The following is a 72,089-nucleotide window of genomic DNA, read 5'->3' as shown; positions in this document are numbered from 1 at the left end:
TTGGTGTCCAATGTTCCAGCTCCAGTTGTGAGCACCACTTCATATAATGAGTTGGTATCCATTGTTTCAGCTCCAGTTGTGAGCACCACCTCATATAATGAGTTGGTATCCAATGTTTCAGCTCCAGTTGTGAGCACCACTTCATATAATGAGTTGGTCTCTTTTTTTCAGCTCCAGTTGTGAGCACCACTTCATATAATGAGTTGGTATCCAATGTTTCAGGTCCAGTTGTGAGCACCACTTCATATAATGAGTTGGTATCCAATGTTTCAGCTACAGTTGTGAGCACCACTTCATATAATGAGTTGGTATCCAATGTTTCAGCTCCAGTTGTGAGCACCACTTCATGTAATGAGTTGGTATCCAATGTTTCAGCTCCAGTTGTGAGCACCACTTCATATAATGAGTTGGTATCCAATGTTTCAGCTCCAGTTGTGAGCACCACTTCATATAATGAGTTGGTCTCTAATGTTTCAGCTCCAGTTGTGAGCACCACTTCATATAATGAGTTGGTATCCAATGTTTCAGCTCCAGTTGTGAGCACCACTTCATATAATGAGTTGGTCTCTTTTTTTCAGCTCCAGTTGTGAGCACCACTTCATATAATGAGTTGGTATCCAATGTTTCAGCTACAGTTGTGAGCACCACTTCATATAATGAGTTGGTATCCAATGTTTCAGCTCCAGTTGTGAGCACCACTTCATATAATGAGTTGGTATCCAATGTTTCAGCTCCAGTTGTGAGCACCACTTCATATAATGAGTTGGTCTCTAATGTTTCAGTTCCAGTTGTGAGCACCACTTCATATAATGAGTAGGTCTCTAATGTTTCAGCTCCAGTTGTGAGCACCACTTCATATAATGAGTTGGTATCCAATGTTTCAGCTCCAGTTGTGAGCACCACTTCATATAATGAGTTGGTATCCAATGTTTCAGCTCCAGTTGTGAGCACCACTTCATATAATGAGTTGGTCTCTAAAGTTTCAGCTCCAGTTGTGAGCATCACTTCATATAATGAGTTGGCATCCAATGTTTCAGGTCCAGTTGTGACGCACTACTTTATATAATGAGTTGGTCTCTAATGTTTCAGCTACAGTTGTGATGCGCCACTTCATATAATGAGTTGGTCTCCAATGTTTCAGCTCCAGTTGTGAGCACCACTTCATATAATGAGTTGGTATCCAATGTTTCAGCTACAGTTGTGAGCACCACTTCATATAATGAGTTGGTATCCATTGTTTCAGCATGAGTTGTGAGCACCACCTCATATAATCAGTTGCTATCCAATGTTTCAGCTCCAGTTGTGAGCACCACTTCATATAATGAGTTGGTCTCTAATGTTTCAGTTCCAGTTGTGACGCACCACTTCATATGATGAGTTGGTCTCTAATGTTTCAGGTCCAGTTGTGAGCACCACTTCATATAATGAGTTCGTATCCAATGTTTCAGCTCCAGTTGTGAGCACCACTTCATATAATGAGTTGGTATCCAATGTTTCAGCTCCAGTTGTGAGCACCACTTCATATAATGAGTTGGTCTCTAATGTTTCAGCTCCAGTTGTGAGCACCACTTCATATAATGAGTTGGTCTCTAATGTTTCAGCTCCAGTTGTGAGCACCACTTCATATAATGAGTTGGTATCCAATGTTTCAGCTCCAGTTGTGAGCACCACTTCATATAATGAGTTGGTATCCAATGTTTCAGCTCCAGTTGTGAGCACCACTTCATATAATGAGTTGGTCTCTAAAGTTTCAGCTCCAGTTGTAGGCACCACTTCATATAATGAGTTGGCATCCAATGTTTCAGGTCAAGTTGTGACGCACCACTTCATATAATGAGTTGGCATCCAATGTTTCAGGTCCAGTTGTGGCGCACTACTTTATATAATGAGTTGGTCTCTAATGTTTCAGCTACAGTTGTGATGCGCCACTTCATATAATGAGTTGGTCTCCAATGTTTCACCTCCAGTTGTGAGCACCACTTCATATAATGAGTTGGTATCCAATGTTTCAGCTCCAGTTGTGAGCACCACTTCATATAATGAGTTGGTATCCATTGTTTCAGCTCCAGTTGTGAGCACCACCTCATATAATGAGTTGGTATCCAATGTTTCAGCTCCAGTTGTGAGCACCACTTCATATAATGACTTGGTCTCTAATGTTTCAGCTCCAGTTGTGAGCACCACTTCATATAATGAGTTGGTCTCCAATATTTCAGCTCCAGTTGTGAGCACCACTTCATATAATGAGTTGGTATCCAATGTTTCAGCTCCAGTTGTGAGCACCACTTCATATAATGAGTTGGTATCCATTGTTTCAGCTCCAGTTGTGAGCACCACTTCATATAATGAGTTGGTCTCTAATGTTTCAGCTCCAGTTGTGAGCACCACTTCATATAATGAGTTGGTATCCAATGTTTCACCTCCAGTTGTGAGCACCACTTCATATAATGAGTTGGTATCCAATGTTTCAGGTCCAGTTGTGATGCACCACTTCATATAATGAGTAGGTCTCTAATGTTTCAGCTACAGTTGTGATGCACCACTTCATATAATGAGTTGGTATCCAATGTTTCAGGTCCAGTTGTGAGCACCACTTCATATAATGAGTTGGTCTCTAATGTTTCAGCTCCAGTTGTGAGCACCGCTTCATATAATGAGTTGGTATCCAGTGTTTCAGGTCCAGTTGTGACGTACCACTTCATATAATGAGTAGGTCTCTAATGTTTCAGCTCCAGTTGTGATGCGCCACTTCATATAATGAGTTGGTATCCAATGTTTCAGCTCCAGTTGTGAGCACCACTTCATATAATGAGTTGGTATCCAATGTTTCAGCTCCAGTTTTGATGCACCACTTCATATAGTGAGTTGGTACTTAATGTTTCAGCTCCAGTTGTGAGCACCACTTCATATAAGGAGTTGGTATCCAATGTTTCAGCTCCAGTTGTGAGCACCACTTCATATAATGAGTTGGTCTCTAATGTTTCAGCTCCAGTTGTGAGCACCTCTTCATATAATGAGTTGGCATCCAATGTTTCAGGTCCAGCTGTGATGCACCACTTCATATAATGAGTAGGTCTCTAATGGTTCAGCTCCAGTTGTGATGCGCCACTTCATATAATGAGTTGGTCTCAGATGTTTCAGCTCCAGTTGTGAGCACCACTTCATATAATGAGTTGGTATACAATGTTTCAGCTCCAGTTGTGAGCACAACTTCATATAATGAGTTGGTATCCAATGTTTCAGCTCCAGTTGTGAGCACCACTTCATATAATGAGTTGGTATCCAATGTTTCAGCTCCAGTTGTGAGCACCACTTCAAATGAGTTGGTCTCTAATGTTTCAACACCAGTTGTGACGCACCACTTCATATTGGTTGGTCTCCAATGTTTCAGCACCAGTTGTGAGCACCACTTCATATAATGAGTTGGTATCCAATGTTTCAGCTCCAGTTGTGAGCACCACTTCAAATGAGATGGTCTCTAATGTTTCAGCACCAGTTGTGACGCACCGCTTCATATGAGTAGGTCTCTAATGTTTCAGCTCCAGTTGTGAGCACCACTTCATATAATGAGTTGGTATCCAATGTTTCAGCTACAGTTGTGATGCACCACTTCATATAATGAGTAGGTCTCTAATGTTTCAGGTCCAGTTGTGATGTGCCACTTCATATAATGAGTTGGTATCCAATGTTTCAGCTCCAGTTGTGATGCACCACTTCATATAATGAGTAGGTCTCTAATGTTTCAGCTACAGTTGTGATGCACCACTTCATATAATGAGTTCGTATCCAATGTTTCAGCTCCAGTTGTGAGCACCACTTCATATAATGAGTTGGTATCCAATGTTTCAGCTCCAGTTGTGAGCACCACTTCATATAATGAGTTGGTATCCAATGTTTCAGCTCCAGTTGTCAGCACCACTTCATATAATGAGTTGGTCTCTAATGTTTCAGCTCCAGTTGTCAGCACCACTTCATATAATGAGTTGGTCTCCAATGTTTCAGCTCCAGTTGTGAGCACCACTTCATATAATCAGTTGGTATCCAATGTTTCAGCTCCAGTTGTGAGCACCACTTCATATAATGAGTTGGTATCCAATGTTTCAGCTCCAGTTGTGAGCACCACTTCATATAATGAGTTGGTCTCTAATGTTTCAGCTCCAGTTGTGAGCACCACTTCATATAATGAGTTGGCATCCAATGTTTCAGGTCCAGTTGTGACGTACCACTTCATATAAAGAGTAGGTCTTTAATGTTTCAGCTACAGTTGTGAGCACCACTTCATATGAGTTGGTCGCCAATGTTTCAGCTCCATTTGTGAACACCACTTCATATGAGTAGGTCTCTAATGTTTCAGCTCCAGTTGTGAGCACCACTTCATATAATGAGTTGGTATCCAATGTTTCAGCTCCAGTTGTGAGCACCACTTCATATAATGAGTTGGTATCCAATGTTTCAGGTCCAGTTGTGACGCACCACTTCATATAATGAGTAGGTCTCTAATCTTTCAGCTACAGTTGTGATGTGCCACTTCATATAATGAGTTGGTATCCAATGTTTCAGCTCCAGTTGTGAGCACCACTTCATATAATGAGTTGGTATCCAATGTTTCAGCTCCAGTTGTGAGCACCACTTCATATAATGAGTTGGTATCCAATGTTTCAGCTCCAGTTGTGAGCACCAACTCATATAATGAGTTGGTATCCAATGTTTCAGCTCCATTTGTGAGCACCACTTCATATAATGAGTTAGTCTCTAATGTTTCAGCTCCAGTTGTGAGCACCACTTCATATAATGAGTTGGTATCCAATGTTTCAGCTCCAGTTGTGAGCACCACTTCATATAATGAGTTGGTATCCAATGTTTCAGCTCCAGTTGTGAGCACCACTTCATATAATGAGTTGGTATCCAATGTTTCAGCTCCAGTTGTGAGCACCACTTCATATAATGAGTTGGTATCCAATGTTTCAGCTCCAGTTGTGAGCACCACTTCATATAATGAGTTGGTATCCAATGTTTCAGCTCCAGCTGTGAGCACCACTTCATATAATGAGTTGGTATCCAATGGTTCAGCTCCAGTTGTGAGCACCACTTCATATAATGAGTTGGTATCCAAATGGTTCAGCTCCAGTTGTGAGCACCACTTCATATAATCAGTTGGTATCCAATGTTTCTGCTCCAGTTGTCAGCACCACTTCATATAATGAGTTGGTATCCAATGGTTCAGCTCCAGTTGTGAGCACCACTTCATATAATGAATTGGTATCCAATGTTTCAGCTCCAGTTGTGAGCACCACTTCATATAATGAGTTGGTCTCTAATGTTTCAGCTCCAGTTGTGAGCACCACTTCATATAATGAGTTGGTATCCAATGTTTCAGCTCCAGTTGTGAGCACCACTTCATATAATGAGTTGGTATCCAATGTTTCAGGTCAAGTTGTGAGCACCACTTCATATAATGAGTTGGAATCCAGTGTTTCAGCTCCAGTTGTGAGCACCACTTCATATAATGAGTTGGTATCCAATGTTTCAGCTCCAGTTGTGAGCACCACTTCATATAATGAGTTGGTATCCAATGTTTCAGCTCCAGTTGTGAGCACCACTTCATATAATAAGTTGGTATCCAATGTTTCAGCTCCAGTTGTGAGCACCACTTCATATAATGAGTTGGTATCCAATGTTTCAGCTCCAGTTGTGAGCACCACTTCATATAATGAGTTGGTATCCAATGTTTCAGCTCCAGTTGTGAGCACCACTTCATATAATGAGTTGGAATCCAATGTTTCAGCTCCAGTTGTGAGCACCACTTCATGTAATGAGTTGGTATCCAATGTTTCAGCTCCAGTTGTGAGCACCACTTCATATAATGAGTAGGTCTCTAATGTTTCAGCTCCAGTTGTGAGCACCACTTCATAAAATAAGTTGGTGTTTCAGCTCCAGTTGTGAGCACCACTTCATATAATGAGTTGGTATCCAATGTTTCAGCTCCAGTTGTGAGCACCACTTCATATAATGAGTTGGTCTCTAATGTTTCAGCTCTAGTTGTGAGCACCACTTCATATAATGAGTTCGTGTTTCAGTTCCAGTTGTGAGCACCACTTCATATAATGAGTTGGTATCCAATGTTTCAGGTCCAGTTGTCAGCACCACTTCATATAATGAGTAGGTCTCTAATGTTTCAGCTACAGTTGTGATGTGCCACTTCATATATTGAGTTGGTATCCAATGTTTCAGCTCCAGTTGTGACGCACCACTTCATATAATGAGTAGGTCTCTAATGTTTCAGCTCCAGTTGTGAGCACCACTTCATATAATCAGTTGGTATCCAATGTTTCAGCTCCAGTTGTGAGCACCACTTCATATAATGAGTTGGTATCCAATGTTTCAGCTCCAGTTGTGAGCACCACTTCATATAATCAGTTGGTATCCAAAGTTTCAGCTCCAGTTGTGAGCACCACTTGATATAATGAGTTGGTGTTTCAGCTCCACTTGTGAGCACCACTTCATAAAATGAGTTGGTATCCAATGTTTCAGCTCCAGTTGTGAGCACCACTTCATATAATGAGTTGGTATCCAATGTTTCAGCTCCAGAGTTGTGAGCACCACTTCATATAATGAGTTGGTATCCAATGTTTCAGCTCCAGTTGTGAGCACCACTTCATATAATGAGTTGGTATCCAATGTTTCAGCTCCAGTTGTGAGCACCACTTCATATAATGAGTTGGTATCCAATGTTTCAGCTCCAGTTGTGAGCACCACTTCATATAATGAGTTGGTATCCAAATGGTTCAGCTCCAGTTGTGAGCATCACTTCATATAATGAGTTGGTATCCAATGTTTCTGCTCCAGTTGTGAGCACCACTTCATATAATCAGTTGGTATCCAATGGTTCAGCTCCAGTTGTGAGCACCACTTCATATAATGAATTGGTATCCAATGTTTCAGCTCCAGTTGTGACGCACCACTTCATATAATGAGTAGGTCTCTAATCTTTCAGCTACAGTTGTGATGCGCCACTTCATATAATGAGTTGGTATCCAATGTTTCAGCTCCAGTTATGAGCACCACTTCATATAATGAGTTGGTCTCTAATGTTTCAGCTCCTGTTGTGAGCACCACTTCATATAATGAGTTGGTATCCAATGTTTCAGCTCCAGTTGTGAGCACCACTTCATATAATGAGTTGGTCTCTAATGTTTCAGCTCTAGTTGTGAGCACCACTTCATATAATGAGTTGGTGTTTCAGTTCCAGTTGTGAGCACCACTTCATATAATGAGTTGGTATCCAATGTTTCAGGTCCAGTTGTGAGCACCACTTCATATAATGAGTAGGTCTCTTATGTTTCAGCTACAGTTGTGATGTGCCACTTCATATAATGAGTTGGTATCCAATGTTTCAGCTCCAGTTGTGAGCACCACTTCATATAATGAGTAGGTCTCTAATGTTTCAGCTCAAGTTGTGATGCGCCACTTCATATAATGAGTTGGTCTCTAATGTTTCAGCTCCAGTTGTGAGCACCACTTCATATAATCAGTTGGTATCCAATGTTTCAGCTCCAGTTGTGAGCACCACTTCATATAATGAGTTGGTCTCTAATGTTTCAGCTCCAGTTGTGAGCACCACTTCATATAATGAGTTGGTGTTTCAGTTCCAGTTGTGAGCACCACTTCATATAATGAGTAGGTCTCTAATGTTTCAGCTCAAGTTGTGATGCGCCACTTCATATAATGAGTTGGTCTCTAATGTTTCAGCTCCAGTTGTGAGCACCACTTCATATAATCAGTTGGTATCCAATGTTTCAGCTCCAGTTGTGAGCACCACTTCATATAATGAGTTGGTCTCTAATGTTTCAGCTCCAGTTGTGAGCACCACTTCATATAATGAGTTGGTGTTTCAGTTCCAGTTGTGAGCACCACTTCATATAATGAGTTGGTATCCAATGTTTCAGGTCCAGTTGTGAGCACCACTTCATATAATGAGTAGGTCTCTAATGTTTCAGCTACAGTTGTGATGCGCCACTTCATATAATGAGTTGGTCTCTAATGTTTCAGCTCCAGTTGTGAGCACCACTTCATATAATGAGTTGGTATCCAATGTTTCAGCTCCAGTTGTGAGCACCACTTCATATAATGAGTTGGTATCCAATGTTTCAGCTCCAGTTGTGAGCACCACTTCATATAATGAGTTGGTATCCAAAGTTTCAGCTCCAGTTGTGAGCACCACTTCATATAATGAGTTGGTGTTTCAGCTCCACTTGTGAGCACCACTTCATAAAATGAGTTGGTATCCAATGTTTCAGCTCCAGTTGTGAGCACCACTTCATATAATGAGTTGGTATCCAATGTTTCAGCTCCAGTTGTGAGCACCACTTCATATAATGAGTTGGTATCCAATGTTTCAGCTCCAGTTGTGAGCACCACTTCATATAATGAGTTGGTATCCAATGTTTCAGCTCCAGCTGTGAGCACCACTTCATATAATGAGTTGGTATCCAATGTTTCAGCTCCAGTTGTGAGCACCACTTCATATAATGAGTTGGTATCCAAATGGCTCAGCTCCAGTTGTGAGCATCACTTCATATAATGAGTTGGTATCCAATGTTTCTGCTCCAGTTGTGAGCACCACTTCATATAATCAGTTGGTATCCAATGGTTCAGCTCCAGTTGTGAGCACCACTTCATATAATGAATTGGTATCCAATGTTTCAGCTCCAGTTGTGAGCACCACTTCATATAATGAGTTGGTCTCTAATGTTTCAGCTCCAGTTGTGAGCACCACTTCATATAATGAGTTGGTATCCAATGTTTCAGCTCCAGTTGTGAGCACCACTTCATATAATGAGTTGGTATCCAATGTTTCAGGTCAAGTTGTGAGCACCACTTCATATAATGAGTTGAAATCCAGTGTTTCAGCTCCAGTTGTGAGCACCACTTCATATAATGAGTTGGTATCCAATGTTTCAGCTCCAGTTGTGAGCACCACTTCATATAATGAGTTGGTATCCAATGTTTCAGCTCCAGTTGTGAGCACCACTTCATATAATGAGTTGGTATCCAATGTTTCAGCTCCAGTTGTGAGCACCACTTCATATAATGAGTTGGTCTCTAATGTTTCAGCTCCAGTTGTGAGCACCACTTCATAAAATAAGTTGGTGTTTCAGCTCCAGTTGTGAGCACCACTTCATATAATGAGTTGGTATCCAATGTTTCAGCTCCAGTTGTGAGCACCACTTCATATAATGAGTTGGTCTCTAATGTTTCAGCTCTAGTTGTGAGCACCACTTCATATAATGAGTTGGTGTTTCAGTTCCAGTTGTGAGCACCACTTCATATAATGAGTTGGTATCCAATGTTTCAGCTCCAGTTGTGATGCACCACTTCATATAATGAGTAGGTCTCTAATGTTTCAGCTACAGTTGTGATGTGCCACTTCATATAATGAGTTGGTATCCAATGTTTCAGCTCCAGTTGTGACGCACCACTTCATATAATGAGTAGGTCTCTAATCTTTCAGCTACAGTTGTGATGCGCCACTTCATATAATGAGTTGGTATCCAATGTTTCAGATCCAGTTGTGAGCACCACTTCATATAATGAGTCTGTCTCTAATGTTTCAGCTCCAGTTGTGAGCACCACTTCATAAAATAAGTTGGTGTTTCAGCTCCAGTTGTGAGCACCACTTCATATAATGAGTTGGTATCCAATGTTTCAGCTCCAGTTGTGAGCACCACTTCATATAATGAGTTGGTCTCTAATGTTTCAGCTCTAGTTGTGAGCACCACTTCATATAATGAGTTGGTGTTTCAGTTCCAGTTGTGAGCACCACTTCATATAATGAGTTGGTATCCAATGTTTCAGGTCCAGTTGTGAGCACCACTTCATATAATGAGTAGGTCTCTAATGTTTCAGCTACAGTTGTGATGTGCCACTTCATATAATGAGTTGGTATCCAATGTTTCAGCTCCAGTTGTGACGCACCACTTCATATAATGAGTAGGTCTCTAATGTTTCAGCTCCAGTTGTGAGCACCACTTCATATAATCAGTTGGTATCCAATGTTTCAGCTCCAGTTGTGAGCACCACTTCATATAATGAGTTGGTATCCAATGTTTCAGCTCCAGTTGTGAGCACCACTTCATATAATGAGTTGGTATCCAAAGTTTCAGCTCCAGTTGTGAGCACCACTTCATATAATGAGTTGGCGTTTCAGCTCCACTTGTGAGCACCACTTCATAAAATGAGTTGGTATCCAATGTTTCAGCTCCAGTTGTCAGCACCACTTCATATAATGAGTTGGTGTTTCAGTTCCAGTTGTGAGCACCACTTCATATAATGAGTTGGTATCCAATGGCTCAGCTCCAGTTATGAGCACCACTTCATATAATGAGTTGGTATCCAATGTTTCACCTCCAGTTGTGAGCACCACTTCATATAATGAGTTGGTATCCAATGTTTCAGCTCCAGTTGTGAGCACCACTTCATATAATGAGTTGGTATCCAATGGTTCAGCTCCAGTTGTGAGCACCACTTCATATAATGAGTTGGTCTCTAATGTTTCAGGTCCAGTTGTGACGCACCACTTTATATAATGAGTTGGTTTCTAATGTTTCAGCTCCAGTTGTGAGCACCACTTCATATAATGAGTAGGTCTCTAATGTTTCAGCTATAGTTGTGATGCGCCACTTCATATAATGAGTTGGTATCCAATGTTTCAACTCCAGTTGTGAGGCACCACTTCATATAATGAGTAGGTCTCTAATGTTTCAGCTACGTTGTGATGCGCCACTTCATATAATGAGTTGGTATCCAATGTTTCAGGTCCAGTTGTGATGCACCACTTCATATAATGAGTATGTCTCTAATGTTTCAGCTACAGTTGTGATGCGCCACTTCATATAATGAGTTGGTATCCAATGTTTCAGCTCCAGTTGTGAGCACCACTTCATATAATGAGTTGGTCTCTAATGTTTCAGCTCCAGTTGTGAGCACCACTTCATATAATGAGTTGATATTTCAGTTCCAGTTGTGAGCACCACTTCATATAATGAGTTGGTATCCAATGTTTCAGCTCCAGTTGTGAGCACCACTTCATATAATGAATTGGTCTCTAATGTTTCAGCTCCAGTTGTGAGCACCACTTCATATAATGAGTTGATATTTCAGTTCCAGTTGTGAGCACCACTTCATATAATGAGTTGGTATCCAATGTTTCAGCTCCAGTTGTGAGCACCACTTCATATAATGAGTTGGTCTCTAATGTTTCAGCTCCAGTTGTGAGCACCACTTCATATAATGAGTTGGTCTTATAGGTTTCAGCTCCAGTTGTGATGCACCACTTCATATAATGAGTTGGTATCCAATGTTTCAGCTCCAGTTGTGAGCACCACTTCATATAATGATTTGGTATCCAATGTTTCAGCTCCAGTTGTGAGCACCACTTCATATAATGAGTTGGTCTCTAATGTTTCAGCTCCAGTTGTGAGCACCACTTCATATAATGAGTTGGCATCCAATGTTTCAGGTCCAGTTGTGAGCACCACTTCATATAATGTGTAGGTCTCTAATGTTTCAGCTACAGTTGTGATGCGCCACTTCATATAATGAGTTGGTCTCCAATGTTTCAGCTACAGTTGTGATGCACCACTTCATATAATGAGTTGGTATCCAATGTTTCAGCTCCAGTTGTGAGCACCACTTCATATAATGAGTTGGTATCCAATGTTTCAGCTCCAGTTGTGAGCACCACTTCATATAATGAGTTGGTATCCAATGTTTCAGCTCCAGTTGTGAGCACCACTTCATATAATGAGTTGGTATCCAATGTTTCACCTCCAGTTGTGAGCACCACTTCATATAATGAGTTGGTATCCAATGTTTCAGCTCCAGTTGTGAGCACCACTTCATATAATCAGTTGGTATCCAATGTTTCAGCTCCAGTTGTGAGCACCACTTCATATAATGAGTTGGTATCCAATGTTTTAGCTCCAGTTGTGAGCACCACTTCATATAATGAGTTGGTATCCAATGTTTCAGCGTCAGTTGTGATGCACCACTTCATATAATGAGTTGGTATCCAATGTTTCAACTCCAGTTGTGAGCACCACTTCATATAATGAGTTGGTATCCAATGTTTCAGCTCCAGCTGTGAGCACCACTTCATATAATGAGTTGGTATCCAGTGTTTCAGGTCCAGTTGTGACGCACCACTTCATATAATAAGTAGGTCTCTAATGTTTCAGCTACAGTTGTGATGCGCCACTTCATATAATGAGTTGGTATCCAATGTTTCAGCTCCAGTTGTGAGCACCACTTCATATAATGAGTTGGTATCCAATGTTTCAGCTCAAGTTGTGAGCACCACTTCATATAATGAGTTGGTATCCAATGTTTCAGGTCCAGTTGTGAGCACCACTTCATCTAATGAGTTGGTATCCAATGTTTCAGCTCCAGTTGTGAGCACCACTTCATATAATGTGTTGGTATCCAATGTTTCAGCTCCAGTTGTGAGCACCACTTCATATAATGAGTTGGTCTCTAATGTTTCAGCTCCAGTTGTGAGCACCACTTCATATAATGAGTTGGCATCCAATGTTTCAGCTCCAGTTGTGAGCACCACTTCATATAATGAGTTGGTATCCAATGTTTTAGCTCCAGTTGTGAGCACCACTTCATATAATGAGTTGGTATCCAATGTTTCAGCTCAAGTTGTGAGCACCACTTCATATAATGAGTTGGTATCCAATGTTTCAGCTCCAGTTGTGAGCACCACTTCATATAATGAGTTGGTCTCTAATGTTTCAGCTCCAGTTGTGAGCACCACTTCATAAAATGAGTTGGTGTTTCAGCTCCAGTTGTGAGCACCACTTCATATAATGAGTTGGTCTCTAATGTTTCAGCTCCAGTTGTGAGCACCACTTCATATAATGAGTTGGTCTCTAATGTTTCAGCTCCAGTTTTGAGCACCACTTCATATAATGAGTTGGTGTTTCAGTTCCAGTTGTGAGCACCACTTCATATAATGAGTTGGTATCCAATGTTTCAGCTCCAGTTGTGATGCACCACTTCATATAATGAGTTGGTATCCAATGTTTCAGCTCCAGTTGTGAGCACCACTTCATATAATGAGTTGGTCTCTAATGTTTCAGCTCCAGTTGTGAGCACCACTTCATATAATGAGTTGGTCTTATAGGTTTCAGCTCCAGTTGTGATGCACCACTTCATATAATGAGTTGGTATCCAATGTTTCAGCTCCAGTTGTGACGCACCACTTCATATAATGAGTTGGTCTCCAATGTTTCAGGTCCAATTGAGATTGGACTCGTTTGTTTTGTCTCCAGTTGTGAGAACCACTTCCTATAATAAGTTGGTCTCTTTTGTTTCAGCTCCGATTGAGATGCACAACTTTACATAATGAGTAGGTCTCTTTTGTTTTAGCTCCGATTGAGATGCACCACTTCATATAATGAGTTGGTCGCCTTTGTTTCGTCTCCAGTTGTGAGCATCACTTCATATAATGAGTTGGTCTCTTTTGTTTCAGCTCCGATAGAGATGCACCACTTCCTATAATGAGTTGGTCTCTTTTGTTTCAGCTCCTATAATGGGTTGGTCTCTTTTGTCTCAGCTCTGATTGAGATGCACCACTTCATATTATGACTTGGTCTCTCGTGTTTCATCTACAGTTGTGAGCACCGCTTCATATAATGAGTTGGTCTCTTTTGTTTCAGCTCCGATAGAGATGCATCACTTCATATACTGAGTTGGTTTCATATGTTTCATCTCCTGTTGTGAGCACCACTTCATATAATGAGCTGGTCGCATATGTTTCAGCTCCGATTGAGTTGCACCACTTCATATAATGAGTTGGTCTCTTTTGTTTCAGCTCCGATTGAGATGCACCACTTCATATAATGAGTTGTTCTCTTATGTTTCAGATCCAATTGAGATGCACCACTTCATATAATGAGTTGGTCTCTTTTATTTCAGTTCCGATAGAGATGCATCACTTCATATGAGTTGGTCTCATATGTTTCATCTACAGTTGTGAGCACCACTTCATTTTATGAGTTGGTCTCTTTTGTTTCAGTTCCGATAGAGATGCATCACTTCATATTAGTTGGTCTCATATGTTTCAGCTGCAGTTGCGATGCACCACTTCATATAATGAGTTGGTTTCGTATGTTTCAGCTCCGATTCAGGTGCACCCCTTCATATAATGAGTTGGTTTCGTATGTTTCAGCTCCAATTCAGGTGCACCCCTTCATATAATGAGTTGGTCTCTTTTATTTCAGTTCCGATAGAGATGCATCACTTCATATGAGTTGGTCTCATATGTTTCATCTACAGTTGTGAGCACCACTTCATTTTATGAGTTGGTCTCTTTTGTTTCAGTTCCGATAGAGATGCATCACTTCATATTAGTTGGTCTCATATGTTTCAGCTGCAGTTGCGATGCACCACTTCATATAATGAGTTGGTTTCGTATGTTTCAGCTCCGATTCAGGTGCACCCCTACATATAATGAGTTGGTTTCGTATGTTTCAGCTCCGATTCAGGTGCACCCCTTCATATAATGAGTTGGTCTCTTTTGTTTCGTTCTCTAGTTGTGAGAACCACTTCATATAATGAGTTGGTCTCTTTTGTTTCATCTCCAGTTGTGAGCACCGCTTCATGTAATGAGTAGGTCTCTAATGTTTCAGCTCTGATTGTGATGTGACACTTCATGAGTTAGTCTCGAAAGTTTCAGCTCCAGTTATGACGCACCTTTACATATGAAAAAATGAGTAGGTCTCTAGTGATGTAGCTCCAGTTGTGAAGCACCAGTTCGTATTATGAGTTTGTCTCTACCATCTCAGCTCCAGTTTAGAGGCGCCTCTTCCTACTATTATGAGCTGATTTCTTATGATTTATATCCAGTTGAGATAGGGGTGTATTTTGCTAGTCCGAATGTTCCAAGTTGTAGGGAAAGTATAACCTACCACATCCATGGTGAAGTGTAAGAATGAGTTGCGGGTGCTGTCCACACCCAATGATACCCCAGTTACCGTAGAAAGGCAGCTGTAGTGTCAGCTGAGGTCGTCTGGAAGTCTGATCTCTATAGCACATATACTGATCGATATTAAAAAGCTCTCAGATTCCGGTTCAAATGAGTGAGTGAGTATGGTTTTACGCCGCTTTTAGCAATATTCCAACAATATCACAGCGGGGGGACACCAGAAATGGGCTTCACAGATTGTACCCATGTCGGGAATCGAACCCGGGTCTTCAGCGTGACGAGCGAACGCTTTAACCACTAGGCTACCCGACCGCCCCCGGTTCAAATGAACAGATACATTGACTCCGTTTGGCCATTATTTAGCACAATAGTCAATGCAAAGATTTCGTGTTATGGATCTCTGTTGTGCATACCCGTTCCGGCAAGTAACTTTTGTAGAGATTTATAACGATTTGCGTATCACTACCAAAGGATCATTTCAAAAACAAAATCAAGACTATAGTCTATATTGAAATGCACCACCTCCATTAACGATGATTTAGTCTTTTAATGTTTTAGATCCAGTTCAGACGTGCAAAATCCTATTTTAATGAGTTGGTCTTTCAATGTTTCAGAATCATTTGAGAAGCGCCACTTCCTGGTATAATGAGTTGGTCTCTAGTGTTGTAGCTCCAGTTGTGATGCGCCTCTTTATACAATGAGTTGGTCTCTTGTTTCAGCTGCAGTGGTGATGCACCACTTCCTTTAATTAGTTGGTCTCATATGTTTCAGCTCTGGTTGTGATGCGCCACTTCATATATTGAGTAGTTCTCATGTTTCATACCCAGTTGCGAAGCAGCACTTCATATGATGAGTCGGTCTCTAGTGTTTCAGCTGCAGTTGTGATGCACATCTTCATTTAATTAGTCTGTCTCAAATGTTTCAGCTTCAGTTGTGACGCACCACTTAATAACACCGATGAAGATCCGTGTTAGAATAGATCTTCAGCAGCCCATGCTTGCCGTAAAAGACGAAAAGGCTCGCTGACTTGGTTGATGCATGTCATTGTATCCCAATTGCGTTGATCGATGCTCATGATGACAATAACTTGATTGTCTGGTCCAGACTCGATTATTTACAGACCCCCGTAATATAGCTGGAATATTGTTGAGTGCAGCGTTAAACAACATTCACTCACTGTCATAATGCCAGAGAAGAAGAGTCCAGCTAGGCAGTGTCATTATTGAATTACTGAATGTAAAGGTAACATTTTCTTTAAATTTCCCCAATACCAGCTTTCATTTACAATTTTTTTATGACAAATTGTAAAGATTGTGAAAAGAGTATATTTGTTTACCCTTCTCAATTCTTATCAGTATCGTTTTGCTGTACCTTGTCCACAAATATACTCAGCACCATTGCGAAAGGGTCACCTAGGGTGTCACACATGAACAAATGCCAACAAGCTTCAACAGATCTGAGTATGTTAGCAATGTGATGATGAACTGTTGAAGAACATGTTGTTTATGCCTATGTCAGTCGCACTGATTGGGTGCCCTTTTGAAAGTGGAAAAATTGATGTTTATCTAAAACAATGAAAAGTGAAAGATTGAAGGGATTGAATAAGCTACCCAAAACACATGCCTGAATACAACCAGTGGTATAGCATTTGCATCTGCTATACATAACAAGTAACAGTTAATGTGGGTATAAAATGGTTCATTCCAGATGCCACTGAACTGCACACTTGGAAGTTGAAAATGCAATGCTTTTTAATACTTTTATCTCGGACTCTTTGCCTGGCCCATGTGCCTGTCTATAGGAACATCTGCCAAGGCCACTAGGGAGGGTGCTAGTGATAATTTGTTTTACAGCATTCAGGAATATTTGGGGTACTATCAGCGCCTATGATCCATGCTATCAGGTAACAGACCCGTGAAGATTCCAGGGTAGAATAGGTCTTCAGCAACCCATGCTTGCCGTAAAAGTGACTATGCTTGTCGTAAAAGGCGAGTGACGGGATCGGGTGGTCAGGTTCGCTGACTTGGTTGATGCATGTTGTCGATCCCAATTGCGTGGATCGATGCTCATGATATTAATCACTGGATTGTCTGTTCCAGACTCGATTATTTACAGACCGCCGTCATATAGCTGAAATATTGCTGAGTGCGGGCGTTAACAACAAACCAACCAACAAACAACTATCAGGTAACATGTCATACCATTGCCAAAATTAAACCTGGTTCCCACCTAATCCTTATCTGTCGATCTTCATATCTTGCTCCAGAATCCCCAAAAGGCAGCTTGCTGATGAAACAAAATCAGAATGGGAACCAATAGAGAACATGGGCTTTATTTACAAAATGTAAAACAGATGAAAAAAGCAGCACATTTCCATTCATTACACCTGATGTCATGCAAGTTACTTTCCTATTACAAGCATAGCAGCAGTAACACCGCAGCAAGGCACAATATGCAACATAAAGTGATCGTACCTCAGCCCTGCCAAGATTCGTTGATCATTAGTTTAAATCTGATCAGGATTAATTAGTCAGGGTCCTACCAGTGCTAACATCTAATGTTGGGCTTTCCTAACACATTAAGCGAGATGGAATGAAATGGGGTTTAACATCGTGCTCAAGATTATTGCACTCAACCCTCATGGTGCCTGGCCATCAGCTGGCTTTGCCTACCACTCAATGCCGCACTGTGAAGACATTGATGTTCAAAAACGTATACATTGTATCAAAAGTGTAACAACATTCTTATTTCTTGCACAGTGTAACCAAATTTGTAAAACATTCAACTCAAGTTGATCATCTTTCCAACAGTTTCTAAATTCAGCAAATCCAACAGATCTATGCACTGCCTAGCCTTCGCTAAAAGTGCCGGTATTGTAAGTTTCCTACTTTTCTTCATTAATTGAAATATAGAAACACCGAATGTGGCAACTAAAGTCAAGTAAGTCCCCTTGTTTGAAATGTAAATGACCAAAAATTCATATCATTGCAAAGTACATATCCTAATGATAACATTTATTTCAAAGTATACATTCACTGAGTGACAGCATGTCTGTCTGTCTGTATCTCTGCTTGTACTTGTCTGGACTAATATCCCTTTTACAGTGCTAGCCCATTGAGATACCATGCCGCAGTTTAAACATGGATACCCTACTCAGACACAGTATACTGACTCCAAGCCAACCAGTCCTTGTTTTAGCCCCTTGATGCCGAGTGCCAGACAGGGTAACAACAAGTACCATCTGTTAAGTCTTTTGGTATGACCTCAGCCATTTAAGGAGAGTTGATTGTTTGTACGCTATATGTGTACAATCGGAACCTTTTTTTTAAATTTTTTTTTTAGGTTTGTTGGATGGGGTGAGTGGGGGTGGAGAATGTTATCATGTGTACAATCAACAATCAAAAACCTCAGTGTAATAGGTGTGTGGCTGCTTGTACTTGTCCGGACTGATGCCGATTTATAGTGCTAGCACACTGAGATACCATGCCGCAGTTTAATATCAATACCCCACTCAGACACAGTATACTGATTCCGAGCCGACCAGTCCCTGTTTTCAGTCCCTTAATGCCGAGCGCCAGGCAAGGTAACAACAAATACCACCTTTTAACGTCTTTTGGTATGACGCAGCCGGGAATCAAACCCGGGACCTTCCACACTCTGGGCTGACGCTCTACCACTAGACCCAGAGGTGGTCTGTAGTGTAATAACATGTCCACAACATATGGTGTTTTAAGAAACTCCTTTGGTGCAATAATCATGATCATGTTGATGAAGTAATGTCAGGAGCATATTGCACTGATGTTACCATGGTTACTCCCTCAAGGAAGCTTTCACTACTTCTTCATTTCTTCCATACGGAACATGGGGGTGGAACATGGTTTATAACTAAATCTAAATGGCAATTGGAAAGACAATGCATATAAACAGTGTGATCGGTTGGGGGTCAATATGTAGAGAATATCATATGAGTGTTCATGTCACGATGTTTACGACACAAGAGACTAGAGTGACTAAATTCTGGTATTTCCCGAGCGAGAATATAATGTTCTATTTATTACCGAAGAAGATGTCTACATACAGAGTCAAAGTTTAGCATTTACCTATTAGGATACAAGTCACAACAGCAGCGGAACCACAATTTTTCAAATGACGTCTACAATCTCCAGCTATGACGTCATGTCAACAATGCCGTCCGGATGACAGAAACAATACACTGTTGTCTCGTGACGTGATATGACCCAAGGGCATATATGATTTTTATGAACCCCGATGTGTTTGAACTTGTAGATAATAAATGAGTCATGATACGATACATATCAAAACAGTTAATTTGCACCTTTTTGTATGAAATTCAAATGTTTCATGTGGCTTGGCTAAAATAGGTTCATGAATAGCTAATCTATGCTGGTTCCAACAGCATTATGTAATCAGATGTGGCATACTGTTTTGTGATTGGCGGTTAGGTGATGCTGCTCCGATTTGTTATCAGGCCAGGTTATTACAAACTTCAAACCGGTGAACACTTTTTGAAAACTGATTTAGAATTATAACATGAATGGATGCATGAGTAGACGTATCATGTACCATATCAGGTGAAATTTCTCAATTAATCGCTACACCTATAGTGGTCAATAATATCCCAGACTTATCACTGGGGCAGCAGGTCTACTTGAGCCTGGGACATGGGAAGTGTAAGTTGATACTAAAATATGGAATGTTTACGCATCACGTCCCGCATGACACACAACCAACAAAGATTGTACTGAAGTCCTGTGGAAAAAATTGAGTTGTATTGACAAATTTGAAAACATTTTAAAAATGTTAAAATCTTAAATACTTGAGATCAATCAAAATACAAATGTTTGCTATGAAACAATATCATCATTACCTGCTCCATTGGGACAATTATATATACATGTTTCATATATACACATATATATACATACATGTTTCATATATACATATAGAGAATCTCACCCGAGTGTCTTTTGATATCAAATATATCAACACGAGTTGATAAAAGTGGTAAAACTCCGAGGCTTCCCGAGACACTCGGTAACGCGGGTGACATTTTATCTATATCATCCAATATCATTCTTCCAACTTTTTCAGTTTGAAGACAATGCCTACAATGTAGATATTGCTCCATCTCACACAAGCGATACCTCCTGTGGGACCCAGTTTTGGATGATAAATATAAATATACAGATCCTTGTCCATTCTGAATCAATGCAGTTGACATTAGGATTGGCTGAAACAAAATGAAGAAATTGTTTTCAAGCAAACACATTTTTAAACTGGTGCCTGTCAGCATGTTATAATCTGCATCCCACTTCCATCTCAGCCAAGACAGCGAACATCAGTAACAGGAGCAGGAGGAGAGATCACTTCTGTATTCCCACTGGTTGCCATAAAAACCAGCACAGCTGAAGCCCCCCGGGCCCTTCCAGCCAAAGTCTGGTCCAGTGATCACATAGTCCGGGACCAGGTTAGAGAACTGCAACAAGGAGTAGAGCCAACAGCAGTTAGCAGTGTGTCAGCAGCAATCAGCAGTGTGTCAGCAGGAGTCTGCACTAGTAAACACTAGTTAGCACTAGTCAGCAGGAGTCTGCACTAGTTAGCAGGAGTATGCATTAGTTAGCAGGAGTCTGCATTAGTTAGCAGGAGTCTGCACTAGTTACCCGGGGTCTGCAGTAGTAAGCACTAGTTAGCAGGAGTATGCATTAGTTAGCAGGAGTCTGCATTAGTTAGCGGGAGTCTGCACTAGTTAGCAGGAGTCTGCATTAGTTAGCAGGAGTCTGCACTAGTTACCCAGAGTCTGCACTAGTAAGCACTAGTTAGCAGGAGTATGCATTAGTTAGCAGGAGTCTGCACTAGTTAGCAGGAGTCTGCATTAGTTAGCAGGAGTCTGCACTAGTTACCCAGAGTCTGCACTAGTAAGCACTAGTAAGCACTAGTTAGCAGGAGTCTGCATTAGTTAGCAGGAGTATGCATTAGTTAGCACTAGTTAGCAGGAGTCTGCACTAGTTAGCAATAGTTAGCAGGAGTTTGCACTAGTTAGCAGGAGTCTGCACTAGTTAGCAGGAGTCTGCATTAGTAAGCACGAGTCTGCATTAGTAAGCACTAGTTAGCAGGAGTCTGCACTAGTTAGCAGTAGTTAGCAGGAGTCTGCACTAGTAAGCAGAAGTCTGCATTAGTTAGCAGAAGTCTGCATTAGTTAGCAGAAGTCTGCACTAGTTAGCAGGAGTCTGCAATAGTTAGCACTAGTTAGCAGGAGTTTGCACTAGTTAGCAGGAATTTGCACTAGTTAGCAGGAGTCTGCAATAGTTAGCACTAGTTAGCAGGAGTTTGCACTAGTTAGCAGGAATTTGCACTAGTTAGCAGGAGTCTGCAATAGTTAGCAGGAGTCTGCATTAGTAAGCACTAGTTAGCAGGAGTCTGCACTAGTTAGCACTAGTCAGCAGGAGTCTGCACTAGTTAGCAGGAGTCTGCTCTAGTTAGCGGGATTATGCACTAGTCAGCAGGAGTCTGCACTAGTTAGCAGAAGTCTGCAATAGTTAGCAGGAGTCTGCACTAGTTAGCAGGAGTCTGCACTAGTTAGCAGGAGTCTGCTCTAGTTAGTGGGATTATGCACTAGTTAGCAGGAGTCTGCAATAGTTAGCACTGGTTAGCAGGAGTCTGCAATAGTTAGCAGTAGTTAGCTGGAGTATGCACTAGTTAGCACTAGTCAGCAGGAGTCTGCACTAGTTAGCAGTAGTTAGCAGGAGTCTGCACTAGTAAGCAGTAGTTAGCAGGAGTCTGCACTAGTAAGCAGAAGTCTGCACTAGTTAGCAGAAGTCTGCACTAGTTAGCAGGAGTCTGCACTAGTTAGCGGGAGTATGCACTAGTCAGCAGGAGTCTGCACTAGTTAGCAGTAGTTAGCAGGAGTCTGCTCTAGTTAGCGGGATTATGCACTAGTTAGCAGGAGTATGCACTAGTTAGCACTAGTCAGCAGGAGTCTGCTCTAGTTAACAGTAGTTACCAGGAGTCTGCTCTAGTTAGCAGTAGTTAGCGGGAGTCTGCACTAGTAAGCAGTAGTTAGCAGGAGTCTGCTCTAGTTAGCAGTAGTTAGCAGGAGTCTGCACTAGTTAGCAGTAGTTAGCAGGAGTCTGCACTAGTTAGCAGTAGTTAGCGGGAGTCTGCACTAGTAAGCAGAAGTCTGCACTAGTTAGCAGAAGTCTGCACTAGTTAGCAGGAGTCTGCACTAGTTAGCGGGAGTATGCACTAGTTAGCACTAGTCAGCAGGAGTCTGCACTAGTTAGCAGTAGTAAGCAGGAGTCTGCTCTAGTTAGCAGGAGTATGCACGAGTTAGCAGGAGTATGCACTAGTTAGCACTAGTCAGCAGGAGTCTGCACTAGTTCGCAGTAGTTAGCAGAAGACTGCACTAGTTAGCAGTAGTTAGCAGGATTGTCACACCATTGTTTGCAGATTTTATTTGTTTTCTCCATACTGATTATAAAAAAACAAAGTTTAAAGTTAAGATAATTAATATAATCAGAATTGTATTAAACCTAAAATACCATAATGCAAAGATCTTTTTGCCCTTCTCAAACTTTCTTGTTAATAAGCCCTTTATACTTACTGGTGACCTTGCCATTGGTGGAATAGTAGGCGTGGCAAGGGAGATAATGTCCATCAATCCTTCTTTAGACAATCCCATGAGCACCAAGGCAAGATGGCGCCGACCATTAGGAGCCAGTGTGAGGACACCTGTCCGTTGCTCCGAGAACTTGCATTTCCCCAACCTCGCTGTTTCTCCAGAATCTGTCACACAGCAGAAAAGTTTCTCAGGACTACATTTCCCTTTTGTTAATAAGGTGTTTAAAACATACATGCCGCGAAGAGGACAAATAAACCATTAATACAGGATTCTTAAGCAATGTCTTTTTCATGTTGTCAAGTCTAAACAGACGACATGAGGTGGGTTTGATGTCTTAGCAACATCTGCTGCCTGGAAATCTGATGTCAGGAGGTTCTCTATGTATCTACAGACTCACCAAAGACAGACAGACCCAGTCCAGTAAGAGTCATGGACGTCAGGAGGTTCTCTATGTATCTACAGACTCACCCGAGACAGACAGACCCAGTCCAGTAAGAGTCATGGATGTCAGGAGGTTCTCTATGTATCTACAGACTCACCAGAGACAGACAGACCCAGTCCAGTAAGAGTCATGGACGTCAGGAGGTTCTCTATGTATCTACAGACTCACCCGAGACAGACAGACCCAGTCCAGTAAGAGTCATGGATGTCAGGAGGTTCTCTATGTATCTACAGACTCACCAGAGACAGACAGATCCCTTCTAGTAAGAGTCATGGACGTCAGGAGGTTCTCTATGTATCTACAGACTCACCAGAGACAGACAGACCCAGTCCTGTAAGAGTCGTGGATGTCAGGAGGTTCTCTATGTATCTACAGACTCACCAGAGACAGACAGACCCAGTCCTGTAAGAGTCGTGAATGTCAGGAGGTTCTCTATGTATCTACAGACTCACCAGAGACAGACAGACCCAGTCCAGTAAGAGTCGTGAATGTCAGGAGGTTCTCTATGTATCTACAGACTCACCAGAGACAGACAGACCCAGTCCTGTAAGAGTCATGGATGTCAGGAGGTTCTCTATGTATCTACAGACTCACCAGAGACAGACAGACCCAGTCCAGTAAGAGTCGTGAATGTCAGGAGGTTCTCTATGTATCTACAGACTCACCAGAGACAGACAGACCCAGTCCTGTAAGAGTCATGGATGTCAGGAGGTTCTCTATGTATCTACAGACTCACCAGAGACAGACAGACCCAGTCCAGTAAGAGTCGTGGATGTCAGGAGGTTCTCTATGTATCTACAGACTCACCAGAGACAGACAGACCCAGTCAGTAAGAGTCATGGATGTCAGGAGGTTCTCTATGTATCTACAGACTCACCAGAGACCGACAGACCTAGTCCAGTAAGAGCCATGGATGTCAGGAGTTTCTCTATGTATCTACAGACTCACCAGAGACAGACAGACCCAGTCCAGTAAGAGTCGTGGATGTCAGGAGGTTCTCGTTGGGACTTCCCAGGAGAATTATGTTTCTCTTGTCTACCATGTCAGGGGTGACATCGGTGTCACGTACAATACTGGCGGTGGTGTCGGATGTCAGGTAGAACTGGTTAGCGATGTAGACAGCTGACGTCAAAAGCGTGTGGCTTTTCATCATTGACCCTTGGGTACCTGAGGCATGATTTTGCCATGGAAAATTATGTTTTATCTATTTTAACTATTTTATCAAATATATTGTTCTAGTCATGCTAAATCACATAAACATATAAAAACAATATGTACCTAAACAATCAACACTCAAGTCAATATAACTTGCTTTGCATTTTTGTAGGTGACCAAAATAATGTCTGAGGCAGTTCACTATTTTGACATGGCTTTGCATGTGTTTGTGATAGATACCACGAGTTGAGTAGGACACATTCACCTTTTGGCGAAAGGTGTTGAGTAGTTGAGTAGGATACGTTCACCCTTTGGCGAACACCTGGTGTCATCACTATTTGATAACAATTCATAAACACATGCAAATAATATAGTCAGAATCGTACAATGGATTTCTTATGATTATGGAAAGGGTTTCGTTGCTTTTATTACATAGCAATGTTCCACCCATCAGCTTGTACATCATCAGGTCTGGACCAAGAAACCAGTGATTAAAGCATGACCAACAACAGCCGCCATCTTGGAACCATTCCGCACATTCGGACACAGAGCCTGACCATCCCATCCCCACTTGACAACAAAGTACTGGGGAACAGATATCTTCCCTGCAATCCCGCCAGAGGGCCAACTGTAAGGGGTGTGGTATGGTAGGGCATGCCAACCTTTTGCAAACAACCTGTGAAGATCCGGGGTAGAATAGGTCTTCAGCAACCCATGCTTGACGTAAAAGGCGACTGTGCTTGTCGTAAGAGGCGACTAACGGGATCAGGTGGTCAGGCTCGCTAACTTGGTTGAAGCATGTCATCGATCCCAATTGTGTTGATCGATGCTCATGATATCAACCACTGGATTGTCTGGTCCAGACTCGATTATTTACAGACCGCAGTCATATACCTGGAATATTGCTGAATGCGGCATAAAACAACAAACCAACAAACTAGGGCTGGGACGGGTAACTCGGGTACTCGGGTCGGGTGGGTCCTGAGTAGGACCCGGGTACCCACATGACTACACGGACCCGTGGTTAGTCACGTAACATACTGTTTAATGACATTAACAATAAAACTCAATGGTTACACTACAAGTATAGCACTTTCTCACTATGCAGGCATCCGTTCTGACTTTTATATGTTCAAGTAAGGATAAAGCGTCTATCAACTGCAGATTATACATGATCAGATTGTTTTATACAAGTATCTAAATAGTTTTTGCCAGGGCTGCGGTAAAACAATTCCCATTCGTACATTTTGTACCCAACTCTTGAGACCTATAGCGGGTATCTGGGTAGGGCCGGGTAATAGGGTGGCAGGTACCCAGGTAGTAAATTTTGACTCGTCCCAGCCCTACAACAAACCAACCAACCTTTTGCGAACACCTGGTGTCGTCACTGATTTTCAGTGCTCCGTTTATATCATGTTCACAGCTATTACGACAAATGGAATCTGTTTTGTCAGATAATCAAGAATGGTTATTCTCTGGCATTGACATTTTATATCAATTCTTCATAGAGCATAATGTGACAAGAGAACATCATGAAATGTGCACGCTTGTTTCTTTCAAAAGGCAGACAACCTTCTGCAAAAATCATAATTTGTAATGTTACCTCTCTCCTCGCAAGCCCCAGCGTAATGATGTGTTAATTGTTGCCTCACCTACAATGATCAAAAACTGGCGCTCTGCCACTCTCCTGGCAGGCCCTAGGTTGTCCGGGCCTCTCTCACGTCTCTCGTACACGCTGCGATGAACGAACTCCCACTCCCCTGCAAACCAGACAGACAGATTGCAGTGAACGGTATACATTAAAAGTAACATAGAGCCACACATCTGTGAAAGGAAATTTACCTACACAGCTGTGTTACAAAGACACTGATGCATAGTTTTGTTAAATTATGAGTTCAGTTTCCATTGATGAAGTAGGATAATTTGGGGCACTCTGGAAATGTCAAATGAGTGAGTGAGTGAGTGAGTGAGTGAGTGAGTGAGTGAGTGAGTGAGTGAGTGAGTGAGTGAGTGAGTGAGTGAGTGAGTGAGTGAGTGAGTGAGTGAGTGAGTGAGTGAGTGAGTGAGTGAGTGAGTGAGTGAGTGAGTGAGTGAGTGAGTGAGTGAGTGAGTGAGTGAGTGAGTGAGTGAGTGAGTGAGTGAGTGAGTGAGTGAGTGAGTGAGTGAGTGAGTGAGTGAGTGAGTGAGTGAGTGAGTGAGTGAGTGAGTGAGTGAGTGAGTGAGTGAGTGAGTGAGTGAGTTAGTTAGTTAGTTAGTTAGTTAGTTAGTTAGTTAGTTAGTTAGTTAGTTAAATAGTTAGTTAGTTAGTTAGTTAGTTAGTTAGTTGTGGCCCACCCCCCACCACCGCAAAAAAAAAATGGTTTCAAGAGATAATCTCAACACAAATCCATGACCCAAACAGAATTACCTACCATGTCTGTACGGCCTTATTCATCTCAGCTTGAAATCAGCTTCCTACCTACTTTCACATTGATTTCTAACAGTTTTGCTAGTGTCTTAAAATATGCAGGTGATGAGGGCAAAATATATTTGCCCAGGAATAATATGACTCACAGACCAAACAGCAATCATGGAATGAATTGGGTTTAACCAGTACCTAAGCCGTATCATAGTTTACCATTTCAGTGAAACCCAAAGGCATTGGCCAACAATTCAAGTACAATAAACGGAGATCATTTTGGATTTGAAGCCATGACCCGCAGATCCTAGCATTGGATCCTAAACAGGTGCCCCGATATCCGATAGAATGACCACATATTGATGGTGCAGGAATTCAATGTTCATGGAGGAACTATTCATCCAATCCACAGTCATGACAATGGGTTTGGGGGATTCCCTGTAGTAATCCTCACCATCAATCCAGGACAAGTGACTGTCTTCATTCTTGGCCATCTCTGCTAACATGTCTCTGTCCACCGTGAAGTCTCCATCAAGCTACATCAAACAAGACAAGGTATCAGTTACTCACTCACTTCACATGACACAAGACCTGTGAACATCCAGGTTAGAATAGGTCTTCAGTAACCCATGCTGGCCGTAAAAGGCGACTATGCTTGTCGTAAGAGGCGACTAATGGGGTCAGGTGGTCAGGCTCTCTGACTTGGTTGATGCATGTCATCGATCCCAAGTGTGTGGATCAATGCTTATTATATCAATCACTGGATTGTCTGGTCCAGACTTGATTATTTACACACCTGTGAAGTATTGACAATGTAGCATGTCTGGACTCTGAACTACTTTAATAGTGTTTAACGCCACATTCAGCAACATTCTAGCTATGTGACGGCAGTGTGTAAATGATCAAGTCTGGACGAAACAATACAGTGATTGATATCATGAGCATCGATCTACGCATTTGGGATACGATGACATTAAGGATGAACCAACAGATGAATGAAAGAAAGAAAAGACAAACAAAGACCCCCACCTTTATCTCACAATGTTATTTATGTAAGTTTGTTTGTTTATTTGTTTGTTTGTTTAGCAATGTTCCACCCACATGACCGGTCTGTAAATATTCGAATCGGACCAGACAATCAAGTGACTGACATCATGAGCATCGATCCATGCAATTGGGTGGGATATGATGACATGCACATACCAAGTCAGCGAGCCTGACCACTCGATCCCATTAGTCGCCTCTTACGACAAGCATAGGTTGCTAAATATATGAAAACTCTGGCCTCTCTCTCTTAATTACTTGACTCCCATGGCTTACATAAACTGATGACCTCTTAAAAGTAATGCAGTTTGGGTAAAGATAGAGTTTTACATCAATTCCCATGCTAACTTGCTTTGAATTATTTAATCACTGAAATGAGAAATGGGAAGGGGAGAAAGGATGTTCTCAAAATTGTAATTTTTTTATTGACAGATCCATAGGCCAAGCAAATCAATTTGAATAAAAACTCACCCTGATAAATCTTTCCATCCAATGAACTTTTCTCTGTTTGGGCTCCTTAATTCTAAACCTCCACACATTCCTAGTTGTCAGGTGAACAGTATTTCCTGACACTCTGCCCTCCACAGTACTCAGTCTGTATGGGACGAGTTGACTCAGAATTCTCACCCCCCTTAAACCCTCGCCAAAAGCAGGGTTGACTGTCGTCAGTGTGAACTGATCTTCAGCTGCATGCTGGGAGTATTTATTCTCGCCTGAGTCCTCGCCACAGTCATCGTCATCCGTGGAACAACTCCTGCTGTTCAGATGAGAGGTGATGTGCCTGGACTTGAAGTCACGCAGCTGCTGGTCGTTGACCACGCCACCATCGTTCGTCTCCCTGGCATAGAAAGTAGGGCATCCTGAGTCACAAGCATTAATTACTGTGATAATGTATGGTGCTGGTTCACTTAAAGGGAAACTTGACTTGCGTTAACTGGCACTCCCAGCAATTTAATTCTAGTCATTAATGAGAAAAGTCTGCTTGTCTAAAACTGAAACTGAATGATATATACAACTCAAATTTTGATAGTGATGACATGTCATTCTATAAAGAACACACTTGACCCCAAACACACAACCCATCAGACACACCGTGCATCTCCCAAACCCCAAGACACCCAACCCATCTCACCACATGTGACCAAGGACACCCCCTTCGCCAACATGTTCACCAAGACACCTAACCCATCTCACCTCATGTCCCCCACCCCCCCCAAGACACCCCACCCGTCCCCTACCCCCCAAGACTCCCCATCCATCTCACCACGTGTCCCACACCCACCAAGACAACCCGCCCTTCTCACCACGTGTCCCCCAACCACCAAGACACCCAACCCATCTCACCACATGTGACCAAGGACACCCCCTTCGCCCACATGTTCACAAAAAAAAAACACCCATCTCACCACATGTCCCATACCCCCCAAGACTCCCCGCCCGTCTCACCACGTGTCCCCCACCCACCAAGACAACCTGCCCGTCTCACCACGTGTCCCCCACCCACCAAGACACCCTGCCCGTCTCACCACGTGTCCCCCACCCACCATGACAACCCGCCCATCTCGCCACGTGTCCCCCACCCACCAAGACACCCCACCCGTCCCCTACCCCCCGAGACTCCCCACCCATCTCACCACGTGTCCCCCACCCACCAAAACAACCTGCCCGTCTCACACGTCCCTTACCCACCAAGACACCCCACCCATCTCACCACGTGTCCCCCACCCACCAAGACAACCTGCCCGTCTCACCACGTGTCCCCCACCCACCAAGACACCCCACCCATCTCACCACGTGTCCCCCACCCACCAAGACACCCCACCCGTCTCGCCACGTGCTCCCACCCACCAAGACAACCTGCCTGTCTCACCACGTGTCCCCCACCCACCAAGACACCCCACCCATCTCACCACGTGTCCCCCACCCACCAAGACAACCCGCCCGTCTCACCACGTGTCCCCCACTCACCAAGACACCCAACCCATCTCACCACGTGTCCCCCACCCACCAAGACAACCTGCCCGTCTCACCACGTGTCCCCCACCCACCAAGACACCCTGCCCGTCTCACCACGTGTCCCCCACCCACCAAGACACCCTGCCCGTCTCACCACGTGTCCCCCACCCACCAAGACACCCACCCGTCTCACCACATGTCCCCCACCCACCAAGACACCCCACCCGTCTCACCACATGTCCCCCACCCACCAAGACACCCCGCTCGTCTCACCACGTGTCCCCCACCCACCCAGACGCCCTGCCTGTCTCACCACATGTCCCCAAGACACCCCACCCGTCTCACCACGTGTGCCCCACCCCCCAAGACACCCCATCCGTCTCACCACGTGTCCCCCACCCCCCAAGACACCCCATCCGTTTCACCACGTGTCCCCCACCAACCAAGACACCCCGCCCTTCTCACCAAGTGTCCCCCACCCCCCAAGACACCCCATCCGTCCCCTACCCAAGACACCCCATCCGACTCACCACGTGTCCCCCACCCCCCAAGACATCCCGCCCGTCTCACCACATGTCCCCCACCCACCAAGACGCCCTGCCTGTCTCACCACATGTTCCAAGACACCCCATCCGTCTCACCACGTGTGCCCCACCCCCCAAGACACCCCATCCGTCTCACCACGTGTCCCCCACACCCCAAGACACCCCATCCGTCCCCTACCCCCCAAGACACCCCATCCGACTCACCACGTGTCCCCCACCCACCAAGACACCCGCCCGTCTCACCAGGTGTCCCACCACCAGTGCTCCTTGCCAGCCAGCTCGGTGTAGTTGACCGGCACTCGGTACTCCTGCAGCAGACGGTACATCCGCCGCACGAAGAAGGGGTGGACAGTCCGGTCACCACCCCCAATACGGGCCAACACCGGGACGTGCTGGAATGAATTCATATCACCTTGAAACGTACCCTGCCATCATCTATCAATGTTTGCATACATATTTCAATAGTTCACAGGTAAATTCAGTCAGGGAACAATGGCTCCCATGAATCACAATCTCATTAAAATCAGAACCTTTTCTCCTATACCTGTCTAGGTAAACATAGAAGGCTGAGTCAGGTGAGTCCTCATCTTCCCGAGGCAAGGGCGTTAACTGACTACAAAAGTCCAGTTTCCACCCTTGCCGAACTACGCTGGAATTTCATGGCTCGACCGCAGTGCCACTGACTTACGAGTTATGTCCCTTCTATGTCCCTCACTTGCATTTGCTTCAAACAAAATGGTGGTGCCCAGTCGAGGCAATCAGATTGATAATCAAGATCTATATTGTAATAAAACAGGTCTTACCTCGCGAAGTGCATCAAAGAAGTGATTAAAAACATGGAAAGATTTGGAAAATCTTTGTCGATGCCCAGTAGACGGTACACATGCTATGCAAATCTTTCAGTCGATCGAAATCTTCACATTGAAATCATCGCACCTGATGTCTAGTTCGTTGCGTGATTTTGCCAAAATGTAACTCCGGAATTCCAGCCTAGTTTAGCAACGGTGGAAAAAGGACTTTTATAGTCAGTAAACTCCCTTGCCTTGGGAAGATGGTGGACCCTGACCAACGAAAACCGGCACAGAACACAAATATACCCGCCATAGTAACCCTTTTGGGAGTAGATAGCATGGCCTCACAAATGACAGGATGAATAACATATCCACAACAATATTATAGCCCAGCATCATATTTTCCTTGATGATATTTGTTTTCATGATGCAGAAATAAGATATGCTTGTCTGAATGTTTTGCTCAAGTGTACCGAGAATTTAGAAGACTCAACACTGATCAGAAAGTCGCCCTTATACGACCTCCTTGGGATGAGGTGAGGTGAAATTGGCTTTAATATCCTGTTCATGATTACTACCCTTATATAGCGATGTGCTTCACATGTGTGTGTCTTTTGGTATGACACGACTGGGGATCAAACCACCTACTTTCCACTCTTGGGGCAGACGCTATATCCACTAGACCATGGAGGCGGTCACTATGGAGGTGACCTCACATTTTTATGCAGAGAGGTTTCATATCGGAGCCAATGATCGGATTTTAATAAGATTGTATCAATCATAGACAAATTCAGCATTCCAAAATGGAACATATCCTTTCCATGGTCATACTAGGATAAAATGCATCAATCTTGTAGCCCTGGTATAACTGTCATCTTGGAAAAAGCTATCAGCATATTAAAACCCTCTCAAGCGACACATTTTTTTCAGTGACTCTATGGACAAGCATAGTTGCCATTTACAGCAAGCATAGGTTGCTTAAGACCTATTCTCTACCCGGGATCTTCACGGGTTCCAAGCAATGATGTTGGTTGTTTGTTGTTTTAATGCCTCACTCAGCAATATTCCAGCTATATGATGGCGGTTTGTAAATAATCCAGTCTGGACCAGACCATCCAGTGATTAACATCATGAGCATCAATCTACACAATTGGGACACGATAAAATTCATCAGCCAAATCACCAAGCCTGACAACCCGATCTCATTAGTCGCCTCTTACGACAAGCACGGGCATCTTTCCGAGGCAAGGTGTTAACTGACTATGAAAGTCCAGTTTCAACCCTTGCCGAACTAAGCTGGAATTTCCAGGTTCAATCGTAGCGCCACCAGTGGCTATTACGACTTATGTCCCTTCCGTGTCCCTCTTATTGACCAATAAGATTCCATCGCACAGATCGCTCTGGACGATAATCAAGAGCTATATTGTAATAAAATGGGTCTCACCCCACGAAGTGCATCAAATCATTTGAGCACCTGGATTAAAAACATGAAAATATTTGCAACATATCTGTTGACGCCAAGTTGGCGGTACACATGCTTTGCAAATCCTGCAGTCGACTGAAATCCTCACTTTGAAATCCATGTTGTTTACGAAGTGGATGTCTAGTTCGATACGCAATATGTTTTTTTTACTATGCATGGACTCGTTGGTCCAGGCAAAAAATACTCCAGAATTCCACCCTAGTTCAGCAAGGGTGGAAACTGGACTATTATAGTCAGTTAACTCCCTTCGGCTTTAACAAAAAGAAAAGAATTACTTCTCAGGCAATTGCTTTTGAAAATATAGTGCGGGCGGGCATTGTTTGTTTGTTTTTTTGTTGTGCAAACTAGTATATTACCAATTAAACAGCTGTGTCACCACATAAACAGTTGTGTTCAATCAACCTGGGAAAGGGCCTCCCTACATAAACGTATTCCTTGATGAGTAACATATGGGAATACAGTATCTGACTACCGTTGGACTTGGAATATTTAAGGATTTTTATTTAAAAAATGGAAATAAAAACGAAATGTGCAGCAAACTTTGTGATAATGCGGGCGGTGCCTGAGAACCAAGACTATTAGTTTTTTTAGTCTTGCCTCAGGGAGATGAAGATGAAGATGAAGACCTATTCTACCCTGGATCCTGTTATTCACTCTCACGGCAAGCATAGTCGCCTCTCACGGCAAGCATAGTCGCCTCTCACGGCGAGCATAGTCGCCTCTCACGGCGAGCATAGTCGCCTCTCACGGCGAGCATAGTCGCCTCTCACGGCGAGCATAGTCGCCTCTCACGGCAAGCATAGTCGCCTCTCACGGCAAGAATAGTCGCCTCTCACGGCAAGCATAGTCGCCTCTCAAGGCAAGCATAGTCGCCCTTCACGGCAAGCATAGTCGCCTCTCACGGCAAGCATAGTCACCTCTTACGGCAAGCATGGGTTGCTCAAGACCTATTCTACCCCAGATCCTCACGGGTAAGACAGAGGCCCTAACTTCAGGTCGGCCTTGCTATGGTGTATGTTCTATTCTTGACTTCCCACAATGCCCTGTAGGTCATTACCTGAAGATTGGAGACATGTCTGTCAGCATCGTTCTCCCCAATACATGCCTCCATGACGGCCTTGACCGCTGGGTCAGTATGACTGGTTGACAGGTCATGTCTGAAATGAAGCGAGAGAGTCAACATCGCAATGCACAGTATCATAAATATATCATGTCCGTTTGACATGTGATGAAATCCCAAACCGATGCAAGTCTCAGATGTTTACCACTTTGATGAAACCCATAAGCACAGAACTCACGATCCTAAGTTTCTTGCACACCAAAGGGACACAACTCTGCAGAATAAATTGTGGCACCTCAGAAGAAAAGGCAAACTTGTGCTCCGAACTGTTCAAAAAAAAAGACTTAATTGTTTATTATCCAGAGCTACGAAGTGAAAGGGGAATATAGGAATGGGTGCTGTCCAACCGTCCTTCCGTCACGTTTTGTTACCGGAGCAGAACTAAAAACCCATGAGAGATATCTTAACCAAACTTGGCACATAGATAGATCTTGTGGTGAACTGGTGCCTTTTGATAGTTTGGGGTATTTCAAAAATTTATTTTTCAAATTTCCAAAGCGACAACTTTGACTTAGATTGAAAATGGTGGTAGTGCTGGCTTCCTGAGCCAATCTTGAAACCCGTTAATAGTTTGGGGTATTTCAAAAATTTATTTTTCAAATTTCCAAAGCGACAACTTTGACTTAGATTGAAAATGGTGGTAGTGCTGGCTTCCTGAGCCGATCTTGAAACCCGTTAATATTTCTTGCCTTGCACAAAACCAGACATAGTGGCAGGGGATATGATTATTCCATGCTTGTTTGAAAAGATAAATCTGGTAATTATGTTGAAAGTGTCTCCTCACTTGAAGAACAGGTTGCTGTCTCCGTACTCCTCCTTCTTAATCCAGCCCGCCAGGGACACTAGGGCCAGCGCCCGGTCAGGGAAGTGGGTCGCCAAGTGCCACGCCCCGTGACCCCCCATGGAGTGGCCTATCACAGAGGCATATATGATTTTATTCACTGGAAAGTCTACAGTCCATATTATGAGTTGTAGCAGCATCACGAGGGGTAGATGGGGTTTTATGTATTCCATGTTACGTTTTATACCACAAGCTGCAGGCAAGTGGTATCAAACTTAATGAGGGATGCATAAAACCCCATGTACCCCTCGTGATCCTGCTACAATGAATTTAACTTACCAACATGTTTTAAAATGACATTGTAAAAGAATTAAAACAAACTCAAAATTGATAGAAAACAGCTGTTCGATTGAGCAGAGATTAGCTTGTGCTATGTCACGTGACTTTCAATGACTCGGAAAAAGTGTGCGGCTTTTTGCATCGAAGTGGGGTATAAGGGATTTATTCTGCCTCTTAGAAATCCATGTGCAGCCTGTCTTCTGGTGGCGGGGTATAAGAGATTTATTCACCTGCTGAGAAATTTATTTCCCTCCAAGGCAGGATACGTAGTACTTAAAACAGATCATGTGGACCAGATCTCATCATTCTCACATGGAGGTATGATAAATGCTTTTGGACATATTTTGTGTCCAAAATAGTAAAATATTGTGTACATTTCTCGGTCTGGCACCTTTCCATGCTTGGTGAGATGCTGTTATAAAAGTTATTCCTTGACTATATGAGGGATGGGTGAAGTTACCTGCAAATATGACATGGTGTGGGTCTGCCTTGTCCTCTATCCAGGCCGAGTCGTGGACAATATCTGTCAGGGCAAACATGGCCGACATTGCTGTCAGTGCACCAGGCCCCTCCCAGTTGTGGGCTCCATGTCTGACAGGAAGTAAAAGAATTTGTGTGAACCTCACAGATGTGAACTCAAAGTCAAAAGTGAATGTGATCACATTAATCTATAACAAAATACCAAAATACAAGAAACATCATTGTTCCACATTCAATATGTTTATCACATATCAGAATGCATAATGCACATGATACAAGCAAACATGGCCGTGAAATGGGCAAAAAATATTTTTCCAATATAGCTGCCATGGATCTCAATACAATAATTAACAGCCCTTTATGCTTTCATCAAAGATGTCATCTTCCCGAGGCAAAGAGATATTTTGAAAATCTTTTCTTTTTTAATCAAGCTGTTCAAGTGATTTGATCCACGTTGTAGGGTAAGACCCATTTTATTATCGATTATGATCAGATCCTCTTGACTGGGCACCGCCATTTTGCAAATGCAAGCGATATGAGAAATTAAATCTGATTGGTCAGTAGGAGGGACATAGAAGGGAACATAACTTGTCATTGCCACTGGTTGCGCTATGATTGAGCCTGGAAATTCCAGTCTAGTTCAGCAAGGGTGGAAACTGGACTTTTATAGTCAGTTAACGCCCTTGCCTCAGGAAGATGAGAAGATGTCAACATGGTAAAACTTTACAACAGTTAAGGGGAGCTAAAAGGAGAATTTTATTTTGATACATAATATAAATTGTTCGGATTATGTCTCTACCTTGTAGGTGCTACAAGCCAAGCATGCTCAACTCCAAACTCGAACTCCTTGTCCACCATTTTCTTGTAACTGTCAGCCTGGTTTTGTGGTGGTACTGTCGTGCCATGAAGAGACAATACGATCGGACAGAGCTGGCCACTACATGATCTGATTGGTTGAACCGCTGCCCCATGCTGTATTGACCCGTCATGGTCCAAAAATGTGAACAGGAAAGACTCTCCTGCTTTGCGACATCGTATATTGAGCGGAAAGTTCTCTTCCCCCTCTGATGTGGATATGGCTATCTCAACTTCTATGTCCCGACAAGAAGATAATATTTTCGGAGATTTATTTATGATTTTAACATGGAAAGGCCTGATTTGCCCAGGTGCCAAAGCAAGTTCGTTTTTCAAAGGTTTCATTTCGAGCATCTCTCCTTCTGACTGGTCTGTGACCATCAAACGAAAATTTTTTACCCATCTGGTCGGATGATAATTTGCTACAGGTATAGAGATGTATCTGCCAAATATATTACCATTGTATAAGTCAGGAAGGAAGGTTGGGGCTAACACTTCAAAGTTTTTCGACATGGTTGTTAAAACACAGTTAAAAGTTGCCGATACCTTTGCCCTCAGCCTAATATGGAGTGAATGTATCCCTCGACTGAGACCGACGCCAAATGAAAATTTACTTCGATGATATAAATCCCCAACATACAACATCCCATCCACATACACAGAGCTTACGCCCATACACTGGACGATGAAATTTAAATGGTCTACATTGACGGCAAAATCTCCAACTATCCATCCCTGCCATTCAGTTATTCCCATCGACCCAAGCGAGCTCACAAGGTCATTCCAGTTGACCTTTGGTGTGACCTTTAACATTTGATCCTTCGACTTTTGGTGGTATGACATCCAATTCACTTCACCCTCTGGTACCAACTCAGAAAAGAATTTGCTCTCTTTACGAAAACGGTATTTTGAGACATTTCTTATTCCACCAAATGCCTCAATTGGATCTCCATCCAGTTCCATTTTGCCAATCACAAATGGTCCAATAAAATTCCAGTCTTTAATGAATGGCGTGTATTGTCCTGTGTATTTGTTGGCTTGTTTAAAGCATGCATTGATTTGGGAGGCTACTGGATCTTTCCTGAGAAGGTATATATTCCCAAGGACGGACCAAAGGAAACCATCGTCTGGGTAGTCCAAGAGATACTGGATGATGCAACGGGCTGTGCCATCATCCTGAAAATAGCAGAAAAAACAAGCATGAAATACTCATATCCCCTGCCCATATGACATTTCCAGTTGTGTGCAAGGAAAGAAATATTTACAGTCTTCAAGATCTGCTCCGGAAACAAGCACTACCACCATTTTCAGCCTAAGTCAGAGTCATTGTTATGGAAACTTGAAAAAATATTTTTTTTAAATCCCATACTATCAAAAGGCACCAGTTCAACACTAGGCCTATTTATGTGCCAAGTTTGGTTAAGATATCTTTCATGTTTTTTTAGCTCTTCTCCAGAAAAGAAAGTGATGGACAGATGGACAGCAGCCATTCCTATATCCCCTTTCCACTTTGAGGTGGGGAATAAAAAAGAAGTAATTTTCTGAATATCTCAGTGATGAAGACATCCACATGATTTGACAGAAATCTTCAAAGAGACAATAGTATACTCAGACCTCACTATACCATGTTATACTCAGACCTCACTATATCATGTTATACTCAGACCTCACTGTACCATGTTATACTCAGACCTCACTATACCATGTTACAATGATGCATAGATTGTAGCTCTAGTAACTGCGAAGATGATCTTACTTTCATTATTATATTCACACACCTGAGAGACAAGTCGTATATTCTCTAAGCTTCTGCGAGTCATCTTCTTCAGACTGCATTTAGCACCTTTCTTTGACAGACGTGTGTCTTCATTCTCTAAAAATTCCTTGTATGAAGTCTGAAAGCAGGGGTAGAATTAGTATATATATATATATATATATATATATATATATCAGACAGAAGGTCCAGATAGAAACCATGCATGTACCAGATTATCGTCTCTGGTCCACCAAAACCATTGAATTTTAAGGATATTTGTGTCAGGGACAAAATGAAACAACTATTTGTTTGTCAAAACTTACTGTCTCAAATAATTAATATTCTGACCAAACATGTACACACACACCCTCCTCCCCTTCCAAAGCAATGAGGGGGTGGTGGTGTAGCCTAGTGGTTAAAGCGTTAACTCGTCACGCCTAAGACCCGGGTTCGATTCCCGACATGGGTACAATGTGTGAAGCCCATTTCAGGTGTCCCCCGCCGTGATATTGCTGGAATATTGCTAAAAGCGGCGTAAAACCATACTCACTTACTTACTCAAAAGCAATGCCAAGGGTATATACATTTGGCTCAAAAGATTTGTTTATTGTTTTATGCGGCATTCAGCAATTTTCCAGCAATATTCCAGCAATATCATGGCTGTCTATAAATATCTGACTCTGGGCCAGACTAACCAATGGTTGATATTATGAGCAAATGCCCAGGTAAACAATAAAATAGTTGACGTCACATCCGTAAACAATGGAACAGACCTACTTAAAGCCTTTTTTCAGTTACTGCATTATGTCATGATGTGACAAGTGAATGTATGTCATAAAATGGGTTTTCTTACATTAGAATCCTTCTTTTTAGCTTCACAATTTATAATAAACATGAAAACAACAAAATACAAAATCTTCATCGTGTTGTGTTATTTACACGCTGGCCCCACATTCAGAGCTCCAAACAGGGCAGAGTATATTGCTCCATTGAATCTAATTTATATTGTACCCTGCAGAGAGTTTGCCCAAGAGCCGTTCACGATTGTCGTTAATAAACGGGTCAAATGAATCCAATCGATGTTTAGTCAATTCCATAAATATTATTATGTTGCATAATATGATGATAATGTCAACCAAAACGAGAACCTAACGTATGTTTTTAGCCACGCTTGATGTCGTATAAAATGCAATGTTATAATACCTACCTCAAAACATATAACACTAAATTAAGTGTCAAAGACGTTAGCCTGATACATTGAGACCAACCTATTTTCTGACGCATGATTAAACAAATAATTTCGTACCACCAGATACCAAAACGATACAGATGTAAATAGCTAGGATTAATAGTTAAAAATAGTCAATTTCTTCTCTTGGTTCTGAAGTTATCGAAATGATAATTTACATAAACGGTGTTCCCGTACAAAGATGGTAGCCATTTTTTTTTCATCAAATGACAATGTATGATAAATAGTTGAAAAGGCCCTCTTCCATTAGAACGTCTGTTACAGTGCGTCACATTGGCATATCCTTCGTGATCAAGCTTTCCTTGTGTCATGTTTGTTTTGATTACTTCATCTATTCATGGACCATAAATATATTTAAATAAATGGAAACAATGTTTTTATTTGAAAGATGCTCTGACTATTTCTCTCACAAAACAATTAAAGTAGTTTTCTAAGTTAGTCAATGTCAACAGACGCTTTTCTGGAATATGGGTTGTACGTTTGTTGGATGGTAAATAGTATATACCGGTGTCAGGCGATGTTAGTGGCCAATGGTCAGGAATTGACGGTAGGGTTGTACGTGAAGTGTTTTGATGCATGTAAATGCAGTATATAAGTTATCAACTGATCACGTCGGTATATGAAACCATGGCAGACCAGTCACGGAATTCCTGGATAAAGAAAGGTAAAGTGAATAATCTCTGGCATTTAGTGTTGGAGGTGTCAACAGATCAAAAAAGAAGAAGTTTAGTTTCACCGAGTGAGAGCGACCGGTGTTTGCCAAAATTGCTGTAATAATGTCTGTTATGACTAGCGTTAAAGAGCGTTTCTTGGCAGCGAAATCTGCGTCTACTCACGTGGATTACTGACGTCTCTCCATGCTCACATAGCTGCAGATAATGATGTATATTTTGTGCATAGATCTTGTGAATAATACGTGCATTATCTGCATATTACACTACAGGTGTCTTACATCAGATTTCCGTATTGTGTTTGTGACCAAGGCTATGTTTGTATTACCGTATTCGATGTAATAAGCGCCCCGCTCTAATAAGCGCCCACGGCGATATTCGCTAATATATTGGCTAGTGACCAATCCCAATTAGCACCCCTTCCGATTGATCAATGTTCACAAGACTTAATTATTCGCGTACAATACGCACTCGTGTGTTATATGCACCCTTAATTATGGGCAATTAAATTCTAGAAAAATATATCTGTCGTACATAAACATTTCAGGCTGTCAGCATAAACCACGAAATTTATCTTTCAACTCTGTTTTTTTTCACCAAAATAATATAGTGTTGTGTGAGACGATCTCTACTTCCGTCGGAGACATTCGGTTTCCCTCGGAAGTGTTCGGGCAGCCGAGGCCGAGGTGCACGTGGCCGAGCGCTGCCGGAAAAGGGATCGTCTGCAACGAAGCTTCGAGAAAGGTAAAATCCCTAGTTCTTAGCTAACAGTCGCGGACCGCATTTTAGAATAACACTACGCAGATCGTGCCGGACGATCATACTATTAATTGGCGAAACCATCAGGGCAGTTAATCCCCATATTGTTCGCGGAAGTAAAATCACTACAATTCTAATAAGAGTTCCCTATTTCTAATTTTGAGAGCGCCCTGAGCGCTTATTACGTCGAATACGGTATTTGTTTAATTCAGCTTTGCGTCTTTAGAATGTTTTGTATTTATTCTAGTTATTTCAATATCCATTTCACTTAATTTGTCATCATTTGTGTATTTCTCTGTTAACCTTTAGCCTGCTGAATTATTTTCACACTTCTTACCCCTGCCTGCTGGATTAATTTTAGCATAAGGCGCTCTAAAGAGCGTGGGTGATTTCAAACAGTCGGTGCCTCATTAAACAAGGGCCATTTGAAGAAATATTTTGCACATTTATTCCTGATAGAAAACTACACAATACTATATAAAAATATCCCGATGTTTTCAATCATACCAAGGTTAAGACCAAAGCGAACACAAAATTTGTAAATTTTCTTGAACTTACCTGAATTGCGTTATTGAAGGTGGTTTGCATTTCATGCTAGGAACCTTTTAATATCGTAACATTTGTGCAAATTGATTTCAATAATCATATCTCCGATATCTTAATTTTAATTGAGTAAAGATTCGGGGTTTTTTTATCAGCAAATAACAGCGCGATGGTAAATTAGGAACCATTTCAGTGAATTTATTATCTAAACGTTAAACAGAAAAATAACTTAATTTTCGAGGTCATCATGTCGGTTGCAGAAATACGAATATTCGGGTTAATCTGACGTGTCATGTTATAAAATTTGCAGGAAACAATTAATGACTTATAAATATTCACTAATCCTAATTTCAAGCGTTTTGGTTGAATATTTACGATATACAAAAATAAACAACCCGTGTCATGATGCTAGCAGACGTCCTAAAATCAAACATGGCGCGCTTCGCTCGACCTCCGCATAACTTATTGCTATTTTAATATCAACAAAGTTTACATTGCCTTTAAAAATATAACTTGGCGAAAGTTGACGATATTCTCAATCGAAGAATGTTTTATTCGTCATATTCCAATAAATATGACGAGAGAAAAATGAAAATAAAGATCGTGAATTCTGACAGCACTATTTCAATAAGTGCATAGGTCACCGGATGTGATGTCACAGACAGGGGTAGTCTGCTGATAAGCTTTCGAAACAAAACAATTACAGTAAATTTTGAAATAGTTCGCCTATCACATACAGCAAAAACATAAGTCGATACACAGTATCAGTAATCGCCACTAACATGAAATAAAAATGTGACTTTGACGATATAATTCGCGTATTAGTTAATCCGTTTGACCTTGCATGCTCCCGTGACCCGGAAACGGTAGACGATAAATCAACATGCCACATGCAAGTTTCTCGGTATCTTTTATTTGAACTTCTGTTGATATTTAAGAATCATCATTTAATGTTGTGATTCATATTTCTGTGATGTACACGCTGATAAGTTTCACTACAACAAGTGTATCCCACGTAATACGTCTATGGATATCGTCGATCAGCAAGATCACCCTCAACAACAGGTGCGCGAAAATGGGCTTGACAAAACGTGTTTCAAAATAACATCCCCGCGTTGCTGAATATGATAGGGTACATATAAGCAATAAAATGCTACGTACATATTTTCGGTGTTAGTTCCACATTACATTTAGGATAGTTTTCCTTTAGGGAATACATTCATAGATTCTAGCATGATTTTAGAACAGTTACACGAAGGATTTCTAAATTTATTCCAAAAATATGAAGACCACCATGATTGCGTATTGATGATAGATTTGTAATTGTTTAATTATTTACAGCTGTTTATAGGTTTTAAAATTTTAAGTTGTATTTAATAGTTATTTTTCCCACAATGATGGTGTGTGGGGACAGTAAATATTAGTCTTTGCATCAGCACAGTGTAACTGATCAAACTTCAATTATTATCTTTAGTTTAAACATATTTATTCAACAATTATTATCTTGCACTCTGAAAATCAACTATGTGAATAAGTAACTCTCTGATGTCATCATTTTAATTTAGTATTCCATGAATAATGAAGAAATCAGAGCCTTAACATATACATACAGTACGATACTAAACTCATATGGACATTAATCTTGTGCATTATGTGGTTTGTTTCCAAATAAAACAATTCTGAAATATAATTTAATAGGAACTAATTTAATTTAATTACAGTAACAGTACTTGTAACAGTACATGACATTTTTGTTTGTTTAATCACAAGAACCATGGTGGCACATGAGCTGGTAAGTTTGCCATAGGTTTCTTAGAAAATGCCATCTCAGTCTTCTGGTTGGAATGAAAAGAAACATGCCTGTGTACATGTTTACCCTTGCCAGATGTATTTTTTCCAGTCAGCCAATCCATTACTTTTGTTCACCTTATGTGGTCTATTTTATACATACAGGTACTGCTTCCAACCTGTTTTTTCTTTGCATGCAATCACAGTATCACAACTTCCTCAGCTGGTGTGTATAAAAGTTCCCCTGTCATCATGAAAAAAGAATTATAAAGAAAGTAATATTTTCATTCAAAAACATATCTGTCTTTCCTTGAACACTCTTTGTGTAAGTTCCAGAAATGTCAGTGTCATAAAAAAATTAAAAAAAGATTTTCATAAGGTCTTTCTTAGATAGACCTAGATCTAAGTCAAACCATGTGACTAGTTAGGTAGAATTATAACCTTATAAGCCCTCATTTCCGAGGTGTCCATATTTTTCACATTTTTAGGACTAAACGTGATCTGTGTAGATCTGCCTGTTTTGTTATGTAAAACAAATTCTTGTCTTAAAAAATGAGGAAAGGAATCATTCAGACGAATCTTTTTTTATCCCATTGATTCACGAAAATCAGTTGAAATGTACAGTGGTGACTTTTGTACCCAAAATTTCTAGTAATTTGTTACCCAAATGGGTATGTGATTTTGTAGATCTACCTAGAATTATTTCAAAGATATACATTAATTTTGTGTCTTAAACTTAACATAATATCACTTTCCTATCAAAACAATTCATTCTAACTTAGGTTTAACCAACTTAACTGTGTCCTTCAGTGACAAGACGTCAATTTTCTCTCAACACTAAACAATCAATTTCAAGGATCACAGTCATAATCATATTTGGAACTTGATGAAATATTTTGTTATGTGTTCTGTTCATCTACATGAAAACATAAATATAATTATAGATTATTGTCTTATTTTCTTAGGTACAAATTCACAAAGTATTTTGGGTACAATTCAATTTGTTTTGGGTACAAAATCACATATATAGGAGCCTAGAATCTATATATATTTACACTAGCCTATCTCGTTGTGTACCAAACTTTTATCGGTTCAGAGGACGGGAGGTTCTCAGAAAGTTTTCAACAACATCTTTAATATTTAAATTGTTCTTTTTGTAATGTTAGACCAATAATAATATTATGTTATTATTATGGCATATCAATACGTTGTATCGCTCTCCGTTGCGTTCGTTTTTAGAAAATATTTTAAAATTAAAATCATCGAGCGTGAAATCCATTACGGTTTCGGATTTAGACTTACACATTTGATGGCGACAATCACGAAGAAATATGAAGCAAATAGGAGTGAACACTGCTCTCCAGATCAATAAATAGTAAATAGTTGACGAAAAATAGTCAATTATGTATTTTCTTTTGAATTTGAATCTATTTCGGAGTTTCTTTATGATAGCTTACCAACGTTTGCATATTTTGCTTCCATGTGTCACATGCGGTACGTGCTTCCGGTTTCAGAAATGATAGCTAAAATTGCAAGTATTTTGATTATTTCTCGTAAAATGCATTATTTTGCTATTGAATGGTTAACCTAGAATGTATATCAGTTCAGATTTTGCGTATCATCCAATATTTGTCATTTTTCGCAGTGTTTGTTGACTTTGATCAACTCAACAAATCCCGAGTTAGGCCACGCCCAAACGTATCACTGACGTTTGTCGGCTTGTCAATGTGTCGGAAAGTTTTTCAAACGAAATCATTTGCAAACTCTTTAAAAATGAAATTCTTTTCACAAAGTTTTATACATACGTGTCAATAATTCTAGAAAATTAAGTTAGATGTAACAAAATGATTGTAATAGTCTAACGGGATAACTATGCATGTGGAGTTGTTTGTTTACCGCCGTTGCCATGATCGTACAAGTTCCATCCAATCGATGATGTTACGATTCAGATTGTTTTTGTTTACAATTAGTTACACGAAAGTTGCTAATTTTTAGAAATAAAGGAACATGAGTGTTTTCCTTTCGTCAGCAAACAAAAAAATATGATCGAATAGGAAAAATGATGAAATTATAAAGAAAATATCGGACTGCATGCCGCTCAACGTGAAGTGCCAAAAGTCAACAATGGCCGTTTCTGGTAGTTATTTGTCGAGAAGTTTGGCCGAAACATTTTTAACTCGCGATATTTTCTTTTTGAGGTAAATAAATGACTGAACGTTTTGATATTGAGCAAGCTGGGCATTTATGCATGTCATACGTAATTTAAATGTTACGCAAAGCCTTCTTGGTAAATAGATATGGCGAGTTTTATTTTGGGGTGTTGCTATGCTATTCGCCTGTCGAATGGGTTCGACATCAGATGCACGGGGATGGACACATCTGTCGAATGGGTTCGACGTTAGCGTGCAGAGCTTTAACAATGTAGTTTTACCTGATACAATAAAGTATTAGGTGCCACAGCAAACTTTGGATCAACTGCAGTTCTGGGGTTCCTGCTTTCTGGGGTGTTTGAAGTGCTCATATTAATTCTGCACATGTTAGAATGCCAAAGTCCATTTAAGGGCATTTTTTCAGCAAAGATTGGACTAAAAACAGTCGTCTAAGGCACCACGATTTGCTGTGCAGAGTGGCATCCCTTGGGCATGCCAGAAACCTATGATTGCGGGTTCGAATCCCGGTTTGTCCTGATTATGTTTCTAGGTTTGTCAGCACCATACCTGTGCTTGTGGCTTTCACCGAAGTGGTAAACGTCTGAGACCTACATCACTTGGGGCTTTCCTTCCACAATAAGCTGACATGCCGCGATATAACTGGAATACTGTTAAAAGCGGCGATAAAACCCAACTCACTCACTCACTCGTCCAGTTTTTAGCATGCTTTGTAATGCATTGGGTGTTCAGTCATTCTGCCCCAGGCATCAAACATGTCAAGTCAAACTTCCTGAATAATAATGATAATAATAATACCGTATTCTGACAGCCTGAAATGATTATGTACGACAGATATATTTTTCCAGAATTTAATTGCCCTTAATTAAGGGTGCATATAACACATGAGTGTGTATTATATGCAAATAAATGTCCTGTGTACATTGATCAATCGGAAGGGGTGCTAATTGGGATTTTTCACTTGCCAATATCTTAGCAAATGTCGCCGTGGGCGCTTATTAGAGCGGGGCGCTTATTACGTCAAATACGATAATAATACTTGCAGTATTAAAGCTTCAGTCACATTATCAATAATAATGATAATAATAATAATAATATTTGCAGTATTAAAGCTTCAGTCACATAATCATAATTATGTATCATACAGTATATACAGCCAAAGATTGATTTATATTGTGTGACAAAGCTGTTGATCTTTTTTTCTGCCAAGCTGTGCTGATAATATCAACTGATTGTGACAAGTCTAGTTCTTGCAACAGGTGGTGTTGAATGATTGAGTATTCTAAAATATAATAAGAAGTTATTAACCATTATTAAATTGTTATTATTTACCAGCTTCCTGAAACATTTTTCTCAAACAACATGTACAAAATGTACAAAGTAGCAGATCTCAGCTGATACTTCTGTCAGAGCTTGGTGGGGTATCCTAGTGTTTAAGACCCAGCTGAGTTAGAAATTAAGTTTTTGAATTAAGTCAGTAATAACGGTCTTTGAAAGAGTTGTCATATGCTAATGTAAAAATGGTTTTCCACTAGGACTTAGACTTGAACTAGTGGCACGGCTAACAATGCTTGATTTCAAACAAAAACATTTGGCTTAACAGTCCACATGCTCTGAACATGCTGAAGCTACTAATAATATTTAAAATAACTGGGCCTACTTGCACAAAGCGATCTTAGCGCTACTAAGATGATTGTAACTCCCATACTTTAACATAGGCTTACAATAGTCTTAGTGCTAAGATTGCTTTGTGCAAATGGGCCCTGGTGATTTTCATTTTCTAAAACAAACCTTAGTGATTTAGTGAACACTGTGAAAATATATCTGAAATGGTCCAGTCTGTAGTTTCTTTGCAGAATAGAATATCAGTTTAGTTTTTCTTTCATGCTACAATTAAATTAGTCATACTGTTTTACAGGGATTTATCGAGACATGTTCAGAGGCTGATATTCGGCCCCAAGTCTATGGCAAATGTCATTTAAAAATCCAAAATCGAAATTATAAGTTCCCATTTCATGTTACTATCAATAACTAATAACTAATATTATGGCTAGATTATGTAGATATAACCCAAATTTCACTGACAACAGGACCAATAAATAGGAAGGGGTTTTAATCCAATCTCATGTTAAAAAATAACCCATGAAGATCCGGGTTAGAATAGGTCTTCAGCAACCCATGCTTGTCGCAAAAGGCAACTATGCTTGTAAGAGGCGACGAATGGGATCGAGTGGTCAGGCTCGCTGACTTGGTTGATGCATGTCATCATAACCCAATTGCGTTGATTGATGCTCGTGATGTCAATCACTGGATTGTCTGGTCCAGATTCAATTATTTACAGTCCACCGTCATGTAGCTGGAATATTGCTGAGTGCGGCGTCAATTGACAAACAAACCAACAAATCATGTTAGAATACCTCTTGTTAAAAATAATAAACAAGAATTGCACTTTTTTACACAATAATGATTTTTTTTCATAATTTTATTGCCAGGGGCATTCAGAATCTTGTAAAATTGCCTGCTTTATTGGTTTGTCTGAGATACAATATTTCTGTCCTATACAACCCAGATCTGGTTACCCTCAGACTAATTAAAAGCTGTGACCTTGCTGTGTCTTGGTGCATTGAAAGGTTCATCAGTGTGAAGCCGAGTTTCTGCATGGCTTTTGTATGCCTAACATGAGCTGTGTAGATAGTGGGATATATGTCAGATGTGTATCTCAAGTAGCTCATGTCCCCTGATGGCTATATAACACATGTCACTCAATGTGTAGATGAACCAGGCTCGGTTCTCATGCCGCTCTAGCATGTTAAAAGTGTGACTTAAACTTATCAGTTAGAAACTATTTGCCTGGTGGGTTTGTTATTAGATAACCACGATAATAGACTAGCCAAATCACAAGTTTGAAAAAGCACACAAAAATATGTTTAACATGTTGAAAATTTAAGTTATTTAATATTTTCTTTATTTTATTGTTTTTGATTGATTAAGAAAGTTGGAACAAGGTCAACCCTTCCTCACTTTCCATCTCATGACAATCTATGAAATAACGTCCATTAATGATGTCAAGCAGTTTAGTTGTAGAAGAGTCATGTGGAATAACCAGTGTTTGAAATATTTGCCTGCCCACTAGCCAAATGCCAGTGACTTTTAAATTGGGCTATTAACATTTACGTAAAACTGGCTCGACTGTCTAGTTGAAAATTCTAGTCAATACATATTTATTCCTACGAATCATCATGGCAGTTGAGGTGACATTTAATGGCAAAGTCTTTTGTCATTTTGTTTTCATTTCGTACTTTATCGGAAACCCACCCAAAGTTGTAAACTGGTCTTTTTTCTATACACTGATTATGACTGATGTACATGTACATGCATTATCATGATTATTGCAATGTGGTGAAAGTCCAAAGAACCAACACAAGCAGACAGACATTGTGTACCAAGCAGCCAATCAGCTATACCATTGTTCAGTATAATGGTCTCCAGGCTATGTTAATACTTGTTGCAAATGGTGGTCTCCATATCACATGTCATCTTCCCGAGGCAAGTGAGTTAACTGACTCTAAAAGTCCAGTTTCCACCCTTGCCGAACTAGGCTGGTATTATGGAGTTACATTTTGGCTGGACTAACGAGTCTATGCATAGTCCAATCAAAATCACGCACTGAAATTGTAATCCGGTTCGTAAATTGTCATGCAGATTTCGGTCGATTGCAGGATTTGCAAAACATGTGCACCCCCAACTTGTTGTCAGCAGATATTATACCAATCTTTTTATGTTTTTAATCAAGGTGCTCAAGTGATTTGATGCGTTTCGCGATGTAAGACCCGTTTTATCACGGCTCAGAAGGGACATAACTGGTAATAGCCACTGGTGGCGCTACGATCGAGCCCAGTAATTCCAGCCTAGTTCGGCAAGTGTGGAAACTGGACTTTTAAAGTCAGTTAACTCTCTTGCCTCGGGAAGATGATCACATGTGGAGGTTGTTCATCATTTTCTGTGAAGTGAAATTCTGGGAGCAATCAAAATGTCACTGTCCAAACTACAAAATATGTAGGCCGTACAAAGTAGAGACAATTTATGGATACATGTAGGCTGTAGGCGTAAAGTAGGGCCAGTAAAATATGAAGAAGGGTTGCAACATTATTGTTAACGAGCATGCCTGGCCAGTGAACTTTGTAGACTAATTCATACACTAGGTATAACCTACATACTTTATTGAACAAGGAATCCACTATACCCAGTGTCCGAAATAACTGCCGGCCTGCCTGCCCATGACTGGTAACTTTTTTGTTGGGCTGCATGAAATTTTCCTCCACCTCCCCGACTGCCTGGCAGATAATTTTAAGACTACTTACGTATTCAGTTGTATTACAACTCTTCATGGTCTCTCAAGTAATGATATTATTTCAACTGAATCAAGACACGATTTATTTATTTTTTTGCGATTTAAATTTTTTTATTATGTCTAAATCAAATGCAGTCAGGCAATATTTATGGGTCACCTGCCCGACTATCTTGTTGGATTTTAAAATTATTTCAAACGCTGACTGTACCAGTTTTAACCTGTTTAATCTTTATGTTGTGTTTTTCAGATGACCCCAAGCTTGTGTCGGCCAAACACAAGGACATGTTCACAGACTCACTGGAAGACAGGCGACACACCAGTGATGTCAAGTTTGTGTTACGTTCAAGAGACACTCCACAGTTTAAACTGAACAAACCACGATCCCATGAAGAGATTAAAGAACATGTGCTGAAGAGTGACAGAGTGAAATATGCGATTGATCAGGTGCACTTCCGCTTCTCTGTAACATGTTTAATGAATCTGATTTGCCATTTCCTTGTCAGTAGTGGGGACTGTTGGGGCTTCAACCAAGTCAGCGAGCCTGACCACCAGATCCCCTTATTCGCCTCGTACGGCATGCATAGTTGCCTTTTACGACAAGCATGGGTTGCTGAAGACCTATTCCACCCCGAATCTTCACGGGTCCAAACTGTTGTAATACATGCTAATCAGGTGTGGAATTTGACTGTAAAAATTGTAGCTTATCAAGTTTATGTAGTACTCAGAACAAGTTAAAGAACAACCAGCTTTTTTCATGTGACTATAGTTAATCTGTCATGGACCAAATAGATTAAAAATGTATTGAATACCCAAAGAAAACTATCAACACCCAAATTGAATGATAACATGCAAGTAAATATTCAGTGGCTAAAACAATGGAGCCCTGCACTATTAAAGGCAGCGTTAAAACCATACTCACTCGCTCGCCCACTAGGTGTGTCAGGAGACCCAGCTGCCGGTGTCGGAGGTGACGGAGCAAGCTGAGGCGGTGCTGGAGGAGATGGCACACACTCTCAGGATGGGGGCTATCCGGGGCTTCGCATTCTTCCTGGTTAAGACGCTCAAGCAGCTGTATCGACGGATCTACATCAACGAGGAAGGGGTTCAGAGGGTGAGTGATGTCAACAGATTAAAATGACCACATTTCACCTGTTTTATTATCATTTTATTTAAAGGTTGTGATGGACTTCTCTACTAATATTCAGATTTCAGACATCTTTCAACTGAAACTCTGTGAATCATATGTCAAATGTTCTCTGCATTTTTGTTAGTCAACAATTTCACAATTAGGTTGTGGTAACCATGGTAACCTTAGGATAAGAACAAATTATAATATTTGTCTTTAGTGTTTTCCCCGATTGTGTGCAGGTGCGGAGCGTGATGAAGGAGTACCCGGTGTTACTGATGCCAAACCACCGCAGCTACATGGACTTCCTCCTCATGTCCTACGTCTTCTTCAGCTACGACCTCCCCCTTCCTGTCATCGCCTCCGCCATGGGTATGTGTCTGCCCATCACTGCTTCCTCAGTCTACCATCCAATCTTTACATCACAGTGTATCAAATATTTACAACATGTAAAGTGCAGCCTATATTAATTCCATTAGGAACTGCCTGTTTATGTTCGGTGTTAAGGTACAGCTAGTTTAGTGCATTAATTACTCTCATGAGCTCCTTCCATTTTCCAGTTTTTGATATTTGAGCTAATATCATGGTTCTTTTGGGGGGCTGTGTATTGGCAAAACAATTGTATTGCAATTTATTGCAATATAGGTATATGTATTGTGATGCGTATTGCGATATATTGAGAGCTAAGTGTTTGACAGTGATTGACACTGGTTCAGGCCACACATTTTTTATTTTTCGTTTCATGGGCCCGCCAACCCTCCTGAAAAGCAGCTGGAAAAGAAATAAATTAATATATTTTGTCTCCCGCTTGTAATATAGACCCTCTTCTACAATTTAAAATGTTGTATATAAATTCCATGTCTACATCACTGTCAGTGATTAAAGAAGTCAGTTGCAGTTTAAAACTACAGCAGAATGACACTGATATCAGTTAATGAATGATTGACATAGCTATTTATTCTTATAAAAAAAATTATCGACCTTATGTGGAAAAGCTGTAATAGATCTGTGAAACATAAAATTAAAAAAGTGTGGCCTAAAATAAATATTGCTCAGTATGATCAGATGCTGCCATTTTGTAGTCATGGATACACGGAGATGATACTGTGAGGGAGGTACACCAGTACTAACCTGCAGTCTGATTGTTTTGCCCTACAGTACTCTATGTAATGTTTCCGTCTCCAGATTTCATGGGCATGAAGTTTGTGGGGCTGTTGTTGCGTAACTCTGGGGCCTTCTACATCCGTCGCAGCTTCGGTGACGACCAGTTGTACTGGGCGATATTCACGGAGTATGTACAGACTCAGATCTGTAACGGCGACCACCCCATCGAGTTCTATGTCGAGGGGACAAGGAGCAGGACCTCCAAGTCGTACCCTCCAAAATTTGGTGAGGTATTCTATTGATTGTTGTTAGAAGTAACTTAATTGGATCTGGTGGTCAGTTTTGATGACTTGGTTGATTGTTTGTACTCCTACAACTTTGGCTGATGCTCATAATATCAACCACTTGGGGGGCATGGTTGGCCCAGTCGTCTAAGTGGGTTCAAGTAAAAAGCCAGAAGCATATACATACCTGGGTTTCTTTTAATAAACGACTAGATCAGAAATCCATTGATGATCAGGAAAGGATAAATCGTCAGTATCTAGTTATCCACATAATCAAGATTCATGATTCTGAGTCTACTTGTAGTTATTGTGTATACTCTGCTGAGTGAATTGGATGAATTTGCTGTAACACCTGTGGCTTGCCATTGTTTGGTCACCAGGTATGTTATCGGCGGCGCTGGAGCCGTACTTCAAGTCACACATCCCCGACATCATGGTGATCCCCGTCAGTGTCAGCTACGACCGCATCTTGGAGGAGTCACTCTATGCATATGAGCTGCTTGGAGTCCCCAAACCGAAGGAGTCTACCTCTGTAAGTACTGCAGATATACAAACACGAATAGTCACCATGTCCTTGATTTTACCATGTTTATGAGAAAGTACATACTTCTACATCAAGTGTAGCAGAGAACATTTTTCCGAGGCAAAGAGCATTAACTGACTATAAAAGTTCAGTTTCCACCCTTGCTGAATTAGGCTGGAATTTCCAGGCTCCTGTGTACCGCCACCAGTCACTATTACAAGTTATGTCCCTTCTATGTACCTCTGACCAATCAGATTCCACTTTTCATATCACTTGCAATTGCTTCAAACAAAATGGTGTCCAGTCAAGACGATCTGATCGCTAATCAAAATCTATATTGTAATAAAACGAGTCTTACCCTGCGAAGTGCATCAAATCACTTGAGCACATGAAAAGATTGGCAAAACATTTGTCGACGCCCCATTGGCAGCACACATGCTTTGTAAATCCTGCAGTTGGACAAAATCTGCACGCTGATATCCATGTTGTTTTTTAACTGGATGTCTAGTTCGTTTCGCGAGTTTGATTGGACTATGCTTGGACTCATTAGTCCAGCCAAAATGTAACTCCGGAATTCCAGCCTAGTTCTGGAAGGGTGGAAACTGGACCTTTATAGGCAGTTAATGCCCTTGCCTCAGGAAGATGAGCAGAGAAATAGTCTGTGTATGAGCAGAGACTATAGTAAGCATTCTGTTATGATCAAAATAATAACTGACATCTGTCTACTAACTCTATTTCCAGGGTCTTTTGAAAGCTAGAAGCATTTTAGCTGAAGATTTTGGCAATGTACATATTTTCTTTGGTGAGCCGGTCTCGATACGAAAATTTGCTGATGGGAAGTTGGATAGAAGTTCCCACAATCTGGCTCCGAGGTGAGTCAACAGATATTACACACTGGCTGGTAACTTGTGTGGTTCTCATAGGAGTCTTATCAGAAGAAGAAAAAATCTGCCTGACAATATACAAGTAAAAAGATTCTATTTTCAGACTGAATTTTTGATGACTGAAATTGAGAAACAACTAATCTAGAGATATGACCTTATAATGCACACTCAAGGTACTTCAGTTTTGTAAATATTTCATACACATAGGAAAAAGAAAATATTTTGGTTCACTTTTTCTTTGACTTTATGTCTATGATTCTCTGCTTCATTGCTTTATATTGGCGGTAGGTTGACTTAAAGTATGACACAGAAATATACGAGAAGACATCCTAATCCCAAGTCTTAGCAGTGACCTGGTCTAGAGTATCATTGTACGATCATGACTTGGGTTATTGCTGACACTGTCCCTCGTCTGATGTAATGTCTACACTATGTCTCTCGACGCTATGATATTACTGGAATACTGTTCAACGCGGCATTAAACTCCGCTCGCTCGCTCACTCACTCACTCACTCACTCACTCACTCACTCACTCACTCACTCAATCACTCACTCAATCACTCACTCACTCACTCACTCACTCACTCACTCACTCACTCACTCACTCACTCACTCACTCTGCAGGTACATTGCAAGTCTGACAACCGAGGAGCAACGACTCCTGCAGCGTTTCGGGCACAGCATTGTGTTGCAGCATCAGAAAAACATGGTTATCTCCCCCTGGTCCCTGATCGCTGCAGTCTTGATGCAAAGTCCCAATGGTGTGTCGGTCAGACAGCTGGTGAGAGAAGTGGACTGGCTGAAGAGACAGGCATCCAGCCTGGGAGCATATATCGACTGGCCATGTATGTCACAATATTCAGTTTATAGACTTTATTTAAGGTCAGTACCTGGCCATGTATGGCACACTGTACAATTATGGACTTTCTATGAGGTCAATATTATACAATTATAGACTTTCTAGTGAGGTCAATACTAAACAATTATAGACTTTCTATGAGGTTAATATTATACAGTTATAGACTTTCTATGAAGTCAATACCAAACAATTATAAACTTTGTATGAGGTCAATACTAAACAATTATAGACTTTCTATGAGGCCAATACCTGGCTGTGTACGTCACACTATACAATTATAGACACTGTATGATACCTGTTTTTATGGTAATGGGAAAAGTAATATTGACCAAAGATGAAGTTATGTTGCTTGCTTTTTTTTCTCCAGGATCATAAATACAGGTAATGACCTCATACAAAGTCTATAATTGTGTTATTTTATGGAGAAAGAGACAACACATCAGACAATGTTAGATGAAATAATGTTACAATGTTCCAACCAACGGGAATATGATTGGCTTAGGTTTGGGGAATACCATTTCCTGATAATTCCAATTTTATTTTTAGTAAGTTATCAAAACTGACTTGAGTGAATATGCATTTTCATCGAATAACATGTGACTGCCACTCGACCAGTGAATATGGCTAAAGTCTTTGCATACCATAATAAAAGCTGTTGCAGTGTAGTGAAATACAGCACTAAGCAAAATCTCTTAGACACTGGCCAGGGGTACAGGTGGCCCGAAAATCTAAGGAACTGGGGTTTTGTGTGCAGAGTTGTGTCCCTTAGGCTTGTCAGAAACCTCTGATTGTGGGATTGAATCCAGATTTCATTCTGATTGTTTCTTGGTTTTCTGTGCCATATCTGTCCTCATGGGTTTCACCAAAGTGGTGAATATCAAAAGATTAAAGTCCTGCATCACTTACCTCCCACATGAAGCTCACACACCTTGATATGACGGACATATGCCATTAAACCAAACTCACTCACTTATACACAATAATGCTTCTGTGGTTGGTTCAAGTTGTGGCTCATCAAACATGAAGGCCTGTGTTCTGTTCCCAACACAGAATCCATTCCTAGTGTCTTGTGCTGTGATAAGGCTGGTGTTTTGTTTAAGAAGGCGTAATACCATACTCACTAGCTTCATCTCTCACTATCTTCCCATGTCAGTGTTTATGTTTGACATAAGTTTAAGTAAATGTTAGGCACACAATAAAATGAGTAAAAAGCAACTTCCCCTTGACAGATATATGAGGAAGTGGTTCCCTAATAAGTGAAAATTTGGCATCAACAAATGTTCTTGACTGGTTTCAAATATGTTTAGTGACAAGCGAAATGGTGAACTTGTCCGTTTCCTGATCTTAAATACAATTATTTTCGTGTAAATTCTTCTGAATGTAATTTTGTTCTGTATATGTCAGTGAAGCATGGAATATTATCTCAAAGTTAACCTTCTTGCCCTCATTCCAAGTACTGTAGGGTGGTGAGGTAGCCTTGTGGTTAAAGCGTTCACTCGTCACACCGATGACCCGGGTTCGATTCCTGACATTGGTACAATGTGTGAATCCAATGTCTGGTGTCCCTTGCTGGAATATTGCTGGAGTATTGCTGAAAGTGGCGTAAACCCCAAGCACTGCCAAGTGAACATGTTTATTGTGTTGTTGCCTAGCATCATAGGGTTTTCGAAACATAAGTCCTTGTTTAGCCAGATACATTCAATCAAGATATTGAAGAGGTTGTGATACACTGTGACATCAGTGAAAAGGGAATTCCATTGCATCTTTAGTCACATGTTCAGCCTTAGAAATTCTTTTTTTGTAAGATTTGTCATTTTTTATTCGTACTCAGAGGTTGGAGCTAGTCCTGCGAGAACAAGACACAAATGTTTTCTATGGTTACATTTTCTGTCAGTTTTATTCAGTTAAATTTGAAGCAAAATTGAAGCATTTAGAACTGGTTCAGAATTATAGCCCCCACTTGTTTCTAACCAGGGAGGACTACCATTATTGGATATTTGCTTGTACTCAGCACAATTTAGTAGTCTCTGAATTTTGAAGGCTGCATATTATTTCTGGTCTCCTGCTTGGGTATCACTCGAAGACTTTCTTTAAGTACTTTTTCAAGTGTGATATCTGTGTAATATTCCAATCCTTTCTTCAGCCAATGAGAATGCAGAAACTATCATCCGTGCCAACCTTGTCCTGCACAAGAACATTGTGTGTGTGAGCTCGGAGGATGTGGTGGAGCTGATGGCTGTCTCCTTCCCGCCCACCGTCAAGCGCCAGGACGAGCTGATGATGACTGCTGCGCAGCACCTGATGCTGTCTCTGTACCGGAACCAGCTGATGCATGTGTTTGTCCGGGTGGCCCTGATAGCTGTGTGCATCAACTCCTGTGAGGAACCGACTCTCTCGGTTGGTAAGTGCAATATATTGTTCTAATATTTCTGGCTTTGTTGTACTGCTGCCCACCCACCCACCCACTCACCCACTCACCCACTCACCCACTCACCCACTCACTCACTCACTCACTCACTCACTCACACACACACACACACACACACACACACACACACACACACTCAGTTGGGATAGCCCCTTCAGTGTTTGAAGTTAAGGGTGGTCCTGGGGTCCTTGAGATTTGCTGCTGTAGTATTTAAGTCGACTTCACGAGGGAAGGGCGTTAACTGACAGTTCCCACCCTTTCCAAACTAGGCTGGAGTTTCTGGGCTGGAACGTTGCGCCACCAGTGGCTATTACACGTTACGTCCCTTCTATTGACCAGTCAGATTCCATCACTGATGTCAGCTGCATTTGCCTCAAACAAAATGGCAGCACCCAGTATAAACGATCTGTTAGATAATCAAGATCCATATTGTAATAAAACGAGTCTTACCACTTGAGCACCTTGATTAAAAACATGAAAATATTTGCAAAATGTCTGTCGATGCCCAGGTGGTGATACACATGCTTTGCAAATCCTGCAGTCGACCGAAATCTGCACTTTTGAAATCCATGTTGTTTACAAACCAGATGTTTAGTTCTTTACGCGATTTTGATTGGACTCTGCATAGACTCGTTAGTCAAGCCAAAATGTAACTCTGGAATTCCAGTCTTGTTCGGCAAAGGTGGGAAGTTGACTTTTATAGTTAGTTAACGCCCTTACCTGGCGAAAATGTAATTAAGGCCAAGGACACCCTAAAATTTCAGCTTTTAACACTAGAGTTATGATAAGGACCACTTGACTTTCATGCTTAATTTTGAACACTGCTCTTGGTGGGAATGTTGAGGTCATGCAGGGGTCCACTCCTTGTAAGGTGTAGGTGATTTAATGCCATTGTTTCTGTACCTGTACCAAAAGCTTCAGAACAATCTACTTTCTCCAGGGCTGTTGGGATCCCCAGCAACCAGCGACCAAATGGATCGGGTGGTCAGGCTCAGTGACTTAGTTGATAGCTTGTCCTCATACAATGGCGATGGACATCGTTGCCCACAACATCAATCACTGATTGCCTTGTCCAGATTCGATTGTTTCCACGTTGCCTTCAAATAGTAGGAATATTGCTTTGTTTGGTGTTAAACAACAAACAAACAATATATGACTACTGATGCTGATTGTATGTCATCCTACCCGAGTGTGTGGCTTGTTGCTTGTGTTACTAACAATTGGTTCAGATTTTAGTACATACAGTCAGCCGTGATGATGTGGTTGAAAACAATATTCTCTGACAGTCAGACGCCAATGCTATAGGAATGTGTTTATGGAGGCTTCAAGGTTTCATCGATCCATTTCATTGACTGAATCAGTAAGGTCACTGTTGATAGACTTGATTTTCTCACATCCCAGCACCTTCCAGATTTTAAGGACACACAGCACCATGTTCTAGAAAGTTGTCAAAAATATAAAGTGTGGAAGTTGTGACAGTCACTTTGTGCAATGAATCTTAAATTCCCTAAGATTTTTAAAAGCTGGAACAATTTCTGTACAGTTTGTCCTCTGTTTTACAGAGAAGATGTTTGAGGGGTACACCTTCCTGGAGAGACTGCTGAGCAAAGATTTCATCTTCCTGCCAGGGGACACCAAACAGGTGAGACACTGATCTATGACTGGTTATGACCAGGGTGATGCTTGGATGTGTTCGGGTGAAATGTTTTTTGAAGCTGAAAACTTTGTTCTAGGGCATCTCCACCAAAGGAAGAAATGCATAGTGTGAGATAGGATAAGTATATAAAAAAAATATACAATTTATTTTTAAATTTTCAATGTTGGTATACAAGGTACTATACATGTTGTATTTCCTCCCCAGTTGAAGACATTTGTAACCTTCCAGTTGATGTAGTGTCTAACAGTAGCCGTTGTAATTGCAGGACTTTGACCACGCACTGGCCACACTGATCCACACTAGTGGCGTCATTGTGGAGGGTGGTGAGGTCCAGGTGAAGAGATCCACCAACAAGTGCACCACCTTCTACAGTCAGATGTTCGAACCCTTCATCCTCGGCTACTGGGTAGGTATGATCTGTGTCGGGATGGACATGGATTTGATAGTGCAGGATCGTCCGTAAACGACACCTTCCATGTATATAAACTTAACGCCAAAAGAAACGCAAAACATAGAAACATATAGAGAAGTGTGTACATTATGAAGAGATGTTTCCAATGTGTACCAATTAATGACAAAACTAACAATCAGTCAGAGTGTCTTTATTTTATATCATGATATGCTGCACATAATTTCCAAACTTGACACACTAATCCTGTTTGAGACAAATGGTGCATCTTGAGTCATAGGTCTACGACGTCACATGTGATGCATTCATGAGCATCGGTTCACACAACATGCCAGTATGTTTGTTTGTGCATCAAACCAATCTAATATTTCTTGAATATGAGTAAATTTTCATATTAGTAGTAGTAGTAGTAGTAGTATTATTATTATTATTATTATTATTATTCCCTACCAGATCATGTGCCGGTACCTGTTATCCATGACCCCTGGGGTCAATGGAAAACCGTTGGCCCGACCCCCAAAGGTCATGACCCGAGAATCCCAGCTGTTGAGTGCACGTCTCCTCCGTGACGGGACGACCAAATATCACGAAGTGCTCTCCCTTGACATGATGACCAACGCACTTCACTCGCTGTTCATCATGGGAGCAGTCCGCAGAGAGAAAAGGTACATGTAAACGTCAACAGAAGGGCTTGGGCCTTGCAAATACATTTTGAAAGAAGCAGGGTAACAATAGCTGTAATTCATTACATCTGATATATATATATATCGCCTTCTCCAACAAGACAATCTCAGCATTTGACTTTCGTGTTTCTTTAAGTGTGTGACAGTTTGGGAGGGGTTGTGGGGTAGCCTAGTGGTTAAAGCCGTCGCTCGTCACGCCAAAGACCTGGGTTTGATTCCCCACATGGGTACAATGTATGATGCTCATTTCTGGTGTCCCCCGCCATGATATAGCTGGAATATTGCGTAAAACAATACTCACTCACTCACTCAACCATTTGGGCATGGTATCAAGTGTCTGAAATAGATGCATTCCTGCTGCCCGTGGCTGGTAACTTTTCTGTCGGGCTGCATGAAATATTCCTTTACCTACCCGACTGTCTGGCAGATAATTTAAAGCCTACTTATGTATTCAGTTTTATTATAACTCCTTGTAGATTCTCAAGTAATTATTAGCATTATTTCAACTGAGTCAAGATGCGATTTATAATGTCTGAATGTGGGCAGGCAACTTTGAAGATGGACAGGCAACATTTATGGGTCACCTGCCTGACTGTCTTGTTGGGTTGTAATATTATTTCAAACTCTGATGGTATCCCAGAGCTAGATTGAACCCTGCCCGTGCCACTGCTCCAGCTTGTTGCTGATGTTCAATGTATATTTGACTGTTGAATTAAGTTGATTTTTAGGACATTCTCTTCCATCTGTTCTACATCATCTCAATATTCTCAACGCTCGTTTCAGGGATGGTGTGACGTACAGTTTCCCCAACATGGTTCCATTGTCCAAAATCACAGATGAAATTGGTGAGTGATGATGAACCTGTCCTTGCATTATCAGTGCTCAGTCCATTGACCTCAGATTGAATTATTCATAGGCCCTGTGATATTGCTAGGCTACAGGTTACACACAACCAAATGTTTTCCCATAGACTTCTATAGTAACGTTATATTTTTTTTTTAAATAACTAAGCATTCAACAGCTATTATCTGGACGTGTATGCACAGTTTGGCCTTAGAGTAGCAATAAAAACATAAAAAAATACTAGCTTAGCCAGCTCCTTTTCCGAGTAGAGGAAGCTAAACACACCACCCCCAGTTTCGCACCAAATGTCACCTACATGAAAATAGCTGTGGTCACATTCGGCATAAGTCATCATGTTGAAAAAGACAGTACTAAATATAGAAAAACATGGTCAGTTTTAATAACTGGATGGATGTACATTTAAAAGACATAAACATCTTACAGAATATCCTTCAATCACAGCCTGCAGATATCTCTAGATCTGCACTGAAGGCTCCCTACGAAAACCGCACTGTCCCAACTGGTTCTGATTTGGTGTAGTAGAACCTATATAATATATTCCTGACTGTAGGCTTCAACATCAAAACAAACTAGCTTGCCAGCTTCAGAGCTCCCAGCTATCTGAGTCCCTCACACACCTGGGTATTCAAGGTCAGCAGAGGTCCCAACAACCTACACTTGTTGTAAGAGGCAGCTGAATGGATCAGGGTGCCGTTGTACAAATCGATCTTTACGCTGAGGTGATCGTAACTCCCATACCTTAACATAGACTTACGGTGGTGGAAGTGCTAAGGTTGTTTTGTACAACGGCACCCTGGTGGTCATTCTTGGTGTCTTGATTGACTGCATGTCATCGTGCCCCTGAAGCGTGGGACGTTGAACATAATATTAATCTCTGGTTTTACTGGCCCAGACTCAGTCATTTACAGGCTGCTGTCATGTAGCTGGGATATAAAACTACCAGCGATAAACTATCTGAGACATGGCTTATGGGGGTGCAATGATACAGCAATGTCACGATACGATATGTATCGCGGTAGTCATATTTACGCCAGATCACATGGAAATTTCTTGACTATTAATATTTTAGAGCAGGTTCCAAGGGAACAGCTCGCTAAAGACACATGTTTGTAAAGGCTGGTTTTAGTCATGAACTTGAAAGGCTAATTACAACACATTTTGCAATATTTGATGGACAAACACGCTGTGAAGGGGTGGGGATCATTAAACGTGTAGTAAGTAATATGTTTTAGCAAGTGTATCGTCTTGTCTCGAAAAAACGTATCATGGATCGTATCAACGCAAGAAACTCACAATGCACCGATGTATAGTTTCACTCCTTGTGTCTGACACTCCCATACAGTAAAACTCTGATGCAACTACATATATTCTAGAAGAGGCAACAGAGATACTGTTCTTGTACCAAATGAAACACAATTTTCATATCTGTTTCAGCCAAATTTGTTGATGTTCCACCACTGCCCTCTGTCAGCATCAACGTAGATGCCAAGACTGTCACTGTCAACGCCAAACTGTAGTCCATGGTGACAAGTACTTGGAAGTATTGACAGTATTCTTGAAAGTATTGAATCCATTCATGGAAGGCAGTGCATGGAAGCATTGAGCGCAGTGCATGGAAGCATTGAGCGCAGTTCAGGGAAATATTGAGAGCAGTGCAGGAAGCATTGAGAGCAGTGCAGGAAGCATTGAAAGCATCACATGGAAGTATTTTGGAACATTTCATCAACAGTGTCTTGGAAGTATGGAAATCTATGTCCTGAAGCATCTTGAATCAGGAGCTCCAGTGGGTTCATGGAGGGTAGAATTGTGTCAATTTGGATTTTACCTGGCTCAATATCTGTGATATGTACATTTCTAAGCATATTTATCCTGGGGGATATTTCTCATCTGTGGACAGTTGAGTGTTCTATTCTATTCATTCAAGCATTGCAGATCATGCAGTGGTGAAACTGACATTCGGCACACAAACACAAAGTTGTATTTAAATAGAAGTCATATGATGAGAGGCCAGTGTCCTCCATTATCAAGTGTATTATGCTTCCAATCTTCCGTCATTAATACCTTGACCCATTTACCACCATAGCTTTGTGTCAGAGGTGCCATCACAATCGCAAACTCTGTCATTACTAAGTCATTAATACCAGACTCTTGTTACCAGCTCAGAATTTCTCTCGCTCATGAACATGAAACCAACAACCAATCAGAATATCTCTTCTCTATGGGAGTTGTGCATAGATTTGTGGCCTCTATGTATTTTATCCAATCAGGGGGCTGTTATGAATGGGGATATAAGAGGAGGGCAAAGTCTTATGCTTTTAGGCGTTTCCAGTTTTTGAGATGCTATTTGAGACATAAGGAACAAATCGAATCAAGAACTGGTAATAACAATCTTAAAAGAATTTGATTAGAGTGCTATTTTTACTGGAGTGTCACTGGAACCAGGATCCAAACAAAGCTATGGTGGGCATGGATCCAGGCTCTTTGGAGTCCCACCAGTCCAGAACTGTCATGGTTCCTGCCAAATGTTCTCACATGGCTTGAAGCCGGAGTGAGGCACGTCCACCGCATTCAACTACTCTTTGTACAACACTCCAGTATTTGCAGTACTCTCAACTGCTAAAACAGCATTGAGATCTTAAGTACGGATATGAATACCACAAAGTATTGAAATCATGATTTTGAGGCTGAAGTATTTTATTTTTCTTGGTCCTTCTGTCGGTATATATGACTGATAACATGTCAGTATTGTGACTGAATAATATTTGTAAGTTTTCTGATTTTGTTTATGACGATGATGAGCATCATAAAGAGGAGACTAAGGCAATGATGATCCACCTTGCGTTGGTGATCACCTCAACATTAGTACCGTATTGTGAAATGTGGTCATTCATGGATATGTTTGAAGATAATTGTGTTACCCTGCCTGGTGCTCGGCATTTTCAGGATTAAGCAAGCACTTGGAGTCAATATATTGTGAGTGGGGTATCCATGCTAAAATATGGCATATCCTGGCGAGACTAGAACAATCAGCCACACACATACATGCATATCACTATGTTAGTGCAATAATCGGTAACGCAGCATTAATCCCCATTTCACCTCACCTCCAGCTATATGACGGCGGTCTGTAAATAATCGAGTCTGGACCAGACAATCCAATGATTGACATCATGAGCATCAATCCACGCAATTTGGGTCGATGACATGCATCCGCCAAGTCAGCGACCACCCAATCCCATTAGTCGCCTCTTACGACAAGCATGGGATGCTGATGACCTATTCTTCCCCGCATCTTCACGGGTTTCATTCATGAGTACAAGATATTGTACTCAAAAGAAGTTAAAGAAAACCACAATTTTTTCATATTACTACATTACTATAATGTCATACTTCATTTTGCATCCATTTTTGAAAATGATTTTAGTTTTGAAATCCATTTTTTTAATACATTTTTTGTTATTGTATTGTTATCTATCATGTCTATGTAACCACATGATGTTTTCTTCCAATTCTGTTATGTTCTTGTTTGAATATCAACATCAGTTGTTTTTTAAATGCCATCATCGCTTGTGAGTCTTTGCCAGTCATCATGAGATATTACGTGACCGACTGTGTCAGGGTAGAAGCATACACTACATGGAAGTAGTCAGACAAAAATAAATCATGCTGAAATATTTGGTCCTGTGGTGACATTTTATTGTCAGAAATTTCCACTACCCAAGCATCCAACACTCAGTTATAATTTAAACTGAAACCGTATGACGTGATGAAAATGAATTCATCAGAATTGGATAAGTAGAATTCTGATTTGCCACATAACAAGATTGTCATGTTTGTGTGGTTTCCTTAACTGTTGGGGACGCAGGTGGCCCAGTCGTTGTAAGTGCAGTGCCTGTGCAGAGTGGCATCCCTTGGGCGTGACAGAAGTCTATGAATGTGTGTTCTGTTACTAGGTTAGTCAGCACCATACCCGTGCTCATGGGTTTCACAAAAGTGGTCCACGTCTGAGACCTGCATCACTTTAGGCTTTCCTCCCACATCAAGATGACATGTTGTGATATAACTGAAATACTGCTCAAGGTGGTCTTACACTCAACTGACTGACTGACTCACTCACTCACTCTCATTCACTCTCACTCACTCACTCACTGGGCTTACACTCAACTCACTCACTCACTCACTCACTGGTCTTACACTCAACTCACTCACTCACTCACTTCATTACACCAGCCCTGGGATGAGGCTGAGGGAGCATTCATCCCCACATCACTGTGCAGAGTTGCGTCTCCTTGTCCCGGGATCTTCCAGGTTCCCCATAATTATTATCCACTGCTGCAACACGCCTGTGCTCATGGCTTTCACCAAGGTGATAAACATCAAAGGCCTGTGTTTGAAATAAGGACCTGCCCATAGACCTATGGCAGGAAGATCTCGTGCCTGACCTGCAGTTTAAATCTGAATGGGTCCTTATGGCCTGCTGTAAATTTATGTGCCGATTTATTTGTCACAATAAGCAGAGACCATATATCGGTATATGGTCTCTGCAATACGCTGCAGTTATTTTTAATGATGGCCTGAAGAGTTTAGTCAGGACCTGCAGCTTGTAAAGTCTGTGGTCCTGATGGAAGCCTGGTAATTTTTTGTATTTCAAATGCTAGACCTGTTCCTCTCCCACGAAGGAGTCCATGAAGCTATAGATGATGATATTTCAAATGTTACCCTGATGTGATGAATGTCAATGACACAACGGACAATCTGTAAATATGCTCTGTATATACGATGAACAAAACTTTGTATATTGTCGGCATTATAGATTCCAGGCAGCAGAATAAAGGTGCATACTGTTGAGAACCAGAGGTTCACTTTCATGCTTTGTATATAGCATCTAACTTATACCCTGTCTTGTCCTATGTTTCATGCTTTATATTGTTATCCCCCGCCGCGCGAAAGCGCGAAGCGGGGGATATAGTATTCACGACCGTCCGTACGTCCCACCTGTTTGTTGCCGCGATATCTCAAGAACTAAACACTGGATTGTCTTCATATTTGGAACTATGGTGTATATACAGACTCCGCAGACACCAGTCGGTTTTGGTGACCTTGATCCCATTTTCAAGGTCACAGCAGACAAATCTGCTTTTAGAGTTGGAAAACGGTGTTGCCGCGATATCTCAAGAACTAAACACTGGATTGTCTTCATATTTGGAACTATGGTGTATATACAGACTCCGCAGACACCAGTCGGTTTTGGTGACCTTGATCCCATTTTCAAGGTCACAGCAGACAAATCTGCTTTTAGAGTTGGAAAACGGTGTTGCCGCGATATCTCAAGAACTAAACACTGGATTGTCTTCATATTTGGAACTATGGTGTATATACAGACACCGCAGACACCAGTCGGTTTTGGTGACCTTGACCCCATTTTCAAGGTCACAGCAGGCAAATCTGCTTTTGGAGTTGGAAAACGGTGTTGCCGCGATATCTCAAGAACTAAACACTGGATTGTCTTCATATTTGGAACTATAGTGTATATACAGACTCCGCAGACACCAGTCGGTTTTGGTGACCTTGATCCCATTTTCAAGGTCACAGCAGGCAAATCTGCTTTTAGAGTTGGAAAACAGTGTTGCCGCGATATCTCAAGAACTAAACCTCTCGATTGTCTTCATATTTGGAACTATGGTGTATATACAGACACCGCAGACACCTGTCAGATTTGGTGACCTTGACCCCATTTTCAAGGTCACAGCAGGCAAATCTGCTTTTGGAGTTAGAAAACGGTGTTGCCACAATATCTCAAGAACTAATCGCTGGATTGTCTTCATATTTGGTACTATGGTGTATATGGCGGGGGATATTTCGTCACTCTGTGACAAATACTTGTTTACATCTACAGCATCATTACGTGGAAGTTTTCTGTAATATACGCCAGGCGTAGAAGACTGGTCTGTCTGAGACAGTGTTTCCTTTTTGAATTAAGATATTAAAAAAAGCTTTGAGAATATATTGTGTTGTTATTAAGGCAGTAGGTGAGTCTGGTATGACTGGCTTGAGACTTGGAACTGTTAAGGAAAGTGTAAGTGGGATGGTATTTCTTAGCTCAGTATGGAGACCATAGTGTCTATCCCAAGCCATTAAGTTGGAACTATAGATGGATTTTGACCAAATTTGGTATATGGATAATCCCTTATAAAAGTCAGCTCAAGTTAAGTCAAGTTGATAGCCTACCAGTACAGGTAGTATCAGGTGTTATTGTTTTGTTTGTTGTTTAACACCACACTCAGCACTATTCCAGCTATATGACCACGGTCTGTAATTGGGATACGATGACATGCATTAATGACACGAATGACCACATGACAAGTCAGCGAGCCTGACCATCCGATCCTGTTAGTCGCCTCTTATGACTAAAGTACTTTAGCATAGTTGCCTTCACGGCAAACTTGGTTGCTGAAGACCTATTATATCTTCACGGGTTAGTATTAAGTGTACCAATGGTAACAGAACTCACATGCTGCTCAACAAGTTTGTATATCTGTGTAATGTCCCTTCACTATTTGAAGTGGTTAACTACAAATGGTTTCATTTGCAAGTCACTACATGTCGGTTATTACTGACCACACAGGATAACACATGGTTGTCACACATGATAACACACATGCTGGTTGTCACACAGGATAACACACATGCTGGTTCTCATACAGGATAGCACACATGCTGGTTGTCACACAGGATAACACATGCAGGTTGTCATACAGGATAACACATGCTGGTTGTCACACAGGATAACACATGCTGGTTGTCACACAGGATAACACATGCAGGTTGTCATACAGGATAACACATGCTGGTTGTCACACAGGATAACACATGCAGGTTGTCATACAGGATAACACATGCAGGTTGTCATACAGGATAACACATGCTGGTTGTCATACAGGATAACACATGCAGGTTGTCATACAGGATAACACATGCTGGTTGTCACACAGGATAACACATGCAGGTTGTCATACAGGATAACACATGCAGGTTGTCACACAGGATAACACACATACAGGTCGTCACACAGGATAACACACATACAGGTTGTCACACAGGATAACACATGCAGGTTGTCATACAGGATAACACATGCTGGTTGTCACACAGGATAACACACATGCTGGTTGTCACACAGGATAACACATGCAGGTTGTCATACAGGATAACACATGCTGGTTGTCACACAGGATAACACATGCAGGTTGTCACACAGGATAACACGCTGGTTGTCATACAGCATAGCACACATGCTGGTTGTCATACAGGATAACACATGCTGGTTGTCATACAGGATAACATGCAGGTTGTCTCACAGGATAACATGCAGGTTGTCACACAGGATAACATGCAGGTTGTCACACAGGATAACACACATACAGGTTGTCACACAGGATAACACATGCTGGTTGTCACAGGATAACACATACTGGTTGCCACACAGGATAACACATGCAGGTTGTCATACAGGATAACACGCTGGTTGTCATACAGGATAGCACACATGCTGGTTGTCACACAGGATAACACATGCTGGTTGTCATACAGGATAGCACACATGCTGGTTGTCACACAGGATAACACATGCAGGTTGTCATACAGGATAACACATGCAGGTTGTCACACAGGATAGCACACATGCTGGTTGTCACACAGGATAACACATGCTGGTTGTCATACAGGATAACACATGCAGGTTGTCATACAGGATAACACATACTGGTTGCCACACAGGATAACGTGCAGGTTGTCATACAGGATAACACGCTGGTTGTCATACAGGATAGCACACATGCTGGTTGTCACACAGGATAACACATGCAGGTTGTCATACAGGATAGCACACATGCTGGTTGTCACACAGGATAACACATGCAGGTTGTCACACAGGATAACACATGCAGGTTGTCACACAGGATAACACATGCAGGTTGTCATACAGGATAGCATACATGCTGGTTGTCACACAGGATAACACATGCTGGTTGTCATACAGGATAACACATGCAGGTTGTCAAACAGGATAACACATGCTGGTTGTAATACAGGATAGCACACATGCTGGTTGTCATACAGGATAACACATGCAGGTTGTCATACAGGATAACACATGTAGGTTGTCACACAGGATAGCACACATGCTGGTTGTCATACAGGATAACACATGCAGGTTGTCACACAGGATAACACATGCAGGTTGTCACACAGGATAACACACATACAGGTTGTCACACAGGATAACACATGCTGGTTGTCACAGGATAACACATACTGGTTGCCACACAGGATAACACATGCAGGTTGTCATACAGGATAACACGCTGGTTGTCATACAGGATAGCACACATGCTGGTTGTCACACAGGATAACACATGCTGGTTGTCATACAGGATAGCACACATGCAGGTTGTCACACAGGATAGCATACATGCAGGTTGTCATACAGGATAACACATGCAGGTTGTCACACAGGATAGCACACATGCTGGTTGTCACACAGGATAACACATGCTGGTTGTCATACAGGATAACACATACTGGTTGCCACACAGGATAACGTGCAGGTTGTCATACAGGATAACACGCTGGTTGTCATACAGGATAGCACACATGCTGGTTGTCACACAGGATAACACATGCAGGTTGTCATACAGGATAGCACACATGCTGGTTGTCACACAGGATAACACATGCAGGTTGTCATACAGGATAACACATGCAGGTTGTCATACAGGATAACACATGCAGGTCGTCACACAGGATAACACATGCAGGTTGTCACACAGGATGCATACATGCTGGTTGTCACACAGGATAACACATGCTGGTTGTCATACAGGATAACACATGCAGGTTGTCAAACAGGATAACACATGCTGGTTGTCATACAGGATAACACATGTAGGTTGTCACACAGGATAGCACACATGCTGGTTGTCATACAGGATAACACATGCAGGTTGTCACACAGGATAACACGCTGGTTGTCATACAGGATAGCACACATGCTGGTTGTCATACAGGATAACACACGCTGGTTGTCATACAGGATAGCACACATGCTGATTGTCATACAGGATAACACATGCTGGTTGTCATACAGGATAACACATGCTGGTTGTCATACAGGATAACACATGCAGGTTGTCATACAGGATAACACATGCTTGTTGTCATACAGGATAACATGCAGGTTGTCACACAGGATAACACATGCTGGTTGTCACACAGGATAACACATGCTGGTTGTCACAGGATAACACATGCTGGTTGCCACACAGGATAACGTGCAGGTTGTCATACAGGATACCACATGCAAATTGTCATACAGGATAGCATACATGCTGGTTGTCACATAGGATAACACATGCTGGTTGTCATACAGGATAATATGCAGGTTGTCACAAAGGGTAACATGCAGGTTGTCACACAGGATAACACATGCTGGTTGTCACACAGGATAACATGCAGATTGTCATACAGGATAACATGCAGGTTGTCATACAGGATAGCACATGCTGGTTGTCACAGGATAACACATACTGGTTGTCACACGGGATAACACATGCTGGTTGTCATACAGGATAACATGCAGGTTGTCACACAGGATAACACATGCAGGTTGTCACACAGGATAACATGCAGGTTGTCACACAGAATAACACATGCAGGTTGTCATACAGGATAACATGCAGGTTGTCACACAGGATAACACATGCAGGTTGTCATACAGGATAACACACATGCTTGTTGCCACACAGGATAACATGCAGGTTGTCACACAGGATAACACATGCAGGTTGTCACACAGGATAACATGCAGGTTGTCATACAGGATAACACATGCAGGTTGTCATACAGGATAACACACATGCTTGTTGCCACACAGGATAACATGCAGGTTGTCACACAGGATAGCACATGCTGGTTGTCACAGGATAACACATGCTGGTTGTCACTCAAGATATCAAACATTCAGCTTTTCACCAGAAAGATATCAAACACGTGTGTTGTCACAAAATATTAACATGCAGATAGTCACATATCAAACATGCAGATAGTCAAACTTGATATCAAACATGCAGATAGTCAAACATGATATCAACACGCGATCTGTCAAACATTACATAAAACATGCAGAAATTTAGTCACTTGTCAAGTCTACATGTCGTTACATGGGATGTGAATGAAAAGCATGATGGACATGTACAGATTCGGTGTGCATGTCAGGGAGGTATCTAACAAGTCAAGCGTAGATTTGTACCTTTGCGAAATGAGGTGAGTTTGGTTTAACGCCGTGGAGAACAACTTTTCAGTCACAGCACGGCCTAATGTTAGGCGAAAGCCCAACCACGCAGGTCTTGGCTGAAACAAACGAGAACATGAATGGTGCTGACAAACCAAAGACAAAAAAACAAAGCTAATCCGTAATTCAAACCGCAGAATGGTGAGCGGATCCTGGCACGCACACGGGACGCAACTCTGCACAGCGGATTCCGACGCCTTAAACTAATGGGCCGTCCACGCCCATGTGAAATGCAACACCCTGCACTCAGTGTGACACAATGTAGCGGAACATTGTTTACGCAATTTTCACAAGTATGTCATGGTGACTTTTGATAGTTGCAAGGCCTGTCAGCAGGGTCATGGCTGAGCGCTTGGGGGTCGGGACACCTCATGCCACCCAGAACAAGCAGCCATTTTACCCACTTCATCCCCAAGCATGAGATACCACCGGCCTGCTAAACATGGTTGACAAACTACACGAGTCTGTTGTGTCAGGCCATGAGGGTCGCGGGCAGTCAGGAACACAATAGGGTCGGATGAACGTCATTAAGAGCTGAATGTCCGCTCAGGTTGTGAGTTTCTGTCAGGACACGTTACAGTTTGAGTAATGGCCGACTGCTTGGTGATGGCAACAAGGCGACATATAACCTGTTCCCCGTTTCTCGGAAAACACTCATGTCTTCTTGGCTCGAGTAGGATGTGTTTTTTGGCAGGTGACCCATAGGTTGATTAGAAGCTAAACCTTGACTAGGTAAGGTTGGCATCAAATACTGTTTTGAATTAGCTCTCAAAGGCACGTATAGAGATTACGGGTTTTTTATTACGCCATATATGGTCTCTGATTACGCGTACTTGTATAAACGGTCACTTTGGTTAATCGTATAAACTCTGGATTATTTAGGATTAAAGTAAACGCCTATCTCCCACAAACACCTACCTCCCATTGTGCCTACCTCCCATTGTGCCTACATCAGTAGGAGTAAATGTGGATGTCCAGCACCTTCCGTGGAGGGTGCCCTATGAATATTCATGAGCCTATTGTTATGCTAATAGATATGCATGACGTCACAACGAGAACGGCGTCATTATGCATGCATGTTAAGAATGTGAAGAATGCGGCCTTTGTTAAAATGTCAAGAATGTGGCCTTTGTTAAAAAATGTCATAATTGAGGAATTCTTTAGGAATGCCAGCTATTTGGAATTCTTTAGGAATGCCAGCTATGTGGAATGTAGTCGGGGTTGATATCTTCAGATGTATACTAGAATAAGCGTCATCAAACGGAATGTCACGCTATCATGAAAGAATGAAACAGTCCTCAAGCTCTTGATATAGCTACTAGCTAGTAGAATGTCGTCATCGAGACAAAGAGGAGAATGTACGAGTTCATTCACCATTTGATCATCACAGTCGACCACAAGGAAATAAAAAAACATTCTTTTGTCTTACAAAATACAGACGGACCTTTCATTTTTGAATGGAAAAAATCTGATTTAACCAATACCATCAATCATGTTCACTAAAATAAATGAATAAAAAATAGTATAGTTTTATAAAATATGTCTCTACTTTATTCATGCTGTGATATAATTTGTTGTAAAAAGTCAGTCTTATTCATATTTTCAATCTTAATTTCCA

The 72,089-nt window shown here is 41.4% G+C and overlaps 2 protein-coding genes across 2 annotated transcripts; one reads left to right on the top strand and one right to left on the bottom strand.

Moving 5' to 3' along the window:
- Positions 1-19,265: 19,265 nt before the first annotated feature.
- Positions 19,266-38,767, bottom strand: LOC124132346 (uncharacterized secreted protein ARB_06907-like). Its single transcript, XM_046496230.2, has 13 exons — positions 38,627-38,767; positions 37,796-37,912; positions 35,962-37,193; positions 35,143-35,273; positions 34,347-34,473; positions 33,500-33,599; positions 30,412-30,560; positions 28,139-28,505; positions 27,078-27,159; positions 25,878-25,985; positions 24,019-24,237; positions 22,611-22,792; positions 19,266-20,486 (listed from the first exon to the last, which is right to left on the bottom strand). Exons 1-13 carry the CDS (start codon positions 38,693-38,695, stop codon positions 20,349-20,351), a joined length of 3,021 nt encoding a protein of 1,006 aa, XP_046352186.2. The 5' UTR covers positions 38,696-38,767; the 3' UTR covers positions 19,266-20,348.
- Positions 38,768-39,532: 765 nt separating this feature from the next.
- Positions 39,533-64,199, top strand: LOC124132345 (dihydroxyacetone phosphate acyltransferase-like). The gene is made up of 14 exons (XM_046496229.2): positions 39,533-39,686; positions 49,550-49,746; positions 50,237-50,413; positions 50,671-50,800; positions 51,614-51,817; positions 52,197-52,348; positions 53,081-53,211; positions 53,848-54,068; positions 56,226-56,483; positions 58,073-58,152; positions 58,433-58,573; positions 59,030-59,241; positions 60,043-60,104; positions 61,558-64,199. Exons 1-14 carry the CDS (start codon positions 39,605-39,607, stop codon positions 61,638-61,640), a joined length of 2,130 nt encoding a protein of 709 aa, XP_046352185.1. The 5' UTR covers positions 39,533-39,604; the 3' UTR covers positions 61,641-64,199.
- Positions 64,200-72,089: the final 7,890 nt, after the last annotated feature.

Source organism: Haliotis rufescens, unplaced genomic scaffold (genome assembly GCF_023055435.1).
Source record: "Haliotis rufescens isolate VD_foot unplaced genomic scaffold, xgHalRufe1.0.p SCAF_3, whole genome shotgun sequence".
In the NCBI taxonomy this organism is placed as follows: Eukaryota; Metazoa; Mollusca; class Gastropoda; order Lepetellida; family Haliotidae; genus Haliotis; species Haliotis rufescens.
The sequence above is the reverse complement of the archived record's forward strand: the minus strand, read 5'-3'. Positions and strand labels throughout refer to the sequence as shown.

Bases quoted from the DNA above. Each gene is read 5' to 3' on its own strand.
- LOC124132346 (XM_046496230.2), bottom strand. From the start codon at position 38,695: ATGAAGATTTTGTATTTTGTTGTTTTCATGTTTATTATAAATTGTGAA. The intron at 37,194-37,795 runs GTGTGTGAATAT...TGCTATTTTCAG, and splicing joins ATATACGACTTGTCTCTCAG to GATGATGGCACAGCCCGTTG. The intron at 24,238-25,877 runs GTGAGGCAACAA...ATCATGCCTCAG, and splicing joins CCAGTTTTTGATCATTGTAG to GTACCCAAGGGTCAATGATG.
- LOC124132345 (XM_046496229.2), top strand. From the start codon at position 39,605: ATGCAGTATATAAGTTATCAACTGATCACGTCGGTATATGAAACCATG. The intron at 49,747-50,236 runs GTGCACTTCCGC...CTCGCCCACTAG, and splicing joins TGAAATATGCGATTGATCAG to GTGTGTCAGGAGACCCAGCT. The intron at 51,818-52,196 runs GTGAGGTATTCT...TTTGGTCACCAG, and splicing joins GTCGTACCCTCCAAAATTTG to GTATGTTATCGGCGGCGCTG.